The sequence below is a fragment of the Arachis hypogaea genome, chromosome 5 (assembly GCF_003086295.3).
Source record: "Arachis hypogaea cultivar Tifrunner chromosome 5, arahy.Tifrunner.gnm2.J5K5, whole genome shotgun sequence".
NCBI classification, from domain to species: domain Eukaryota; kingdom Viridiplantae; phylum Streptophyta; class Magnoliopsida; order Fabales; family Fabaceae; genus Arachis; species Arachis hypogaea.
The window spans coordinates 96,838,049-96,910,137 of NC_092040.1; the positions used below are offsets into that span (position 1 = coordinate 96,838,049).

General features: G+C 36.3%; 2 protein-coding genes across 3 annotated transcripts; one reads left to right on the forward strand and one right to left on the reverse strand.

Moving 5' to 3' along the window:
* Positions 1 to 34,903: 34,903 nt before the first annotated feature.
* LOC112802114 (polyprotein of EF-Ts, chloroplastic) lies at positions 34,904 to 42,160 on the forward strand. Of its 2 annotated transcripts, XM_025845164.3 has the most exons (7): positions 34,918 to 35,118; positions 36,133 to 37,572; positions 37,657 to 37,869; positions 38,291 to 38,494; positions 39,045 to 39,227; positions 39,732 to 40,443; positions 41,183 to 42,160. In XM_025845164.3, exons 2-7 carry the CDS (start codon positions 36,192 to 36,194, stop codon positions 41,820 to 41,822), a joined length of 3,333 nt encoding a protein of 1,110 aa, XP_025700949.1. In that variant the 5' UTR covers positions 34,918 to 35,118; positions 36,133 to 36,191; the 3' UTR covers positions 41,823 to 42,160. The 2 variants fall into 2 exon arrangements, with proteins under 2 accessions (XP_025700948.1, XP_025700949.1); XM_025845163.3 differs by having other exon boundaries at positions 34,904 to 35,118; positions 36,133 to 37,869.
* Positions 42,161 to 42,529: 369 nt separating this feature from the next.
* Positions 42,530 to 46,007, reverse strand: LOC112802115 (uncharacterized). The gene is made up of 9 exons (XM_025845166.2): positions 45,780 to 46,007; positions 45,647 to 45,703; positions 45,029 to 45,126; positions 44,583 to 44,652; positions 44,244 to 44,292; positions 43,506 to 43,594; positions 43,379 to 43,426; positions 43,112 to 43,171; positions 42,530 to 42,849 (listed from the first exon to the last, which is right to left on the reverse strand). Exons 1-9 carry the CDS (start codon positions 45,837 to 45,839, stop codon positions 42,748 to 42,750), a joined length of 633 nt encoding a protein of 210 aa, XP_025700951.1. The 5' UTR covers positions 45,840 to 46,007; the 3' UTR covers positions 42,530 to 42,747.
* Between the last annotated feature and the right edge of the window lie 26,082 nt (positions 46,008 to 72,089).

A 72,089-nucleotide genomic window follows, 5' to 3' on the forward strand; every position in this document is an offset into this window, starting at 1 on the left:
TTAGTTACCAAACATTTTCATACAACCTCAATCACAAAACTAGGATTTCTCTTCACACATTTAATGTCAATTGGCATTTGAGCTTAATAAAACCTTTATTTTTGGTAATATCTATTTTCTCTTTAGACTTCATATAAAACACTTATTTCTTTTTCATAAGGCTTGATTTATTTTTGGTAATATCTTTTTTTTTATCTTGAATTACACTTGTCCCTAAAATACTAATACAATACATATAATTTAAAATAAATTTATGGTAAAAAAGATATGAGATATAATTTTGTTTGAAGAAAAAAATAAAAATACTATTAAATTAATAAAGATATTTTCTCAGTAATATATTATTCTTTATTAATTATTCTATAATATATAACATATAATATTATGAATTATATATGTATAAAGTTAAATATATTATTTTATTATAAATTAGATATTTTAATCAATTGACTTCTAAATCTATGAACGAATAACATGAGCTATTAGTGGGGAAAGAATGTGTCGTCCATGGATCAGATTTCACTGTCATTCATCATTTCAATGGTGGTTCTCAATCAACTCTGAACTAGGAATCCGTCAATTCTAAGATTTTTTTTTTCATTTCGGTTTTGGTGATGAAGATATCATCTGCCAAACTATTGCATGTGCAAAAAAACATGGGGTTAGCCTGAATAATAATAATAATAATAATAATAATAATAATAATAATAATAATAATAATAATAATAATAATAATAATAATAATAATATATGTTGAATTTAATTTGCAGTTGCACCCATAAGGTGTATTACGAGATTCTAATAATAATGTGAAACATTTTATATTGATATAATGATATTCAATTAAACTTATTCATTAATAAATGATTACTGACTTATGAAACACGAAAAGATAACATTTAATGAGATATCTGTATAAAATTTGTATAAATTAAATTAAATAAAATTATTTATTTATTTATTGGATATAAACTTTGGATGTCTGATCTCTCAATCAATGAGGTCCCCCCCATTTCCCCTGCCATGCTCTTTAATTAAAATGCATGATTGATCCATATGTCTAATTTAAAATTTGCAGGATACCTTATAATATAACCTAGAACTCTGTATATTATTTAAGATGTTAAGAAATATTTTGATGCTCATGCAATCCATGTTTTGCTTTAATGGAAGATTTTCTTGGAATATAATATAAGCATAGGAAGTCTCTATGTACTATTATACACATTATTATACTATGATAATAATAACAATAATTAGGAGTATACGTATTGGAACAACTGGAATTGGGACCTTGGAAGCTACAAGGAAATGGTGATGACCCACATGTTGCAAAATTCAAACATTTTGTTTGCAATTTAGATATGAAAACCTTATTATAAAAATATTCGTAAGGTCCCACTGATTACTTGGAAATGTGGCACCATTAATGCAATTGGGCCTCCTTGTCTAAGAAAACCAACATCCCCCAGTGCTCTTATAATCTATCTTGGATATCATTTTCTATACACTTCATTCTTATCATATCAACCATTATTATTATTATTATTATTATTATTATTATTATTATTATTAGGTAAAAACTCAGGTGCATTTGATTCTACGTAAAGTTGATAGTTAAGAACGTTAAATAAAAATTTAATCAAATCAGTTAAATTATTTAATGACTCTTAGTTATCAACTTCACGTAAAGTCGACTGTACCTGAGTTTTCACCTTATTATTAACTTAATCTCCCATCTTTAAATTTCTTTTTTTTTGTACGCTTTAAATTTCATTTCTTATGTGCGCTGGATTGATTTGGAGAGCGCAATATCCGCTTTGCATTATATTATTCTTGTGTGGATCAATTATTATTATCTTTTCTTTAAAGAAGCTAAATTTATCATGATGTATTTGTGTTTATTTTAATTATACTATGTATATATAAAAAAATTAGTTATTAAATCAGATATATATATAAAATATATATTAAAATATAAAATATATATTAAAAATAAATTAAACAACATATAAATATATGTTTAATTTGAAATGTACCTTTGCAGTCGTACAATAATTAATGATAATATTGTTATATTGTTCTCAATTTGGATTAACATTGTTCTAACTTCTTATTGGTACTTGCTTGAAAGTTAAATCATATTTAAAAAAAAATTAATATATATTTTTTATTTAGACCTAGACTTCATTAGCATTAAGAATTTTTGTGAATGTTTTTAAAATTCTTATGAGTAAATTAAAAAATTTTAGTTTATATATCATACATTCTGAAAATATATATAGAATAATTATCAAAATACATCTAATATATTTACTTATATATTTTTCATTATTATTTTGAACGAAATTAATAATTTTACAAAATCTTATCTCGAGACTGAGGTATTATTTAATCCCTATGGAAATAAGATGTTAAAATATGAACATTTAAAAAAAATTTCTTGATAGATTTAATTAATAACCGGTATATTTTTTTCCATGTCTCGAAATGATATAAGAATATATATATATATATATATATATATATATTTCTAAGGTATTATTAATATAGAGGAATAAGCTTAAAAAATTTAAAACTAACACCGGACATGGGTGAGTTTGTTGCACCATAGAAAAATAGATTAGTCTAAATTATTACTTAAACCAAATTGACTTGAAGTCAATAGAATAAACCAATTTAAAAAAGAGTTTGTTGCACTCATTATATATTTATATTGAAAGAAATAGTGTTATCAACATAAATATATGGTGATGAATTGCTGTGTCAATGTAAGGCAGGATTATTATATTTCATCCCATAATATAAAAAAAAATGAGTTATTATATTTACATATGGCATTTTCATATAAGAGAATTATGGCATATATGGAAGAATCTTGGTCTGCTTGAACATCACTATATATATTGATTAAGTTATTATTCTCCCTTGCTAGCACTGGTAGCTATTAGGACGATGGCAATACCATCTGAATTTGCGGGTATTTATTTTGTTTTTATTTATTTGGGATAGTCTTTTATAGAGCGGATTTTTGAGAAAAACGAAACGGAATCGGGTTTAGGTAATATCCGTTTTTATGTGTTCCGTTATATATATAATATATATAATTTTAATATATAATATATATAATATATGTAAAATAATTAGTAAATAATTAATAATATTGTATCATATTTAAATTTTTACTTTAATTTATATTATATATGTAATAATGGTTATATAAATTTTAAAATTTAATTTAATTTATTGAATTTTAATAATTATAAGGACGAGTAGGGACGGGACGGGTATCTATAGGGATGGATTAGAGTTCAACGTTTTACTATTTACAAGTAAAAGATGAACAGATTTTATGCGGATTACTGTACGGTAGGATGGGGTCGGATAAAGCAAAAACCTGTCTTTACCCGCCCCGTTGCCACCCCTAGTAGCTATATAGCTTATTATAGTTAGAGCAACTCCAATGAGTAAGAAGTTGAAGCCCTATTTCTGACACAAATAGCACCGTTGGAGAGATGGGAGAATGAGTTCCTGCACAGTTTTTGAGAAGGAAAAGTCCCTCTGAATGGGGATTCATATTCACCAATAATAACTTGCTATTTGGCAAGTTATTATAAAAATAAATAATTATATAAAATCTAAAATAATTAAATAATTATATTAAATAATTAAATAATAATTAAATCAATGATAATTATAATAAATAATTATATTAATTATTTAAATAATAATTATATTAATTATTTAAATAATAATTATATTAATTATTTAAATAATAATTAAATAAATAAATAAATTATAATTAATTTATTGATAATTATAATAATTAATTTAATTAAATATTTAAATTTTTGTTTAATTAATAATTTATATTAATTATTTATTTCATAATTAATATTGAATATTATTTATATTATTATATTAAATTATAATTAATTAAATTTATCTATATTAAAAAATTAAATTTAATATATTGTGTATTATTATTATATATAACTTTTTTTAATATTAACATCTTTTAATAGTGAATTATTTTTAAATTTATAAATTTAAATAATATTATTAAAAAGATAATTACATTAATTTTAAATATTTTAATTAATTAGTTAAGTGAGATTATAATAGAGACTAAAATTAATTCTTTTTAATTGAAAAGAAATGGATGTTTTAAATTTCTATTTACTGTTTATAACACAAAAATTAATGTGAAATTATTTTTTATAACAAGTGAATTATACATAAGAACTGAAATGAGTTCCCAATAAAGATGGTCTTACGAGTCTTGTTGCACTTCTTGTTTCTTCAGAGAAAGTCGTTACATGCATTAAGATTTTGAATTTTCTCGTTCAGTATCAAGAATCTTTATCATCAACCACCACGACAAAAAAGAAAAAAGAAAAAAAAAATACCTTTGTTATCATCATTTTTTGACACCTTCTATTCTTGTTCCAATTATATATATATTACACACACACAAGCTTAACAAGTATTAATTAAATTCTTTTACCCTCTTTAGTAGTAAAAATGAAAAATAAAAAAAAGTGGGAGCCAATAAATAAAATAATTTGAAATCAAGAAATGCTATTCATCCTTTGAAAATAATTTTTAACATTTGAATCTAATAATAATTTAATTATAATAATTTTAAAATTGATTTGTTTAATGTTAGAGAGAAAAAAAACGTCAAATCAATATATATTTATTGTAATTATATATTTGAAATTATTGTAAAAATGGCTGAAAAATAGAAGAGTTTAATGAATACTTAATCGTATTGTTTTGATTAATCAGTTACGTCTAGTATTTGAATCTTGACTCACGAAGCATCCACGTCCCTTCTTTTCACGTGCGTTTAGATTTTCTTCTCATGTATGATGTATACTTCAATTTGGTCTGTTTAAAAATCATATCTACCAACAAAAAAAGAAAAGAAAAAAAAAAGAAAAGAAATCAAAGCGTCTAACTTATAAAGTTTAATTTAGTTGGATAAATTTAAATGACAAATTGGTACTTACACTTAAATTAACAAAATCTCAACCATATGGATGATGTCATTTCCTTTAACGGTGAAATTCTTAATTATTATTCAAGAGTTTTTAAAAACATGGATGCTTTATGCTTAGTTTTGATTAGTTTATTAGTTCCGGTGCCTAACAAAACCAAACCATACTTAGCTTCCTCTTAATAAAGTCTTGATTATTATTATTCCATGCATGCATGTGCTCATCATACTCTTATCTCTTTTACTATTTTGTGGCTATTTTTCAACCTACTTGTTAAATAAAGCTGGACATTGATTAATATATGTATATATTCTTTTCTTTCATTTTTATATGATCGAATAAAAATAATAATATTTAGAAGACAATGAAAAAATTAACTTAAACAATTCAAAATTATTTCATTTAGCATTTATTAATTATCGTAAGAATAATTATATAAGTTTAGATGTAGTAAATACATAATTATACATATTATGTGTATAAAATTATAGATATGTTATATAAGATAATTTTAGATATTATTTTCTTAACATTATTGAGTAAATGTGACAAATAATAGAGAACACTATAATGTTATTAATTTTGCTAGATAATTAAGTAGGGTATTAGTCAACTACAACCAATTAGTAGAAAGATTGTAAAAGAAATTTAACAAAGAGAAAAACAAACTAAATCCACACACCGCAGTCCAAAATCGCGTGGCTGCGCCACGTCGCCCACCACCTTCCCTTGCTCAAAAGTTGTCCACGCCGCCCACCACTATCTGCGGCTCGGAATTATCTGCGTTGTCCATCACTGACTGTTAAGTCCTTTTTTTAATTTTCTCTTTGAAGGGAACGCGAATTTAAATTATCATGAGAAATATTTAAAACCAAATAAAAAGAAACATCCAAAATCTAAAAATAATCAAAAGTCAAATGAAAACAAACATCCAAAGACTAAGAAAAAAAATCTCAAACTATTAAAAAAAAATTGCCCATAACCTAAAAAGAAAAAACATTTAAAACATAAGAAAACAAAATCCAAAACATATAAAAAAGACACAACCAAAACATAGGAGAAAGAAATATCCATAACTAGTAAAATGAATCATCCAAAACCTACAAGAACAAGAAAGAGGAGAAAAAGAAGAAGAACGTCGTGTGTGGCAAAACCATCACTACAAGAAAAATGCTGAATACGTCAGATTTACCGTCAGAATTACCATCGAAAATAATCGGACGGTACAAACCTCGCCAGTAAATATTTACCATCAAATTTTCTTCGTTCGGCGGAATGTAGTGAATACGAAAATGAATCATGTTAAGCGTTACTGTCGAAAATTTCTGACAGTAATATTTGGCGCCACATCATTCCTTCTCCTGTAACATTACCATCGGATTCATCCGATGGTAATGCCGGAGATATATTCTTAAAAATAATGTTACTGTCGGAATATTTTGACGGTAGATTTTTTTATTATCTTTTCCGTCAATCTATAGTGTACCATAATAATTAACAATTGAGATAATGCTTTAAACCTGATGTGAAGCACAAAAAATATAAATTACAAATACTGAATGATGGTAACTGAAATATCTGAAACAATGCTAACTATTTTAGAATCACAAAACTATGTTTACAGTCACTGAAATATTTAATACAAATACAATTAGGTTTTTAAAGAAATACATATTACAGAACAATGTTTATATTAACCCTAATCAGATTCTCATCTTCTTCCTCTGGTTCATCATCCTCCTCTTCAAATGTAGTTTCTTTATTATCATCGAACTCGTCTTGCTCTTCTTCGTCGCCATTGACCCCGTCTTCTTCTTGAAGATCTTTGTCCTGTGGTGGAAGTGCGTGGACATCTAGTCCAAGGTCAATGATGTCATCATCCATAACAGCAGAGCTAAGGGTGATGGGTTCACCAGTATTAACCACCATTTTCGTAGGAGTAGGGTCATCAATCTGGTAAGGTTGTTGACCCTATGTCCTATCCTTAGACTCGATATGGCCTCTTGGGTTAGTCTTAATCACAATTAGCCAACTAGACTTGCATGAACCTGGATAAGACAAATAGTATACCTGTCGTGCATTTTGAGGAGAATAAAAAGATCATAGTGCCTATATTTCCTGGTTATATTAACTTCAGGGATACCGTAGTCCTTGTGCTTTCGTGTCCTTGTCACGAACTGGGATCATACCATTCACATTTAAATACGCACACCTTGTATGTAGTGCGACAGAAATACTCTAACTCTATGTTGTGAAAGACACCAAACTAATCAGAGTGACCCCACCTGAATTTCTGCAAATCCAAACTCTAGTGTTAACTATTTTCTTTCCGATCGACCACTGTAAGGTATGTAACTGATATCCATTAACAGTGTACATCGGGTAGCTAGTGTCCTTATTCATTGTGTCCTAACTAAGTACAACTAGTTTCGAATCTATTGTGTCAGTTAGCTGCACCTTGACGTATTCTTTGAACCAATGTAAAAAGTTGTTTAATGAGGTATCAGGATTTGCATCTTGGAATAACCTGCATGATTCATTAGAGGATAAAGAAGTTTTAATTAGATTAAGAAGTTAGTATCTTACTGATCGCAGTATTTGCCAAGACTTAAAAAACTCACATGAGGTAGGATAAAATTTGGTCACAGTTACGCAACACATGAAGATGTGCAGCATCAATTTCCTTCTACTCTATCCAATAGTCACTACCCGTACTCGTTGCAGCTCCTTCCAGCAAAAAGATTGGGTATGTTGTTCCACTTGACGAGGAATCTTCCCTTTCATTATTTCTTGCAACCCTTGTTCTACATGACTCTACATGAGACTGAAAATAGAATGAACAAAATGTAGATATTTTCTTAGTTAGGAATGCTTCGCATATGCTGCCTCAATCCAATATTTGTACTTCACGGTGCGCTTGAAGGAACCAATCATCCTCTCAAATGGGTACATTCGCCTAAATTGGACCGACCAACATAGTATTGCCTCGTACGGTAGGTGGACTGCTAAGTGTTTCATAATGTTAAATAATCTATTTTGTGAAATAATTTACCTCTACAATGAGAGGAACTTAACTTGTCCCGACCCTTGGGGGAAGGGCCCGAGAAGGTCGAGTCCCCACTTTGCGAATGACTAAGGTGATGTTATGCTAATGAGCTCCTCTGGTGGGGCGATATGGAAGTTGGCATGTTTCTGACATGGTGAACACGTCTTAACATACTCGGTGGTTTCTTTTTGCAAAGTCGGCCAAAAGAATCCGGCTCGGAGTACTTTTTTGATAAGGGCTCGTGCTCCAAGATGGTTTTCACAGGTGCCATTGTGTATCTCTTCCAAGACCTCTTTTGTGTTAGAGGTCGGTACACATTTTAGCAGAGGTGTCGAAATTCCTCTCTTGTATAGAATGTCGTTTATGATGGTGTAATAATGTGCCTCTCGCTTTAACCTCTTTGCCTCCTTCTTATCTGTAGGGAGTATCTCTAATTTGAGGTAGTTGATTATGGGAGTCATCCATCCTTGATCCTGGCTTGATTTGGCTAGGAGTTTTTCTTCTTCTGAGATTGACGGGTTCCGCAGTACTTCCTGGATGAGGCTCCTATTATTGCCCCCGGGTTTGGTGCTGGCTAATCTTTAGAGTGCGTTAGCTCGAGCATTCTGTTCCTGAGGTATATGTTGGATCTTATATTCCTGGAATTGCCCGAGTTGTTCCCTGGTTTTGTCCAGGTATTTTTTCATAGCAGGATCTTTGGCTTCATAGGTCCCTGCTATTTATGAGGTGACAACCTATGAATCGCTAAAGATGACAAGTTTTTGGGCTCTGACTTCTTTAGCCAGCTTCAAACCAGCTAATAGCGCCTCATACGCAGCCTGGTTATTGGAAGTAGGGAACTCGAATTTTAGTGAGAGTTCGATTTGGGTTCCCTGATTACTTTCTATTATCACACCTGCTCCACTCCCGGTTTTATTTGAGGAGCCGTCCACGTAAAGATTCCAATTTGTAGGGGTTTCTGGGGTGTCAGTGTACTCTTCAATGAAGTCGGCCATATACTGTGATTTGATCGCCGTCCGAGCTTCATATTGGAGGTCGAATTCGGATAACTTGACTGCCCACTGTAGGATTCTCTCCGCTAAATCTGTTTTCTGTAGAATACCTTTTATAGGCTGGTTGGTCTGAATTTTGATGGTGTGAGCCTGGAAGTATGGGCGAAGTCGTCGAGAGGTTAATATGAGAGCGTATGTGAACTTCTCTATCTTTTGATAATTCAGTTCAGACCCTTGTAGCATTTTGCTGATGAAGTATATAGGTTGCTGTCCGCTTTCATCCTCTCTGATTCGTGCTGAAGCTACTGCCCGGCTTCCTACTGCGAGGTATAATATGAGTGTTTCTCATTCTCGAGGTCGGGTAAGAATGGATGGTTGTCCTAGGAATCTTTTGAAATCCTAGAAAGCTAGCTCGCACTTTGGTGTCCATTCAAACTTCTTTCCCTTCCTTAGCGTAGCATAGAAGGGGAGAGATCTTATGGCTGATCTGGCTAGAAATCTGGACAAGGCTTCCAGTCGCCCGTTGAGTTGTTGCACTTATTTGACACAGGTCGGGCTTTTCATGTCGAGTATGGCCTGGCACTTGTTCGGGTTTGCTTCGATTCCTCTTTGTGTGAGTATGAATCCCAAGAATTTGCCAGCTTCTACTGCGAAGGTACATTTCGCAGGGTTAAGTCGCATGCCATGCTTTCTTATGGTATTGAACACTTGGGCGAGGTCAGATAGTAATGGTTCCTCGCTTTGTGTTTTTACTAACATATCATCCACGTATACCTCCATTAGTTTTCCAATGTGATCTGCGAAGATTTTGTTCATTAACCTTTGGTAGGTAGCTCCTGCGTTTTTGAGCCCGAATGGCATGACGACGTAGCAGTAGTTTGCCTTGGGTGTTAAGAATGAGGTTTTTTCTTGATCAGGTGGGTACATCGGGATTTGATTGTATCCTAAATAAGCGTCCATAAATGAGAGATACTTGTATCCGGAGGAGGCGTCTACTAGAGTGTCGATACTTGGGAGTGGATAAGGATCTTTTGGGCAAGCTTTGTTGAGATCGGTGTAATCAGTGCATATCCGCCACTTCCCATTTGACTTTTTCACCACGACGACATTGGCTAGCCATAGTGGATACTTGACTTCTCTGATGAATCCTGCCTCTAGTAGAGCTTGTACCTGTTTTTTCACAGCTTGGGATCTTTCTGATCTGAGCTTTCTACGCCGCTGCTGTACTGACCGAGATCCTGGATATACTGCCAGCTTGTGGCACATTAGCTTGGGGTCTATGCCCGGTATGTCTGCGACCTTCCAAGCGAAGAGGTTGGCATTATCTTTTAAGAACTGTTTGAGGGAATTTTTTACTTCTCCCTTTAGGATTGCGCCAATATTGGTCGTTTTATCTGGGACATCTCCGATCTGAACTTTTTCTATCTCGCCTTTAGGTTGTGGACGGAGTTCTTCCCGACCTCGAATTCCCCCGAGTTCAATGGCGTGGATTTCTTCTCCTTTGCCCCTAAGGTTCAGACTTTCATTGTAACAACGGCGTGCTGTTTTCTGGTCTCCTTTTATCGTAGCGATCCCTTCTGTAGTTGGAAACTTCATGCATAGATGTGGAGTCGAGACTACTGCCTCGAGCTGATTTACTGTTGTCTGTCCTATTAAGGCATTGTAGGCTGAGCTCACGTCGACCATAATATAGTCTATGTTGAGTGTCCTTGATCGGTTTTCATTTCCAAAGATTGTGTGTAGTGAGATGTATCCAAGTGGTTGGATTCGAGTGTCTCATAATCCAAATAAGCTGTTCGAATATGCTCTGAGCTCTTTTTTCTTCCAGGCCGAGTTTGTCGAAGGCGGTTTTGAACAAGATGTCAGCCGAACTTCCTTGGTCCACCAGTGTACAGTGGAGGTTAGCGTTGGCCAATATGATAGTGATGACCATGGGATCGTCATATCCTGAGATGACGCCGGCTGCGTCCTCTTTAGTGAAAGTAATAGTAGGGAGGTCGGGTGCTTCTTCTCCTCCCTAGATGTGATATACTTCTTTGAGGTGTCTTTTGTGAGATGATTTGGAGATTCTTCCTCCCGCAAATCCTCCATGTATCATGTGAACATTCCTCTCCGGGGTACGAGGTGGTCGTTCTGTTCGCCCGATCTCTTCGTCTCTTCTTCTCTTTCTGGGCTCATCTGTTTTACTGGCTAGGTACCGATCTAGTCTCCCTTCTCATACTAATTTCTCTATGACATTCTTCAAGTTGAAGCACTCGTTGGTGGGATGTCCATAGATTCGATGGTATTCGCAGTATTTCGTCCGATTTCCTCCTCCTTTTTTGCTTTTAAGTGGGCGAGGTGGTGGGATCTTCTCAGTGTGGCATACTTCTCGGTATACTTTCACGAGAGACACCCGGAGAGGGGTGTAATTATGGTATTTCTTAATCTTCTCTCCATGCTGATCTTCTTTTTTTTGGACTCTTTATCCTTATCTCAAGAGGAGTAAAAGGACCCAGATTTCGTGGTCTCTCCTAGTCGAGAATTTTTCTCCATGTTGATGTACTTTTCTGCTCGTTCTTGTACTTCATTCAGATATGTGGGATGTTTTTTTAATATGGAATGACTAAAAGGTCCCTCTTGTAAGCCATTGATGAGACCCATAATGGCTGCTTCACTTGGTAGACTTTATATGTCCAGACATACTTTGTTGAATCTTTCCATGTAGTTGCAAAGACTTTCCCGATCTCCTTGCTTGATCCCTAACAAGCTTGGGGAGTGCTTGGCTTTGTCCTTCTGGATGGAGAATCTAGCAAGGAATTTCTTGGCTATGTCGTCAAAACTTGCGATGGATCTGGGCGACAAACTGTCAAACCACTTGATTGCTGTTTTTGTTAAGGTAGTTGGGAAGGCTTTGCATCGAATTGCATCTGAGGCATCGGTAAGATACTTTCTGCTTCTGAAATTACTGAGATGATGGCTTGGATCTGATGTGCCGTCGTACGGGGTCATGTCGGGAGCTTTGAAGTCCTTTGTGACTTTGGCTTTCATAATCTCTTTGGTGAATGGGTCTTGGTCTTTGCGGGAGTTATCTTCGTGGTTGGATTGAGTAGTCTTGGCTTTTAGATCTGCTTCAAGTTGTAATAGTTTTTCTTCCAACTCTTTATGTCGCCTAGTTTCCCTTCTGAGGTCCTTCTCGGCTTCTCGTTGATGCTCGGCCTCTTTTTCGAGTTGAGGCATTCTTCTTGAACCTGAAGTGCCACTAGGATTTCTGCATTTGGTGGAATCTTATCCTTGTTTGGTTAAGGAGTATCCTTTGTTATGGCGTCCGCGTTCTTGTGCGTCGTTCTGTTCTCTAGATCAGAGTCGTGGTCGTTGTCAAGATTGTCCGTCATGATGATGGGATGACTTCCAGGTCCCCGGCAACGGCGCCAATGTTCTGAGGGTTACCTGAAACTGTAGGTCGATCTCGGACGAGATCTTCTGTACTGGTCGGAGCTGTTGTGTCCGACTTGATGATGGTGGCCGGAGCTGCCGTGTTTGACTTATTGGACTTGGTGGTGATGCTGATCCTTTGTTACCGGAGGATGGTGGTACTTGCAAGGGACTTCGATGCTTAAGTTAGCAAGGGTATTAAGCAGGTTTTTAGTAGAATCAGAGTATGACTTATACCTGGGTGCTCCAGTGTATTTATAATGTTGTAGAGTGACCTTTTCTGGAGATAAGATAGTTATCTTATCTTATCTTTAAGCGGGGTTATCTTATCTTTAAGGGAACCGCCCTTATCCTTTTAGGCTTGGGCTGCCTTTGGACTTGGGTCGTATTTCTCTGTTTGGGCCCTTTTTGGGCTCTCCTAGTGATTTGACCTATCTCTTTGAGAAGAGATCGGGTAGTCTTGTCCTGAGAAGGTCGGTCAACTCAGCCCGGGTCGTACATCTCGACCCAGGGCATGAACAGTTACTACATAGACAACAAAAGAAGAAAACTTCTATTGAGCTTAGAGGCAATTGCTCCATCCTAACAAAAAAGATTACTTATAAAATTCATAAGCTGAAACTAATTCGATAATTAATTTAAAAATACATAAAACTCATTCTTCTAATTAATTAAAATCTAATTCTTAATTTAACCAAACTAATAGGAGGCATGACAAATTTAATTTTCACTTACCTAAAATTAACACAACAATTCCTAATAATATACTTCATTAAGCAAATTTAACCACTGATTTAATAGTAACTAACCATAACAAAACGTTAAACTAACAAAATAGTATAATAAACTATAATAACCATACCAACAAACCAATTTGATGATAGTGGCTGCAGTCTCTCATTGATATCGTGGTGACAGAGGCGGTGGTAATGGCAACGTGAACCTCAACTGCGATGGAAGATTAGACCGGGACAGCGGCAGTAGCAAATTCGTTGAGCATGTGCAGTGGCAGGGACAATGGGTGCTTCCTCCCCGGTGGCAATGTCGGTGGCAAGCTCTGGCGGTGGCCACGTTGATGGCTGCCTGTGGAGGTGTTGTTAGCAGATGAGAGAGAGAGAGAAAGAGAGAGAGAGAGAGAGAGAGAGAGAGAGAGAGAGAGAAGAGAGAAAGCAAATAGCTTCGTAAAGTGAGGGAGAAGGGCTTCGTGTTTTGAATTTAGCCCAAATTTACCGTTAGATTTAATCCGACGGTAATTCGCATGCCCAAAATGCAACGTTTTACTAAACAACGTTACCGTCGAATCTAGCCTCCGGTAAATCTGACGGTAGTAAGTGCACCAAAACTTATTTTCTTCTTGCCAAATATTACTGTAGATGTTACTGTTAGAACATTAATTTCAGGTGACGAATTTATTATGAAATTCGACGAAAAACTTATTACTAACGTCCGACACTAAATCTGATGGTAAATCCAACGGTACTCATCATTTTTCCTGTAGTACGTGGCAGTCAATCTCTCATGCATCGTCGACCGTGGAGGACGCGTTGCTTCTGCCAATGGATGATTGGTGCCCGACGAACGCTGATGGGCAGCATGGCACTGTCGCGCAAATTTAGTGTGGCGCAGCGGATGCGCGGGGTGGAGGAGAGACACTAAATGGCATAGTAGCGAGAGGATTTCCACACGATGGCATCACAACAGGGCAAGAGAGTTGGAGAAAGATGGGGCGGCATCATGACGAGAAGGATTGGAAGAGAGGATGCGGCGTCACAGAGAGAATATTAAGAAAGGAGAGGCTCGATGGCACAACAACAACAGAAGACAAACTAGGAGGGCACATCAGCACGGCGGCACGACTTGGAGAAGAAGGGCGCGGTGTCGTGACAACAGGAGTTAGAGGGGAAGATCCCAGCGTTACATCGCTATGGATTGGAGTAGTAGTGCGTGTGTTTTTTTGAGAGCAGACTTAGTTTTTGAAAATTAGGTTTTTTGAAAAGTCAGCTACTAAATTAACCACTTGACTACATATAGAGTTGGTTATTGTTCATACCCTGGGTCGAGCTGTCCGACCCGGGATGTTCTACAGACAAAGTGACCGACCTCTTCAGGCTAGGACAACCCGGCCTCTTCTTAAAGAGCTCGGCCAAGTCACAGGAAAGTCCAATAAAAGGACCCAAACAGAGGAACACGACCCGAATCCAAGGGCAGCCCAAGCCTATAGAGATAAAGGCGGTTCCCTTAAAGATAAGATGACCTCGCTCGAAGATAAAGATAAGATAAGATAACTAACTTATCTTATCTAAGAAGGTCACTCTACGCCATTATAAATACATTGGAGCACCCAGGTATAACTCAAACTCTGATTCTACTCAATACCTGCTTAATACCCTTGCTAACTTAAGCATCGGAGTCCCTTGCAGGTACCCCCCACTTTCCGGGGATGAAGGATCAGCATTATCACCAAGTCTCACACGTCGGACACCGCGACTCCAAACACCCCCGTAGGATCGGACTCAGCAGCTCCGATCAATATAAAAGATCTCGTCCGAGACCGACCTCTAGTTTCAGGTAACCCTCGGAACATTGGCGCCATTGCCGGGAAACCTGGAAGTCATCCCATTACCATGGCAGACGACCATGACAACGATCACACCTCAGATCTAGAAGAAAGAACGTCGCACAAAAACGTGGGCACAACACCAAAGGATGCTCCTCAAATCAATGATAAAAACTCCCCAAACGAGGGAGCCCTGGAGGCATTCCAAAGTCGGTTAAAGCAACTCGAGGAAAACGCTCTACGTCAACGAGAGGCCGAAAAGGATCTACAAAGAGAAATAAGACGACGCCGGAAATTAGAGAACAAACTCCTAAAACTTGAGGCCGATGTCAAGACTAAAGCTAGCCATCCCACCCCCGAAGATAGCATCCGCAAGGAACCAGATCCATTCACCAGGGAGATCATGAAAACAAGAATCCCAAAAGACTTCGAACTCCCAGACATGACCTTGTACGACGGCACAACGGATCCCAGCCATCATCTCAGCAACTTCGGAAGCAGAATGTACCTCACCGATGCCTTAGATGCAGTTCGTTGCAAAGCCTTTCCAACCACTTTAACAAAAACAGCAATTAGATGGTTCGACAACCTCCCTCCTAGGTCCATCTCAAGTTTTGACGACTTGGCTAAAAAAATCCCTGGACAGATTCTCCATCCAAAAGGACAAAGCAAAACACGCTCCGAGCTTACTAGGAATCAGACAAGGGGAGCGGGAAACCCTGCGAAACTACATGGAGAGATTCAACAAGACATGCATGGATATACAAAACCTCCCAACAGAAGCTGCCATCATGGGTCTCATTAATGGTCTGCAAGAAGGGCCTTTCAGTCAATCCATATCAAAGAAGTATCCCACATCTCTAGGTGCAGGAGCAAGCAGAAAAGTACATCAACATGGAGAAAAACTCCCGATTATGAGAGACTTCAAAACCAGGGTTCACCCCTTGGGATAAAGACAAAGATTCCAGAAAAAAGGAAGATCGACATGGAGAAAAAATAAAAAAGTACCACAATTACACCCCTCTTCGGGTGTCTCTTGTGGATGTCTACAGAGAAGTTTGCAACACAGAAAAAATACCACCAGCTCGACCACTCAAAGGCAAAAAAGGAGGAGGAACACGGCATGAATACTGTGAATATCATCGGATCCGCGGACACTCCACAAATGAGTGTTTTGATTTAAAAAATGTCATAGAAAAGCTCGTACGAGAAGGAAGGTTAGATCGATACCTGGCCACCCACGAAGATGAACAAAGAAAAAGAAGAAGAGCAGAAGATGTCGGACCTACTATGCGATCATCCCGGACACCAGAAAAACACATCCACATGATACACGGCGGATTCGCCGGAGGAGGAATCTCCAAGTCATCCCGAAAAAGACACCTCAAAGACATATATCACGTCGCAGAAAGGAAGGAAGCACTTGACATCCCGGCGATCACTTTTAGCAAAGAAGACGCATCCGGCATCACATCAGGAGATGACGATCCCATGGTCATCACAATCATACTGGAAAATGCAAATCTCCATCGCACACTGATAGACCAGGGGAGCTCTGCCGATATCTTATTAAAAACCGCCTTCGACAAACTCGGCTTGGAAGAAAAGGAACTCAGAGCATATTCGGACAGCCTGTTCGGGTTAGGAGATACCCCTGTCCAACCAATGGGATACATTCCTCTCCACACAAATTTTGGAAAGGGAAGTTAGTCAAGAACACTTAAAATAGACTACATCGTCGTTAACGTAAGTTCAGCCTACAATGCTCTAATAGGTCAGACAACGTTAAACCAACTCGGCGCAATAGTCTTGACTCCGCATCTATGCATGAAATTCCTAACCACAGAAGGAATAGCCACAGTAAAGGCAGACTAGAAAATGGCGCGCCGTTGTTACAATGAAAGTCTAAACCTCAGAGGCAAAGGTGAAGAATTCCACACAATCGAGCTTGGTGGAGCTCGGAGGCGGGAGGAGCTTTGCCCACAACCTGAAGGAGAAATAGAGAAAATCCAGATCGGAAACACCCCAGACCAAATAACCAACATCGGCACACTCCTAAAAGGGGACACAAGAGAATCACTCATACAGTTCCTACGCGATAATGCTGACCTCTTTGCGTGGAAGGCCGCAGACATGCCAGGTATAGATCCCAAACTAATGTGCCATAAGCTAGCAGTCTACTCAGGATCTCGGCTGGTACAACAAAGGCACAGAAAGCTAGGACCAGAATGCTCTCAAGCGGTGGAAGAACAGGTACGAGCTCTACTGGAGGCAGGTTTCATAAGAGAAGTCAAATACCTGCTATGGCTTGCTAATGTCGTTTTGGTAAAAAAGTCAAATGGGAAGTGGAGAATGTGCACCGACTATACCGATCTCAACAAGGCTTGCCCAAAAGATCCTTATCCGCTCCCAAACAAATACATCTCCTTTATGGACGCATACTCGGGATATAACCAAATCCCAATGTACCCACCCGACCAAGAAAAAACCTCTTTCTTAAGCCCAAAGGCAAATTACTCTTACATTGTTATGCCTTTCGGTCTCAAAAATGCGGGAGTCACTTACCAAAGACTAATGAACAAAATTTTTTCGAATCACATCAAAAAAATCATGGAGGTCTATGTAGACGACATGCTAGTGAAGTCACAAAATGAAGAGATGTTACTATCCGACCTGACGCAAGTAGTCGACACCATAAGACGACACGGCATGCGACTCAATCCCGCAAAATGTACCTTCGCAGTAGAAGCCCGTAAATTTTTTGGTTTTATGATCACACAGAGAGGAATCGAAGCAAACCGGGACAAGTGCAGGGCCGTACTCGACATGAAAAGTTCGACTTGTATCAAAGAGGTGCAACAACTCAACGGGCGGCTGGCAGCCTTGTCCAAATTCCTGGCGGGATCTGCAATAAGATCTCTCCCCTTCTACGCCACTCTAAGGAAGGGAAAGGAATTTGAATGGACAGTCGAATGTGAGCAAGTCTTCCAAGACTTTAAAAAGTTTCTGGGACAACCACCTATATTAAGTCGGCCTCGGAAATCAAAACCGCTCATCTTGTACCTCGCAGTGGGAAATCGGGCAATAGCTTCAGCACTGGTACGAGAGGACAACAGTGGACAGCAACCCATATACTTTGTCAGCAAAGCATTGCAGGGATCCGAGCTGAACTACCAGAAGATAGAAAAATTTGCTTACGCTCTCATAATAACATCTCGTCGACTTCGCCCATATTTCCAGTCTCACACCATTAAAGTTCGAACTAACCAGCCCATAAAAGGAATCTTACAGAAAACAGACTTGGCAGAAAGAATCTTGTAATGGGCAGTCGAGCTGTCCGAATTCGACCTTCAATACGAAGCTTGGACAACAATCAAATCTCAATACCTGGCCGACTTCATTGCGGAATTTACAGACACACTGGAAGCCCCCACAGAATGGAATTTATACGTGGACGGATCCTCAAATAAAATGGGAAGTGGTGCAGGCATAATAATCGAAAGCGACCAGGGGACCAGATCGAACTCTCCCTCAAATTTGGGTTCCCCGCCTCGAATAATCAAGCGGAATATGAAGCACTACTAGTAGGTTTGAAGATGGCTAAAGAGGTCGGAGCTCAAAAACTTATCATCTTCAGTGATTCACAGGTAGTCACTTCACAAATAATAGGCAGCTACCAAGCCAAGGATCCCACTATGAAAAAGTACCTGGATAAAACCAGGGAACAGCTCGGACAACTCGGAGAATATGAGATTCGACACATACCCCAAGAACAGAATGCCTGGGCCGATGCACTCTCAAAACTAGCCAGCACCAAACCAGGAGGTAACAATAGAAGCCTTATCCAAGAAATTCTACAGAAGCCATCAATCTCGGAAGAAGAAAATGTCCTAGCCATAACAGGTCGTGATCAGGGATGGATGACCCCCATAATTAAATACCTCACAACAGAGGCCCTCCCTACAGATGAGAAAGAGGCAAAGAAGTTAAAACGGGAAGCACAATACTATTCCATCATAAATAACACTTTATACAAAAGAGGGATTTCAACACCATTGCTAAAATGCGTGTCAACTTACAATACTAAGGACATCTTAGAAGAAGTACACAGTGGTATTTGTGGCAATCACCTCGGAGCACAAGCACATGCCAAAAAAGTACTGCGGGCCGGATTCTATTGGCTAACCCTACAAAAAGAAGCCATAGACTTCGTAAGGACATGTTCGCCATGTCAGAAGCATGCCAACTTCCACACCGCTCCGCCCGAGAAACTCATCAGCATAACCTCACCGTGGCCATTCACAAAATGGGGACTCGATCTCCTCGGACCCTTTCCCCAAGGATCCGGACAGGTCAAATTCCTCATAGTATGAATAGACTACTTCACAAAATGGATCGAGGCAGAACCCCTAGCCAATGCCACATCTCAAAGAAGTCGAAAATTCCTGTATCGAAATATCGTCACAAGGTTCGGAGTTCCATACTCCATCACTACAGACAATGGTACCCAGTTCACAGACGCAGGCTTCAGAAAACTAGCGGCCGACCTGAATATAAAACAACAATTCACCTCTGTTGAGCATCCCCAAGTCAATGGGCAAGCCGAAGCTGCCAACAAAGTTATATTAGCAGGGATAAAATGGAGATTGCAGGATGCAAAGGGAGCCTGGGCTGAGGAGCTCCCACAAGTCCTATGGGCATATCGAACGACCCCACATTCCACAACAAGGGAATCACCTTTCCGATTAGCTTACGGAATGGAGGCTATGATCCCAGTAGAGGTTGATGAAAGATCCCCTAGAGTGATCTACTATAGTGAAGAAGCCAATCCCCAACTTCAAAGGGAAGAGCTCGAATTACTCCCAGAAGTCTGAGAAAGAGCTCGGATAAGGGAAGAAGCATTGAAACGACGAATGGCTTCCAGATACAATCAAAAAGTAATACAATGGACCTTCATGAAGAATGACCTCATTCTAATCCGAAATGACATTGGAACAACTCAACTTGGAGAAGGAAAGCTGGTTGCAAATTGGAAAGGACCCTACCGAGTCATAGAAGTGCTAGGGAAGGGCTACTACAGGCTTTCCGAACTCGACGGGCAAGAGCTGCCAAGGTCATGGCACGCCTGCAACTTAAGAAGGTACTACAGTTAGGGAGGATAAGGGACCTTGGGACAAGGCACACTCTTTTTCCTGAAAAGGTTTTTTAACGAGGTGCCAGGCCCAAGACCTACAAACTAACCCCCACGTGTATATATTTGCATGTCTCTTAAATAAAATTTTTTCAGATTTTCTACAAACGTTCAAGTCGCATTATTCTAAAAACAATCATCACCCGATTATAAAGCTACAGATCGACAGAAAGTGAAAACCAAATTCACTGTACAATCACGATAAAAACGAGGGTTAAAACCCAAAATTCTACAAAATCGGCAAAGATGAAAATAGAATAATACAAGAAGCTATAGAAAGTGATCCATAGAAAGGACCTGACGAGGTCCTAATAAAATGGATTGCTATGAAATAGCTTAAAGCCTGGCCGACACCTAAAGTCGGCCAGCCCCAACAAACCAAGTTATAAGTAAAGCCCTGGAAAGAGGTCTGGCCAACCCTATAAAAGAGCATTACTATAACTTCGAAGAGCCTGACGTGACGAAGTCGGACTCCTACAGAAGGTTACAAAGATAATCCCTAAAAGAGACCTGAACAAGGTCCAAGAAAGAGGATTACCAAGTAACTCGACAGCGCCCAACATGACCAAGTCGGCCTAGAAAGATAAAGTTACAAAGATAATCCCTGAAAGAGACCTAAACAAGGTCCAAGAAAGAGGATTATCAAGTAACTCGACAGGGCCCGACATGACAAAGTCGGCCAGGATAGATTAAGGTTACAAAGATAATCCCTAAAAGAGACCTGAACAAGGTCCAAGAAAGAGGATTACCAAGTAACTCGACAGCGCCCGACATGACCAAGTCGGCCCAGAAAGATAAAGTTACAAAGATAATCCCTGAAAGAAACCTAAACAAGGTCCAAAAAAGAGGATTATCAAGTAACTCGACAGGGCCCGACATGACGAGGTCGGCCCGGATAGATTAAAGTTACAAAAGATAAATTCCTGAAAGAGACCTGAACAAAGTCCAAGAAAGAGGATTATCAAGTAACTCGACAAAGCCTGATATGACGAAGTCGGCCCAGAAAAGATAAAGTTACAAAAGAGATCTGAACAAGATCCAAGAAAAAACGATTACCTAGTGACGGAACAAGGACCGACGTGAAAAAGTCAGACTAAAGTTACAAAAAGTTATAAAAAGTAATCCCAAGGGGTTGCTAGAAATAACTCAAGAAAAGATCAACTGTGAAAATCAGCCAACAGAGAGGAGATTGCTTGACCCGATAGACCTCGACCTCGCCAAAAGTAATCAAAAGAGGATGAATAAAAAACAACTCTGAAAGATTCCAGATAAATGCTAAAGAAAGCTGCAAGCAAGTATATCGTGAAAAACAAGGCAGTTACCATAAAACAAGGACTCAAGAGGCCGCTTGAAGCCAACCCCAAGAGCAAGAGAAACTATTTTGTTTTTCAAAATAAAGTTGCTAAAAGTAGCAACTATCAATAGTCAACAAAATACCATTTACAAAAAAGAGTTCAAAACCCACAGGCCGGGCTATACACAAATCTATCAAGGATAATCAAAGAGAGTCCAAAGGCTTCCCAGTAGCAGCATCAACATCAGGTGAAGGAGGACGAGTCTGGAGAGGCACCGCATCCACTGTCCGGTCGCCTCGATTCAAGATCTGACAGTCAGGATCTGCCTCAACTACGAGGGGGCTGAAGGAACTGGCGGGGCAGAGGCTTTAACAGGAGGCGCAGGAGGAAGTTCAAAATCATCATCGGGATCATCCGGGACAATCTTGCCATCCCTTACTACGTTATCAAGACTAATGAGAGTCAAATCGGCACCAGGGGTAACAATCCGGAACTGCTCTATCAGGTTCTCATAGGCGGCAGTCACGCTACCCACAAGATGACCCTGAAGCTCGGCATAATCAACCCGAGCAGTTTTCAAGTCATCTCGGAGACGCACCAACTCCCTATAAGCCGAGACATAGCTATCCTTGTGCTTCAATGCCATGTCCTCGGCCAACTTCAAAGAAGCCGCCAAGGCGATAGAGCTAGCCTTCTCACCCTCCAGTTCCTTTTCTACCTTTGCCAACTTCACCTCCAATTCCTCCTTTAGACCCTTGATCCGATCAAACTCCGATTTAGCCTCCTCCATGAAAGATTTAGTAGCATGAATCGGGATATCCTGAACAGTCCGGAAAATGGCCGCACCCATATGTGCCATCTTCACACTATTTTTGGTAATGAAATCTAGGTGCTGAAGAAGGGACACGTCATCCATGGAAAGCCCACCATAAGGGGCAATTTGCTGGTCAACAAACTCGACAGCATCAAAATCCGGGACATCCAGGTTAAAGGGCTCAGATGTTTTCTGCTTTTTCGAGGGAGGAGCACCAGCAGGAGTTTGTGGGGGATCTGCCAGGCGAACCCGAGGAGTAGGGATCACCCTCCTCGGCCCAGAGAAACTCGGCATGGGCGGCTTCATGGTGGTTTGAGAAGACCCCTCCCAACCGCCTTGATCGAGATGTTTTGTGCAGCGGCTGCCTTCCTGGCCTTTTTAAAAGCCTTCATGGAGTCATTGTTCTTCGACATTTCTGAAAAACAGGAAAGACAGAATCAACAAACAAAGTCATGGAGCACAGGGAAAAATAACAAAAACTAAAAACACGTCAGTCAGTACCCAACACATTTCGGACTAAAGATGGGTCCCCCAGAAATTTCTTAGTATCCAGATGCGAGGGCTCCCCCCAAATATCCTCCAACACACTCACAAAGGCCTGTTCGACCTCGTCCAACATCTCCCAAATATACCAGGACACTATGACATTCCTTTGCCACTCAAGAGAAAAGCGGGTTCATCATTTTCATCAATAAAAAAGGGGCGAACACCCTCAACAGCTCGAAATTTAAAGAAATAGTTTTTGAAGTTCTTAAAAGACTCGTCATACATGGAAAAGACTTTGTGCCCCTGAGCAGATCTAAAGGAAACCCAAGAAGCTTTCTTTTTTGAAGAGGCCCCAGGCTTGACCGAAACAAACAAATAGAAGAAAAGAGTTAGAGAAGGCTTGATGCCTAACTCTTGACACAGCAGCTGAAAATTTTTTATAAAACCCCACGAATTGGGATGAAGCTGGGATGTAGCAATGTTACATGACCACAACAAGTCAGTCTCAAAGGCAGAAAAAGGAAAAATAACGTTCAACTGATTAAAGAAATACTCGTAAGCATAGAAGAAGGGACGCTCTCCCTCGAGTGAAGTGGGAAAACAAACTCTCTCGTCAGAACTAGGCGCTACAAGCTCATAATCCTTCTCCTGGGCATCACTACCACAAACCCTATGATGCTTTCGCAGCTCTATACAAAAATCTGAGTCCACCACAGAAATACACAGAAGAACCATAGAATCCAACCAATCAGCCATGCCCTCAGGGACTTGGGAAGACGTCTCAACAATATTTTTGCGAGAAGCCATGAGGCCAACTAGTCCTACAATAAGAAAAGAATATTGGATTACTAAAACACATCTCGGACAACAGCAGAATAACTCGGCTACACAATCAAGCACGGTATGAGGAACAAAAGGAGACCCAGGACCTACACGAAAGAACCAGGGGCATCCTTTGGAGGCAACCACAGAACAAAGAACACAAAGAACCTACAAGTTCACACCCCAGCAACGACCCTTCATTCTTAACCAGAAACCATCAAGAAATCATCATCTCCGTCAAAAAGAAAAACTTTCCACAAAACAAAGCCACCAAAGGAGCAACCTTTTTTCAAAAACGCAGCAACTTGCAAAACCCTAAAGGCACTAAACCACTAGAAAATCCAGCCGAAAGCATACAAAAAGACAAAAAGAAAATCAGAAACATACATCCTAGCGACAGTCAAGCATAGTGGTACGAAAAGATTCAAGCTTTCCAACAGCAACTCAGGCAAAATAAAAACTTTATTGAAGAATCACATTCCAAAGTAAAAATAGAAACGAAGAAAAGGTTCAAGCTTTCCAAACATACAAAATCAAGACGTCATCAAAAGGATCAAAAGCAAAAGTAGCAGAAATAAAAAGGTGAGGAAGAAAGCACAACCTACCTGGAAGAAGGAAGAAAACTTTGAAAAGCGAGTAAGCAGAGAATCGATCACAAAGCAGAAGCACCAAGCGAAGGCCAAAGCTTCACAGAGAGACGAGAAGTGCAGAACAGGAAATGGCGAAAGAAAAGGGAAGTTACAGGGAAAGAAAAACCGTCTCTTGGATACAAAAATTTGAAAAGAGAAAATCAAGAGAAACGGAACAAATTAATGGGGTCATTAAAAACCCTCACACATTTCCCAAGGAAAACGCTAAAAGGCAAAAGCGTGCACTTTCAGAAGAAACGGAACAGAAACGTTCCACATTCAAGAAAGAGCTCTACGGAAGATAAAGCGACAAAATGCTCGAGTTCGGCTTTACCCGAGAAGGCTCAAAGTCCTAAAACCAAGACTCGACCGCCAACTAAAAGACCAAGCTCGAGCAGGGGCACTGTTCATACCCTGGGTCGAGCTGTCCGACCCGGGATGTTCTACAGACAAAGCGACCGACCTCTTCAGGCTAGGACAACCCGGCCTCTTCTTAAAGAGCTCGGCCAAGTCACAGGAAAGCCCAATAAAAGGGCCCAAGCAGAGGAACACGACCCGAATCCAAGGGCAGCCCAAGCCTATAAAGATAAAGGCGGTTCCCTTAAAGATAAGATGACCTCGCTCGAAGATAAAGATAAGATAAGATAACTAACTTATCTTATCTAAAAAGGTCACGCCTCATCACTATAAATACACTGGAGCACTTAAGTATAACTCATACTCTGATTCTACTCAATACCTGCTTAATACCCTTGCTAACTTAAGTATCGGAGTCCCTTGCAGGTACCCCCCACCTTCCGGGGACGAAGGATCAGCATTATCACCAAATCTCACACGTCGGACATCGCGACTCCAAACACCCCCGTAAGATCGGACTCAGCAGCTCCGATCAATATAAAAGATCTCGTCCGAGATCGACCTCTAGTTTCAGGTAACCCTCGGAACAGTTATCTATACTTTCTTTAATGTTATACAGGAAGCGAGAACGATAATAATTTTTGCTAATTGAAAACAAAAGGTGGACATAAATATATGAAAATAAATTACATCACATCAATATAGTCTTTTACATATCCAGCATTGATAAACCCTAGCCCCGCCGGCCAACCTGAGAATGATGCCGGCAAACCTTAGCTTATTGTTGGACTCGGTCGGCTCGGACGATGCTAGGCTATTGGCATGTAGTAGTTTGGTGCCGGCCAACAATATCCTGATATACAGTGGACAGTGGTGGAGAATTGAGTAATATAATTATAATATAATAAATATTAAAAATATAAAATCCTAAACTTGAATCAATTCAATTTTCATTAATTTACAATTCAAACATAAAAAATAGTTTTTTAACTTAATTCAATTATCATTTTATATGATTTATTCCAAATATAATAACTGATTCACAATCCACCAATTTATTTCAATTTAAATTAATTCAAGAAGAACAAATGTTTTTATAAGAATATATATAGAGGTTTTTTTAAATGCATTGTAATGGATGAATATAAAAAATCTTGCTATCATTTCTATATCAAAAACAAAATCGTGAAATTCGAAGTGCCAAAACAGATAATAATAATCACAAAAAGGTGGATTTAGCCATTACAAATACAGAATTGATGTGTCAACAAAGATATTAAATCCCATTATGGAGTAGAATGTGAATTCTGAGATTGATTTAAAAAATAAAATAAAATATGTCTTATAAAAATATATTTTTTTTTTTGATAAATGTGTTTTGATGGATGAACTCTAAGACCTAAAATATCAAAATGAACATCATCTTTAGAATAGTTAGAACATTATATAGTAGTCAGTAGACTTACCGAATATATACATGTACTCAGCACTAAAGTTCATCAGTTTCATCATTCTTGTGACTCAAGTCATCACGTGCACCTTCCAACAACTCTGATAATCACATTTCATCCTTCAAAAGTTCTATTCAATTCTCTCAAAATCTCAACAGTAGTTATACTTAAGTAATTAAAATGGCAATAATATACAACAGTAGCAAACATTTTCTAACTACCTAATTAGAACGTACTTTCATTTTTCTTTATTCTTTTGATATACAAAAATCTAGATAAGTTGTACCTTGGTTATCCTACTAAATTGTGGTATGTTTCTATTTTTGCTATTCAAATTTAGATAAGTTGTATTATTTTATTCGTTGGTTTAAATAATGAATGTGAAAGATTTAAATTACGTTTATATATATATATATATATATATATATATATATATATATATATATATATATATATATATATATATAAGTCTTCAATAAATTAGACATTAACTTATTTGAATAGAAATATCGTAAAAAAAAAAAAAAACTCACATTATTGGAGACAACATAAATTTTAGAACGTTCCACTCCAATTTATAGCTGTTACATACCATTATTATATATTTATAACATGAAATTCCCTATCGTAGAAGTGAAGTTCGTCATCACTTTTGAACTAATCCCTTTAAAAATATAGGGTTTTAGAATGTACGTATAAGGAAAAGTATAAAAAAACAATGTATACAGTGAAATAATGTGAACAGTGATTTTAAGAAAAAAAGTAAATTTAAAATTAAAATTTAGATTTTTAATTAATTAAATAATTATTATCAAATTTAAAAATTTTAAAAAAATTAGGATTAGCACTTAAACCACTAGGTACGATTACACATTTATATACATATGGTACGTTTTGCACTCCATCAGCCCCTCAATAGCGTCGATCTCTCATGCAATTGTCACTGTTGTTGCCGCAAAGCTCTTGACACCGCCATCTCCCTCACCGTCACTCCAGGTTCTCCACCAACCCTGTTACTGACGTTGTTTTGCACCTCTCATCGCCGTCAATCTCTTCCGCAACAGTCATTGTCGTCGCCACAAAACTCTTGACGTCGTCGCCTCTCACCGCCACACCAGGTACTCTTCCAACTTTGTTAGTGGCGCCGTTTTTACAACCCCTGACCTCCTTATCCATGTCAATGTGGTTCCTGTTAATGGCGACTATTATGAACTTGTCGCACTCGCGCTCCATCCATGTCGTTACGAACGATGCCAGATTCAACCTGGGTTTCTGTCCAACGTGAGTTCATCGTTTATTATCTGGTAGGCTTTTTTTTGGGTTGTTTTAGTAAATATGCGAATGATTATTTTAATTCTTTGTCAGATAGTCATTTTAGTATGTGTGCGGATGGTTATTTTAATTCTTATGTAGATGGTTATTTGATTGGAATGGATTTAACTAGATACATTTTTTTTGTGACAGTTAGATACAATTAAAATATATTGAATGTTCAAATTTACTAGATATATAAATAATTAAATTTTTAAATTATTGAATGGATTTTTGGTTAGGTAATTTGGGAGACTTTTTTTAATTTTATTGAGTCAAATTTTCATTGTACACGTTATTCAAATTCTCAGTTGAGGATACACTAATTAAGGGTTAGAATATGGAGTCTTTTCCACCCAATTAAATATCATTTTCATGTAAGAAGCAAAATATATATATATCATGTTTTCACACTAATTAACTTTGGTTAATAAATTTTTGAAAAATTGAGATCTCCATCATATTGTAATAGAAACACAACTTTGAAGAACAGTTAAAACAAAATTAAAGTGTTTAGAACAAAACATCTAACTAGCTAGCTCATAGATAAATTTGATCATTGTAGGTAGCTCATAGTAAATATTTTTTTAGAATATGGTGTGAATTAAAATCACGTTTAAATTCAAATTGAGATATTGACAAAATAAATCCAAAAATTTAATTTTGATATGCAGGACCTAAATTTTATACAATTTTTTAATTATTTTATTGTGTTAATTTTTTATTACATAAAAATAATTTATGTATGATATGTAATGAATTACTCATTTTTAAAGGTTTTTATCACAATATATATATATATATATATATATATATATATATATATATAATATAGATTTTTTAATAATTTTATTTTTTATATGAGAATTACATAAAAAAATATAACAATATCAATAATACTCTATAAAATATAAGATATCAATATTTGTATAGTATACTTAGTTGAAAAATTATTACATATATTTTTAATTAAGATTAGTTCTTTTAAAAGTTTTAAAAATTTAAAAATAAATTATAAATTATTAATTATCTTAAAGATACTCTTATTCTTATAAATATAAAATACAACTCTTAAAATAAAATTATAGTCGAAATAAATTATCATAAAAAAGTAAGATAACAATATAAGTTTAGAAGAAATTTAGTATTTTTATTAAAAAAAAATATCTAAAGTAGATAATAAGATTATTAAAATAAAATGATGTAAGTCATTATATCTATAAAGATAAGTGTATAGAAATTACTTTAAAAAAATATAAAAACTTCAGTGTATAATAAAAAATTAATTAAGTAAAAATACCAATGAAAAAATACTTGAAATTTAAATTCATCACATTATTAAAAATAATTACATATAAATTTATTAAATATTTTGTATTTTATCAAGTACATATCTTTTATATATATATATATATTTCAAAATTTTGAACGATCAAGACCACTACTTGCCCCTTTGAATCCATTTCTAAATACTGATGTAAATTCTTTTCTTATAAATTAGGTAGATTTATATCTGAAAGAAGTTTATAATAAATTCTTTTAAAATTAATTATTTGTTATATGAATAAAACTCTACAACTAAGTAAAAAATTTAACCAAATTCAACCAAGTTGTTATTAAGAGTTTTAAATTTATGTGCACACTCTTCTTCACCTCTGTTACTTTTTCTTCTTCTTCTTCTTAATATTTTAGATTCATTCGTGCACGTTATTCTTCACCCCTTCGTTCTTCTTCTTCTTCTTCTCCACATTTTTCGTCATCTTTCTCTTTTATTATCGTTATCGCCATCACCTACCATTACCACCTCCTCTTCTTCCTCTTCTCCCTTCTTCTTTTTTCATTTGAATTTCTTCTCCTCCTCCATTATCATCATCATGATGACAATCATCGTTATCGTCATCATCGTTATCTTCTTATACATATCGTTATTATCATTATCGTTATTGTCGAATTTTTGCCATATTGATGATGTTGTTTGATCCAAATTGATTTGGATGTGTTTTTGTTCATGACTCAGTCTTGTTTGTGTGCTTTTTTTCGTACTAATTTTATGCGTCGCAATCATTAAATAATTTCGATACATTTGTGAGTTAATTGAGGTGCATTTAGTCTTATCACTTGAATTTGGTGTAATTAGGTCATCAAATATAATTATAGCGGTTCTTGTATCATTTAAGCCATATTGATGACGTTGTTTAAGCCAAAATTGATTTTGGATATGTTTTTGTTTATGATTTATTCTTATTTGTCTACTTGTTTTCAAATTAAGTTTGTGTGTCATACTCATTAAGTAATTTTGTTGCATAAGAACCAACAACATCAACCACAAAATCATATATCAAAGTAACCACACAAAATATACAACACCGAAAATAATTCTTGTATGAAAAGCAATACTCCTAAAAGAAGAAATAAGAACAAAAAAAAAAGAAGAATAAAAATAAGGAAAATAATGTAACATTAAAGAAGACATTTTTGTACTTTTGTAACAAAATTTCAGTGTTAAAACTAAAAAATTTATCTGTTATTGTTAAAATTTTTGATGTTATTTTTCTGGTAAATTCTACATAATTCAAAACTCTTTTCCCTCTTCTTCCTCATCTTCTACTACTTCTTCCTCTTCTTCTTTTTCATCTTTTTCTTTTATCTTCTCCTTATTTTATTTTCTTATAATTCTTCGTGTTTCATTCTCTTAAGAGGAACAAAATAAAATAAGACAAAAAAATCAAATAAAAAAAAATAAATAACTATAATTACACATGAGAAAGATAAGGAGGAGAAGAAGAAGAAACAAAAATTTCGATTTTATTTTTCGATAAATCTTCACACTTTAAAATTCTCCTTCTTCCTCATCCTCTTCTTCTTTATCATCATCATCTTCTCCTTCTTCTTGTTTCATATTCTCATTATTCTTGTTTTACCTTCTTAACAGGAACTTGTGTCACGGTTAAAAAATTTCGGTGTCAAAATTGAGAAACTTCTGTCTCAATGCTTAAAAAATTTTGGTGTTATTTTTTTTTGATAAATTCTACATAACTCAAAATTCATCATCATCATGATCTTCTTTTTTTTCTTATTCATCTTCTCCTTCTTGTTTTACATTTTCATAATTCTTCTTATTTTATCCTCTTAATAAGAATTAAAAAAAATTGAATAAAAAAGAAGAAGTACATAATGCTGCAAAATCACCAGGAAGAAAAGAAAAAAAAACGCAATAATAACAGTAGTAATAAGAATGACGATGAGGAGAAAACACATGAAAAAGAAGAAAAAACGCAAAGAATAAGAAGAAGCTGAAAAGTTGGAGCGTATAGACACGTTCTTTCTAATGAAATTGATTTTTATTAGATTTGGATCAACTTGGTTAAATTTAGTTGCCAAAAAGACTTGGATGTGTAGTATGATATATCTCGAAAAAGATCTTTTTTAATTGATGTTTTTTTAGAAGATCTTTTACAAAAGTAAAAGTGATTTTATGTTTGGATATCTTATGTAAAAAGTTCTTTTTATCTATCAATTATGTTTGGATAAAATAAGATAAAATACTTTTTTTTGTTCATTTATTATGTGAAAAATATTTTTTTTTTAAGAAAAAAATCTTTTAAAAAAAATATAAATTATAAATTCTCAAAAAAGATATTTTTTTATTTTTATAGTGTTTTTATTTTTACTATTAAAAATTTACCAAATACACTAAAAAATAAAAAAGCATTATATATACCTAATGATTTTATGTTTGGATATCTCATGTAAAACGATTTTTTTATTTATCAATTATGTTTGAATAAAATAAGATAAAAATATTTTTTATTTATTTATTATGTGAAAAATATTTTTTTTGAATTCTTTTAAAAAAAGATATAAATTGTAACTTTTTAAAAAAATATATTTTTTAATTTTTTTAATGCTTATATTTTTATTTTTTTGTTTTTTTTACTAATTTTTTTTATCGATTTAATGACATGAAACAAACACTATTATATATATCTCACAATATGAAACTGTCGGTGTATTCGTGTTTATTTTATTATCCAAACTAAGCTATTCAGTTTTAGCAAAAATATTTTTTTATTTTCAAAACTTGAAAACAGAATCTTTTAGTTAAGAAATGAAGACACTTAACCATATCAATTTTATAGTATATATGCCTATCAAAATCTAGCTAGACCATTAATTTTTTGATAAATGTTCTCACCCTACTTCAAAAGAGCCTTTATTAAATTTTAGATAATACTAATACTAAAATCATTTCACTATGTAGCCGAAGCAATTAGTTAACTAAAGTTTGATATAGTGCTTCTATCATTCTATGACATGATGTATCATACGCTCTCACGTTTTTAATATGTGCATTGATCATAGACATATACAGATTGGGAAAATTCTTCGTTCTGAAATCTAAAACCTAGTTGAATAATCCTAACTATACAAATTCAATAACTTGATGTTGGAGCTATTCTTCTATGAGATCAATTTTATATAATATCATGTTCGATAAGTTTAAGCGATGTCCAAATCATGAGATATTATACATGTGATAACATGACAAAACATCAATAATAATAATAATAATAATAATAATAATAATAATAATAATAATAATAATAAATCCTTTAATATAACTCTAAAACGTCATCAATAATAATAAATAAAAAATATTATATAATCAACAAAATTTATATTTTTTGTCAATACGTGGCTAATTCTAAATTGTAATATATCTAAAATATTGGCTAAATATTAATTTAAAAATATTGGTTCTCAACATTTTTCATAATAAATTGTAGCTAGCTATTAGGTTCAAGTCATGATTTAATTAATTAATGTATACATCCATAAAATGTAGGTATTATTTCAACATCTTAACTAACTCGCTTGCGGATGGCACATTGAATAATGAATATCGTATATATCCGTGTTTGGTAGATTATTATATGCATTATTTTGTGCACATGTTGATAACTTCGACTATTTTATATATGAATAATGCTAAGTGTTCACTAAAATTAGTCATTCGTATAAAATATATATTAAAATATAAATATATATTAAAAATAAATTAAACCACACATATATTTATACACAAATATATTAGTGATTGATTTTAGTATAGAAATAATATTTTTATTTATATATTTGCTATATCACTATATACTCCACGGAAAACAATTGATTGACCAGAAAATTCTAGTGTCATGGCAACGCAAATGATGGGATTATGAAACTGCCGTTTTTGTTCAAACTGAAACCTTTGCAATCGTTTTTCATTAGCAGCAACTCCAAACCTAAAAATCGTAGCATTTTATAGTTTATATCATGAAAATTATGGCGTTTCGTAATCCGTGCAATTGTTGATATATTAATAGATGAGAAAACGCATTTGTGTATATATTAAAACTAAGCTAATATATATATTGAAAAATTTTTAAAAAGTGAAAAAAATATTTGTTGCGCACAATAATTAAGTTTTTTTTCCTAAAAATAGAGAGACTCGAATTCACAACCTCTTAAGTGAGTATGAAAAGATTATGTTATTTGAATTATAACTTGTTCATACAATAATTAAGTTACTACAATAATTCTTGGTTATCGTTATCATATTTAAAATAAAGAAAATTGATATTTGACATAAAATTAAAAAAATAAATTTAGCACGTAAAACATGAAATGATAACAATATATAAATCATAAAATTGTTTTACCTAATATAAATTTTAAAATTAATTACCAACTTGGTGAGATAATGTGTTAATGACCAGTTTGACTAAACTTTTTAAATAATTTTTTTTGAAAAAGGAGTTTAAAATATAAGAACTTTTATTAATAATAACTTTTAAATAAATTATTTTGTGTTTGAAAAATTATTATAGAAGTTCTTATTTTAAAGTTGTACATTAAATAGAAGTGAAAAATAACTTTTGAAAACAGAAGAAATCACATTTTTTAACTTTTTTTAAAGTTTTTAAATAATTTTTTAAAAAATTAAAAATTTATTTAAAAAATTATACTAAACACTATTAATATAACTTTTTATAAATCAAAAACTGAAAAAAATAAATTTTTTATGTTTTTCAAAGGAATCCTTAGTCTTTTAAGCAGGTTCAAATTTTGGATTGTGCACGGAGCAGCAAATTTGGAAGGGTTGCCCCTTATATTATACACACGGCCTCTACGGTAACCAAATCTGGATTAGTCAGTCCAAAAGCATGGATAAATAACGGATGAAAAACCAAAAAAATTTCAGAATCTATTAATGTATTCATATAGTAATATAGAAAAATTTTGAGATTAAATAAAAATTTTAATAACATTATTGTTTATATTACTCATTGCTAAGGTTTGAAGCCTCCATTGTTTGACGCAGGGGCAATTTAATATTGTCAATAAAATTGTGTTTATTTATAGGCACAAAAAATATAAATAAAGAGACACAAAATTGACATAAATATAAATATTGTGTTTAAATATATAAAATTAGTATATTTTGTGTTCTTAACTTATTTTTTTATTTTTTCTTTCATTATTTCTATTAATGTTTCATAGTTATATTTTTTATCAATATATTTCTTCTTAAATTTTTGTAAAAAAAAGGTAAATTGAATCTTTATAATTTTTTCTTTTTTTATTTAATTTATAACTAAATAAAATACAAAATTATTAATTTTTATGTTTTTATATTTTATTTTTATATTCTATTTTATTCTATTTTCAGAACTAATTGCAGCTTAATAGATTCACATTATGACCGTTAAAAACTGCTATTCTCCATCAAAACCAAATCCGGCAGCATATTATGGAAGTTCCTAACCACCGTTATCAGCTTACAGTTGAGTCCCACCTTAACAACCATTATTGGATGGAATTCCAAACCATTATTTTTTCATCCAACAAAAATAATCATAACATACCGTTCTTCCATAGACATAATAGGGTTTAGTCTTAAATTCTTAATAAGACTAAACAAATGAATGCAATTTGTTGAAAATTCTAACAAATTGGTGTATAATAAATGCCCTTTTATTAATTTGATGTCAATATAAAAATTTTACATGGTCCTTAAATCATATGCATGAGTTTAGATAATTTTTTAAATAATAAATTTAAAAATTAATTATTTTTATTAATATGATAATATACAATTGATATAATGCAAAAAATAATTTTTTATTAATCAATCTAATTTTTTGAAAAAAAAATCCCTAAAACTTAAGTATGGGAAAGGAAGAATCAGATGCTCAATTTTTTGGTTTGTAGCTAGCTTATTTGTATATACAGAGTGGGATTTAAACGTCCGATATTTGTTTAACCGGACGAGCGAATTGACTAGTCCATCGACTTAAAGTTGATTTTTTTTTTTGTCGGGTAACCCAAGTTGGTTGATGCCCAATTTTATTTGCTGTTTAACTTTGTGCTACGATATTAACAAAAAAAAAATTGTACTACGATAAAGGCCCAAAATACCAACTCAATGGGCCATATATACATGGGCCTGTCTCTAAGCTGAAGAAGCCCATTGATCAGAACAAAAGGAAGAAGAAGACAAAACAGAGGAAGAAGAACATCGTTTCAGCACGAAGATAAGGATTTAAAGCCTCGCCATTCATTTCCCTCCTTCCACTTCCCCACTTTATCGTCAACACCCATTCCCAGTTGCACCATAAAGACTCCGTTTTTGCAATTTCTTGTGTTTCTGAACTTCAGGGACCCAACTTTCTGTGAAAATTTTTATTGGCCCTTTGAAGCTTCTTAGGTACTGTTTCTGCTTCACACACTGATGCTTGTTAATATTTCCGTTTGGCCTGTGAAGTTTCTTATCACTGTGGTGTTTTTGGTGATGTGTTTTCATTGCTTAATTGAACTTCGGTTACTGTTGCAAGCTCTATCTATAGCAAATTGGAAAAAAGGATGGTGCTTTTTCTAGCTTAATTCACTATTCTAGCTTCTAATTTTGCTGAAGCACTCTGAGGTTTCATGGTCTCATCAATTATCTGCATGATTTGCTGCTCTATGAAATTGATAAAAGAAAATAATAAATAAAGCTTTGTTTATTGATTTATTTGGTTTAGTTGTAAGCATTATTTGCAGTCTACACTTTCCTATCTTTCTTTTTCTTTTTCATAAAATTTAAAAGAATATAATTTGTGAGGTGGAAATTCAGATTGTACTTAACTCATGGTAATTTTGATATGTGGTGTCATTTAGCATCATGTTGTTGTGCTACATTGTGACTTGTGATGGAATTTCAAATACCCAGGTTGATAATTGTGCTTTTCTTATTTCGAAAATGACTTTGATGGAGAAAATAATTGGACTTGGAGTTTGAACATTTCTAAGCATCATGCTTGAATGAAGTGATAAGATGTATATAAATCATGTGTAAGCTTAATATAAAATATTGTAAAGAAAATTATATCACCATTAACCACATTCATCGGGTTAGCGTAGACGAAATTGAAGTCTTTGTATGTAGAATTTGTCTTGTAGGTTGAAGAGTTAATTGACCATCTTTCTAATATCAACTCTTACGCTGCAATGTTAAGTTTTCCATGGGGTTATGCCAACTTTGATGTAGCCAGTGTTAGTATCTACTCATGATTGTTATGTCCTGTGGATTATGCATTTGTAAGATTTTGGTTGCTGAACCAATTAAATGATTTCTATCCGAAAGCGTCATTATTTTATTTTCATATATAGTGGATACTTGTTATATAGCTTCTGATGTAAGGCATACTGACAATTCACATCTTTAATATGTTTTCTGAAGGTAACACAATATGAACAGATTTTGATATATATATACTAAGTTCTACAATTTAAGCCAACATGAATTCTGTAATCCCATGCTCTGTCGGCAATGTTTCGCTAGTTCCTGGAATTGCCTTTTCGACAAGGAAGAGTAATTCTTCAACCAGGCTCAGTTTGCCGAGGAGTTCCGTAAAACAAGGATCATCAACTTGGAGATATCGCTTACCCTCATTTGTTGCCAGTGGAGTATTTTCACATAACACAAGGAGATGCAGTTTTCATAAAAAATCAAGAACTTCCATATCAGCCACGGAAACAGATGTAGTAGTAGAGGAACCAGGTTCAACTGTGACGGATGAAGTTTCTGATGGAACTCCTCCTGATGAAGTTGGAACAACTGAAGATTCATCTTCTAAGACTGATGCCAATCCTGCTTCAGCTAAATCCAGACGTTCAAGACCCCCAAGGAAAAGTGAGATGCCTCCGGTAAAGAATGAGGATTTAATTCCCGGGGCAACTTTTACCGGGAAAGTAAAATCTATCCAGCCATTTGGTGCCTTTGTTGATTTTGGGGCTTTCACAGATGGGCTTGTTCATGTTTCTATGTTAAGTGATAGCTTCGTTAAGGATGTTAATAGTGTTGTTTCTTTAGGACAAGAAGTGAAGGTGAAGCTTGTTGAAGTGAACTCCGAAACTCAGCGTATTTCTCTCTCTATGCGTGAAAATGCTGCCCCTAGTAAGCAACGTAAAGATACACCAACTAATACTACCAATAAACCTGAACCTGGGAAGAGGAGCACTCCAAAACCAAGTCAGAAGAGAGATGCTGCGAGGAAAAGCACAAAATTCGTCAAAGGGCAGGATTTGCAAGGTACAGTGAAGAATTTGACAAGGAGTGGTGCTTTTATATCTCTTCCTGAAGGGGAGGAAGGATTTCTACCCATATCGGAGGAATTGGATGAAATTGGGAGTGCTATGGGAACCACATCACTGGAGGTTGGTCAAGAAGTCGACGTACGTGTTTTGCGTACAAATAGAGGACAAGTAACATTGACTATGAAGAAAGAGGAAGATGTTATAGAGTCAGACTCACTTATTGGCCAAGGGGTTACACACACTGCAACAAATCCTTTTGCTTTGGCCTTTCGTAAGAATAAGGATATTGCTGCATTTTTGGATGAGAGGGACAAAAGTCAAAATGAAGTTGAGGAACCAGAAACTAAAAGCATTCCACAAGAAATCGAGGGAGCTGTCGAGCAGGGGGAAACTGTGTCAGATGTTTCTGATGTGCAGGTTGAACCAGAAAGTGCAGGTAAGTTGACAGAAGATGTTCCTGCTGCAGAAAAGCTTGCTGAAGATGATGTTTCTGAAAGTGAGAAAGACGTAGAAGCCAGTGCACAGGATGGTTCCTCAACAGCTGTTGTGGATGACGAAAGCAATGTCTCAATCCCAACTTCAGGTATAGATGTTACCACTGAGACGGAAACAGAGGTGGCTTCCGAAAGTTTGGCTACTGCTGAGAATCTATCTAACACAAATACAGTTATCGATGAAGCTATCCAGGCAGATGACACAGAAAGCAATGTAAAAGATGACTCGTCCGTTGACATTGTTAATGAGAACATTGTAGAAAGTGGAGTTGATCTTGCAGAAGAGGAAAAAGAGTCACAAAGTTCTAATGAAAAGGAAGAAGTTGCTGCTTCAGCATCAACTGTCAGTGATGTATCAAGTGCACCAGTTTTCCAAGAAAGTTCAGGTTCTGTGTATTCTGTGCACTTTCTCTGCTGAACAAATCCATGTCTAGTTCTATGCCTTACTTATATTTATATGTGGTAATACTGATTGTAAGCCCACTCACAAAATGGTAACTGAAATCAAACATATTTTGTGCTATAGCATATGCATGTACAAGAGCATTCTGTTTATTTTATTAATTATTGAATAATATTTTCATTGCATCAAAATAGATGACGATGTTGAACAAATGTTATGCATCAATTTCTTTTCTATTAAAATTGTTATATTTATCTTTATATATTACATGATATTAGACCACCACTGTTGTTTCAGTGTGAACACAATGAAATACTTTTATGTTACTGGAACAATTGATCTCATCATTATTAGCATAGTTAACAAGTGGAGGATTTTCTTTTTCCCCATTTAATTAAAAACAGATGGAACAGAAGAAAGTGATCAAATTCCTTCTCCTGAAAGTCCTGCCACTGAGGTTGTGGAAAACCTCATTGATGAACCTAAAGAAGATGTGCAAGAGCAAATCTCTGCCACAGAGAATGGAACTGTTCCCGAGAACAAAGACGTTGATACTGTTTTGATTGGACAAAATGGCGAGTTGTCTCCTGAGGACAGCTCGAATACAGGTTATGATTCAATTTCTTTTCAATTCCTGCTTGTCTAATTTGCTTTCGTCTAATGAATTAATAAAATTGGTTGTAAGTTCTCTGGAATTAGTGTTTATTTTATCTCCATACATTATATATTAACTAACCTCTTCATAGAGATTATATGATATATTGATTTTACCCGAGTCCCTGCCATTTGTAAAAGTATGCACTAATCTCCCTCGAGATTTAGACTGTTTGAGGTTTGGTTATGTGACACTTATCTCCTCTATAAACGTGATTTTGATCTTTCATGGGGAGGTAACTGTAAGCATAACAAATCAAGGAAGGGTGCTGTGTACACTATCGCATAATGTCAAGGGAGGTCAACGTAATTTATGCTCTCTATTAATCACAGTACATGTGATTCATTCTTTTCATTTTGAATGTGATCCCAATGAGTTATTTTGATCTAACTGAAGCTATTTTATATTGGCATATTTATCAAGCAGAATTTCCCCCCTATCTGTATCTTTGTTAAAGACAATAAAAGGGAGTGTGTCTTGAAATGTTAATCCTCTTTCAACAGATGGAACTGAAGAAAAAGATCAAGTTCCCTCTCCTGAAAGTCCTGTCACTGAAGTTGTGAAGGCTTCCATCGATGCACAAGTTGAAGATAAAGAAGTTGCAATCCCATCTGAGCAAAGCAGCACCTTTTCTAATTCTAATGGACAAGATGGCGCTAATGCTTCAGATCAAGCCTCAACTAAAGGTTAAAACTTCATCTTATTCGCATCCTGTTGCATTCGACATGTTTTTGTGTGTCAAATTGGCATAAACATCACAAAAATATTTGAGCTTGTACATGCATTTAGCTTTTACTGTCAAAATTTCAAATTTGAAATTCTAAAGCATTTCGGATATAGTAAAGTATATAATAGGTGAAGAGTTGCATGGTTGCTATAAATTTGACATATCATGGCTGTGCGTTACATGTATACTTAGACTTCTCATTTTTCCATCTTTTACATTGTTTCACTATTTGTGATTGGATATAATGTAACATGGTCCTATTGTAGTTTAGGTCAATCAATGCACATGCTTCGCAATTCAATGTTGATCAATGGGCTAACTTTGATATATTAAATAGATCAGAAATTTGACCAACAATCCTACACTGATATTTCATGGTTTTCCAGCCTTTGTATGTTCTGCTTCGCATTCTCACATAGGATGTCTAATAGCAAAATTCCTGTCCCTTTCTTATGGAGTGCAGCAACTATATCTCCGGCACTTGTAAAGCAACTTCGAGAAGAAACAGGAGCTGGAATGATGGACTGCAAAAAGGCTCTTTCCGAGACTGGAGGGGACATTATTAAAGCACAAGAGTATCTTCGAAAGAAGGGGTTATCAAGCGCAGAAAAGAAAGCAAGCAGAGTAACCGCCGAAGGAAGAATAGGCTCTTACATTCATGACAGCCGAATTGGTATCTTGGTAGAGGTAAACTGTGAGACCGATTTTGTCTCCCGAGGCGAAATTTTCAAAGAGCTGGTTGATGACATAGCCATGCAAGTAGCCGCGTGTCCTCAAGTTGAGTATCTTGTCACCGAAGATGTTCCTGAGGAAATTGTGAACAAAGAAAAAGAGATAGAAATGCAGAAAGATGATCTCTTGTCAAGACCAGAGCAGATAAGATCGAAGATTGTTGAAGGGCGTATAAGAAAAAGACTTGAGGAGCTGTCATTGCTTGAGCAGCCCTACATTAAAAATGATAAACTTGTAGTAAAGGACTGGATCAAGCAGACTATTGCAACTATTGGAGAAAACATCAAAGTTAAGAGGTTTGTGAGGTTCAACCTCGGAGAGGGTTTGGAGAAGAAAAGCCAGGATTTTGCTGCCGAAGTAGCTGCACAAACTGCGGCAAAAGAAGCTCCTACACCAGCCAAAGAGCAACCAGCTGCCGTGGAAGCCAAGGAGACTGAACAAAAGTAAGCAGTTTATTACTTTTCACAAATTAAATTCAGGAAAGAATCTACTTGAGTTGAACTTAATGGTGCTAAAAATTGCATAATTATGTTAATGGCTTCTCATTTTGCTACAAATCTTTGAAGTACTAAAATGTAGGTTTACATTAGAAAAAGATCCTCTAAAGTGAGAAGTAGTAAAGTGATAAAGTGATTCGCACTATCTTAATTAAGAGTGATTAAATACTTACTTTCTCACTTTACTAACCTCCTCACTTTAGAGGAACTTGATCCAGCTCAATAATAACGGGGTGGAAGCAACAGTATAACACACTTGTTTTTCTTCGCTTCTGTAGTCACATATGATATAAGTTACTCTCTTTATGAAAACTAGTGTATTAATGTGCACTAGTGTCCCTCTTAATGCACCTTTTTATAAATTAAATGTGTAACAAGTGTAAAATTAGTTAAGAAGTAAATGTTTTATACTCTAAGAGGTCTTCGATTCAAGTTTTAGAATTAGCCAAAAAAAATGTGTATTATGGATTATATGTATTGAAGGTTATTTTGTTTAATATTAGGTTTTTCAAGAATGTATTTTTCTCCCTACATTTTAATGTTATCTTTGATTAAACGAAGATGGTATATGTGCATGTCTGTTTAATGTTTATACATATTTACTCTAGAGTTTACATGGCCAAATCCCAAGTAAGAAGAAAACTGATGCCTTACAAGTCCTAAATTGTTTGACATTCTGCTGCAGGCAATCAACAGTTGCAGTCTCTGCTGCATTGGTCAAGCAACTAAGGGAGGAAACTGGAGCAGGAATGATGGACTGCAAGAAAGCTCTTGCCGAAACCGGAGGGGACCTTGAAAAGGCCCAAGAATACCTCAGGAAGAAGGGTCTCTCAACAGCCGACAAGAAATCCAGCAGGCTAGCAGCCGAAGGCAGAATCAGTTCATACATTCACGACTCGCGCATTGGGGTACTAGTTGAAGTGAACTGTGAAACTGACTTTGTTGGTAGAAGTGAGAAATTCAAGGAGTTGGTTGATGATCTTGTGATGCAAATCGTGGCCTGCCCACAGGTGCAGTATGTATCCATTGAAGATATTCCGGAGGAAATTGTGAAAAAGGAAAAGGAGATTGAGATGCAGAGAGAGGACCTAGCTTCAAAACCAGAGAACATCAGAGAGAAAATCGTCGAGGGAAGGGTTACGAAGAGGCTTGGGGAGCTCGCGCTTCTGGAGCAGCCTTTTATTAAGGATGACAGTGTCTTGGTGAAGGACTTGGTGAAGCAAAGTGTAGCTTCCATTGGAGAGAACATTAAAGTAAGACGTTTTGTTAAGTTCACTCTTGGGGAGAGTGCTGAAAATGAAACAAAACCAGAACCAGAGGCATAGAATGAAGAGAAGTGCCATAAAGCAATGTAGCAATTTACAATAGCATGTGAAGCTTGGTTTGCATCAGGGTGAAACAAATTTTGAAGAGAGCAAATTTGTTTATTCATAATAACCAAATGTGCAATCGGCATGGACACAATTTTCTTTTTACTGATCTGTATCTACATTGAGATACACGAGGACCATATATTTTGTTAATTATGAGTTTGTAAGCTGAAAATATGAACTAGTTGATGCATTTCTCAATTTTGAATCATCAGTTTCAATACTGTCTGATATTCAATAGTTCATAATCCATACTTGTAATGTTAATGACCATTTTATCAAGGTTTTGAAAATTGAATGGGTAGAACTATAGGTTCAATGGATATAATAAAATAATCTATATATATGAAATATATACAATTATTTTATAAAATAATTTCGTGTTTTATTATTTCAGTCTGACTCAGTTAACCCAATCAAATCAGCTAGTTCGGTCTGGTTTTCAACCATGCATTTTGTCAAAAACTTTGAAAAGGATAGCTACCTTGTTTTCTAAAATGAGGTATGTAAGGCCAAGAGTGAAATTAATCACATTTGGATTATTTACTGGAATCTACACAATGAAAGTAAAACAAGTTCAACCAGAGTTACTTTTCTTGTCATGGATAACATAGCACTGATAATTAAGCACACAAAATTAGAATATTGCCCTGATTCAAGTATTTTCAATAAGAAATCCCCACACTTTATAGATTCATAAAGTCATTTGATTTCATGACAAGAGGATCCTTCCTCAACTATTGAATTCACATATACGCACAAGTATAAAGGAATCATTACTTAATGTGCAAGAGCATTTTAAACTGAGAAAATAAAATAAAAAAACAACAACAACAACAAAGTTTCTCCTTTAATCATACTTGTCTGTGCCAAATGCCTTTTAGCTTTGATGCTTTCCTGGTACAAAACGCCAGAGGTCAACGGCAATGTCTACCTCTTTCTTCTTATGAAATTTGTATAGCTTCGGCAGATCATATCGAAGCTGTCAAAGCAAAGGGGGGAAAATCAGTTACAGCTTACAAGATGCAGGTCCATAATTATGGCTACTCCATGAATCACTGGAACAAGAAAATATATGAAAGAATCAGGTTGTTTAGGTGACCTAAGTCTTGATATTGGTCCCCATATTTTTTAAGAGACAACAATTTACACAAACAATTTCGATAAAAAACAAGGTCAATTTGGAGAGAAAAAATCAAATATTATTATGACTTAAACATCTAATACACAGTAACCTCCCTCACCTCACATAGAACTTCGGCATTGCTAGCGTTGAAATCTCTTAAAGCTGTTCGTTTCACATGCTGCGGTTAGATAAAAATTGAACCCATGGTATCAATAGAAGGTCGGAAAAAGGATAAAATGTGTTAATGCAAAGGATCAGGAAAAAAAATGCTAATGACATCTTTTTGGAATGGGAAGATCAGAGACTTCTTCAATATCGATCTGACAAGGCTCGCAGAACTCAATTACTAATAACAAGACTAGTATTTAAGATTCAGAAAACATACCTCTCTTGTGGAACGCTTATGCAATGAATAAACAGCTTGAGAAGCAACCTGACAAAGTAGTAATATTTGCAACATGGTAAATTAAAATACCCATCAATTATATATTTATGTTTATAGAGTAAAATACCTTCAAAGCAACATTGAGAAAGTCCAAATCTGCGCCCTTTTTCCGAGTTCCAAAAGGAGGATTCATGATAACTGTATCAACAATTTGGCCTAGAGTATGGACCAAGAAAATCGTATAAACCTGTTAGTTACACTAAATGAAATACTTCAAATAGCATATAATGCCTACAAGTTATACCATGAATACCCTTAAAAACTTTTATGTTACCATATAAATAAGAAGCTAAGAACTAATTCAGCAATGTTGTTTGAACTATTACACTCTCAACTGGAAATCATGGAGACATAACAAGAATCAATTTTCCATATCCATCTAAGAACAAAAATCCAGAAAAGAAAGGAGAGAAGTGCAGCAAATTGCACCAGGCAACAAGGCTTCGATTCAGACTGTTGTTGCTCCAAAATGCCAATGAAGTGTCAAGATTGACGATGAAAATCATTTTTAGTCCACATAATTAAAAGTGATAAGGCAGTACTGCAAAACCACAAGAGTTCAAACATAGACTAATTTCCCTACAAAGAAAACAACTTGGCCCCAAATATCGCCATTCAACAAATGCAAGATTCCATATTTTACTTCTAAACTTGTGCTTCCTGAAATCAACTGGTGGCTTATGACATAGAACTCAATCTTATAAATCCATTAAGATACGAATCCAATTTTTAAACATTTTCTATAACAAAGGTTATTGTTCAATACATGAACTCATAAAATGGGATGGAATGAACGGAAAGTTACCTCTCCACCTCAAGTCCATGACATTAGACTGAATAAAATCCATATCCACCTGAAGTTTTAATTAAATAAAAAAGAATGGTGTATGAATTATTAATAACCAACCTTTAAATAATTATTGAAAAATTCCATTTATTGCATCTACAGCATATAATTGACCAACTTTTATTTCATCTTTTTCTATTATAACAGTATCCCAAGCTTTATTCATTCAAGACACTTTGCTTTGATGTACAATATTCAAAATACACCAAATCTTATTGTTTAATTCAAACAAGAGACTCGGATAATGTGCAACCTTTGTAATCATTTAGAATAATATTCGACAGAGATATAAAATACCTCAAGTTCCTCAGCATTAAGAGATGCTATTTCAAGAGATTTTGGATCAATGTCAATGCTGAGAACATGTCTGATCAATGCTAACACAAATCAAGAGAATATTAGATATGTAATACAGGATTGATGTTAGAAAACGAAAATACGTATTTTGTAAGCCATTGTCATTTGTCAAACATGATTTTGAATTTCAGAATTTATTATTTGATTACCTACAAACAACTGCTATGTGACCATGTGCATGAAACACTGAACAGTTCCAGACTTGGAAACCATAGATTCGTTCTATACAATACTAGTAGTACACAAGTTTAGAGTTAACTATAACAAATTTGTTTCTAATGTCACTCAAGTTTAGACAGCATAATACCATGAAGTGAATGACAAACTAAAATAAGACAATCCGGTAAACGATCCTGCAAAAGTAACGGAGAAAGGATTCAACTCACTCTGCACTCAAAAGAGCAGCTGCAACACCTAACGTACCGCAACCACATCCGAAGTCAGCCACTACTTTGTTACTTATGTCCTCAAAAGAATTTTCTGCCTGATTCACATGGATTATAAAGCAAACAAGATTTCAGCCACGGAAAAAAACAGAATATTTTACTAATTTACATTTAGAAACCTTATTCAAGTTCACAAACTACACGTCTACACTCACACACCATTACACTGATTAATTTACTCCAATACCCTCCCTATCAATCCCTACTGCCAGTAATAGAACTTATCCGAGGAGCATCAATAATGCACAAAGAAAATCACTCAAATAATTCAAGATGCTACTACAAACCTTAACCATATATTAATAACCACATCAAATGTAATTCAAGTATTTGAAATGTAGCATAAAAATGGGGTGTGGTCAACTTCCACCACAAACAAGCAAATTACATATATAAAAGACATCTTTAATGAGTAAAGTACGAACCTTTAACGTACACAAACAGATAAGGGAGAAGGAAGAACCAAAGTTCAGTACCAAACATGGCAGAAGAAAATGAATAAATAATATTACTAATAGTTAAAAAAAAAAGACAACGAGATTGGAAGGAGGGGAATACCGTGAAGAGCATTCGAGAAGCTATATGGGGTCCCGTTGGGTACTGTTCAAGCTCCACCTTTCATCACACAAACACAGAAAAGTGTGATTCAGAAAAAGAAGTTAGTTACTACGAAAGTGAGAAAGAGAGAAACCTTGGGGTTTGGGAACTGGTCAAGACCACCGAGGAGGCCTTCCAACTGCTTCAGCTTCATAATTTCCGACGAATTTTGCCGGCGACGGCGATGAAAGGCAAGGAGTTTTTTTTTTTTTTTGTACAGGGAAAGGCGAGGAGTTAGATTTTTCTTTTTGTTGCAGCTCGCTGATGGTCGCAAACTTTGTTTCCTTTTTTATTTTGGTTAATTGTTTCCTCTCTTTACAACAAAGGGTTTTTGTGACCCAATAGAGCCCATTTAATTGGCCCAAATATCCGGGCTGATAAGAGTTGCACCCGAAAAATCTTGATATTTTTGGTATTCATGACCTAAAGAAAATAATATTTTTTGTCTCCACAATATCTTCCAACTCATAAAATTATTATTTATAAACTAAAATTAGTCACTGATGTATTTGTATATAAATACGTGTGATTTAATTTATTTTCAATGTATATTTATATTTTAACATATATTTTATACTGATAATTGATTTTGATATACACATAGCAAAATCGTAAACTAACTAATGAACTAACCGTAGACCAATCCAAATTTGTTAAAAAAATTGGTTTTGACAAGAGAGAAGATACATATAACTAAAATAAAGGAGTGAGAATTTTGTACTATATAGAGGATGAAAGAATCTCTCTTCCTTGACTGACTATGAAATATGGATACACATTTTAGAATAAGATACGGATAAGAATATAAGATAATGCTAGCCTATATTAGTGATGATGAATCGAATAAAGGAAATAAAGAATGAGAAATGAGATAGAGGAGGAATTAGATGCCAGCAAAATGATATTGCGTTAGAATACCGCTATTTGCTTCCCTGTAAGTTCTAAACCCAATATATGCAACCTATTTAATTTGCATTGCACCTGTAATTGAATTTGGCATGCAATGAAAGCAAAGCGTGCATATAGGTCATTAGAAGAAAAATGAGTTAGTTATTAATTATGGGTAACAGTCCTATCAGCAGTCTCCGTCCCAACAACTACAATGGAAATGAACCTTACAGTGTGGTACTAGCAGACTCCGCTACCATTCAGTTCGCAGGAAAAAAGACGCCATGGAATATGTCATATAAGGGACAAAAAACAACCTGTTACTTTACTCTAGAGGAGGTCATAAAAAGGACAAATAGTAATAGTAATGATTCTGTAAATTTCGATGATTTGCGTATCTCAACCGACGATTTTCCTTTCTCTGATGACCAAAATCTGTCAGACTTGCATTTCAATATTACTGTGAAATTGAATAGAGACGATGAAGGTCTTCTTAGGGTATCATACGAAATTTGTCGTAGGCCGCTGCCACGCGGGCTCAGTTTCCTTGATTACCACGAGTATGAGATCTGGAATGTTGTAAATAATGCATGGGGTGGAGATACGACGACATACATTTTTTTACATTCTCTTGGGAGAATGAGATTTATGCTTGTTACGGAGGGGAGGAGAAGGAGCAAGGGTGAAAAGACTAAGCCTTACATGTTTAGTGTGACACATTATTATGCTAATTTGGAGAATGGAAAAGACGTAGGACTCTCTATGCAAGTCAAAAGGATCAAAGCCAAATCGTGTGACGATGGTGATGGGCCTCACCTGCACCCTGCTCATGCATTGTTTTATATGTATGATGAAATCGTTAGAACAAGGAATCCTACTTGTTGCCCTCATTGTGCTAATAATATCCTTCAGACTCTTCGAATGTCATGTCCATCTGAAAGTGAAGATAGCGACATTGACACTTTTGTTACTCCTTTTCGCCAGTATTCTTGAAAATGCTGGAAGAGTTAGAGGCAATTATAATGGTAGTCTCAATATTAGAAATTTTATTCTTAGATCAAAATAATAGTGGCTACTTGCACAAAGAAATCTTCATGTCATCTGCTGGGTAGTTCAATTAAATATATATATTTAGTCAAATATATTTTAATATTATCTTTGTAAATAAAAATAATAGATTGAGAGAAAATGACGATTTTTTTTCTTTTTACTTATAAGATGTATATTTTAGGGTGAAGACTCATATCCATATATAATTGTCTGAATCTTAATTTGAGCAAAGAATTAGAGAACTAGAAAGAGAAAATTTGAGAAGAGAATTTGAGATTATAAAATTGTATATGTGAATTAAAGATAGGCTGAGTCTTATATAGCCTTAAAAATAAGAGAATAAAGGACTCATCATTCACAAGAACCCAGGCGAACATATGTCAATTAACAATAACAAATTTTAACAAACTTTTCTTCCACTAAATTGAACCACTTGTTGAGCCAACCGTGGAGAGCTCTCGACCACCAAAGAGATTTCGGGGAGGAATCAAGCGAGATAACATAAGATGAGAGAAGACACCACATCCAACTCAAAACCTTAAGGTGTCAAGTAAATGGGTCTCTCATCTTATAAACTCCTCACTCTTCCATGCTTTCTTTGATATGGGACTAACTTCAACACTCCTCACACTTGCAACATTAACAATCTCCCCCTCAAGTGTGAGCCTTCACATCAAGCATCAACTCTCCCTTTTTCTAGCTCCTCCACCACAGGTATTCGTCCATCACACCGCCGCAAAACACCGCGGGACACGCCATCCGGACCATGATAAACTCCAATTTTGTGGTTTATCTTATGCTTATTTTGGGGAATTTTATCACCTTTTCTCACATTTATTCAATGAAATAGCATGATTTTGCAATTCTCCCTTGATTTGTGCTTAAATTGAAAACATGCTTTTTAAGCCCTAAAATTGGTGATTTTAATTCACTTTAATCCCATTCGATGCCTTGATATGTTTGTTGAGTAATTTCAAGTTCATAAGGCAAGTATTGGATGGAAGAAGTGAGGAGAAAAGCATACAAAGTGGGAGAACTCATGAAGAAATGAAGGAACCGTAAAGCTGTCAAGCCTGACCTCTTAGCACTCAAACGACCATAACTTGAGCTACATAGGTCCAAATGAGATGGTTCCAGTTCCGTTGGAAAGCTAACATCCGGGGCTTCAAAATGATATAAAATTTACAATAGTTGCCTGACGTCTAGAGATGCGCATGCTCACTATACGTGTGCACACCGATGGAGCATCGTGATTCACTAAAGTGAAATCGTGGCTAGCGATTTGTAGCTCATTTTGGGCCCAATTGATGTGGTATTTTACAACCCACACTATTAACCGGCAAGTGCACCGGGTCATACCAAGTAATACCTTAGTGAGTAAGGGTCGATCCCACGAGAATTGATGGATCAAGCAACAATAGCGTTTGATAGGATTAGTTAGGCAAGCAGAAAAGAGTGTTTTGGTATTCAAAGAGCATTAAACACAGACAAATAAATAAGTTGGGAATAATATAATGAGAAGATAGTTAAGGTTTCAGAGTTATCTATTTCTTCGGATTAACTTTTGTTACTAATTAATTTAATCATGCAAGATTTAATTTCATGGCAAACTCTATGTGACTAGGCCCTAAATCCTTAGACCTTCCTAGTCTCCTCTAAAATTCATTAACTGCCAATTCCTTGGTCAATTAATTCCAATTAGAGGGTGATGATCAATTTCTAGTTTATATGCCAAAAGAATCCTAATTATCCACAAATAAAGGGATTATATGTCACATATCCCGTTAAATACAAACAATTAAAAATTCAGTATAATATGTTTTCAAGCTATTGTTCAAGTAAAGAGCTTTTTCAAGTTTTACAAGAACTCAATTAGAACATGGGTCATACTTCCGTTCCACCCATATTCATAAAATAAAGAACGAAAACAATTATAGAAATATAAATCAAGACATGAATTAAATTAAAACGATCAAACGAATCAATCCATGAAAATAGATAGAGCTCTTAACCTTAACAATGGAGGATTAGTTGCTCATGGAATGTGAGATGTAAATTTGTATAGAATTCCCTAATAGAATCCCCTAATGGACTGTACCTAATAGAAGAGAAGTCTCCCCTTTTTATAACTAATCCTAATTAATTTAAAATCTAATATCTAAAAATAATATCTTTTCCTAAAAATAAGATTTAAAATCAAATTTGAATTTAAATCAGAATTAACTAACTACTCCGCGTCTTGTAACGTGGGGACCACTTGGCTTCACTGGATCCACGCCTAACTTGGGTGCTAAAATGGGACCCAGAAATCACCCCTCAGCGTTTTCTGTGTTTCTGCATGTGGCGCATGTGACGCGTCCGTGTCGTCCACGCATTCGCGTCATTTGTGCATATTCCAGTCCACGCGTTCGCGTCAGGCATGCGATCGCGTCATTGCGATTTCTCCATTCCGCGCGGTCGCGTGAGTCATGCGTCCGCGTCGATCCTCGCTGGTTATCTCTTTGGTTTCTTCTCTTTCTCTGCAGAAACTTCATCAAATCCATCGAATGCTACCTAAAATAATAAAATTGCACAAAACTCAAAATAGCATCCATAGTGGCTAAAATATAATTAATTCTTAATTAAACTCAACAAATTATATGCAAATTCACTAGAAAAAGATAGACAAGATGCTCACGCATCACAACACCAAACTTAAACTGTTGCTTGTCCTCAAGCAACCAAAACTAATGTAAGCTTAGGATGTGAATTTGCATGAGAATGAGAGTTCGATTAAGCTCATGTCTCTTTTTATAGTGGGATTTATAACTATAATCCTGAATAGGTTTGGCATCTCACTCTCCTTTGAATCAAGAATGTTATTGTCATTCGAAATTAGAATCCGGATAATATTATGAATTTTCTGATCTTTACATTTCAGTTTAATCCTTGAACACAGCAACATTTACTTTAATTTATTTTTCTTTGATGCTTTGCACCTTGAGCCTAGCTGTGACTTTAAATGTTTTGTCTCAAGAGTTACTTGACACAGAAACACCACAAGCACTTAACTGGAGAACTCCCTTTGAGTTCTGATTTTTCTTTCAGTTACTCCCAGACAGTGGTGCTCAAAGCCTCTGGCATACTCTATTAAACGCACTTGGTCTCGACTCTAAGTGTTTTGTCTCAAGGATTACTTGACACAGTCACACCACAAGCATATGACTAGGGAAACAACTCTTTGAGCTTTTAATCATGTCTGACCTCCCTAGTCATTGATGCTCAGAGCCTTGGACCTTGCTTTTATTATTATTTATTTATTTATTATATTTTTTTTCTTTTGCTGTTTCTTTTGCTTCAAGGATTAAATTTTTGTTTATTTCAGAGAAGTCATAATAATTCTCTAAATTCATGTTCCTTATACATCAACATTCCTTGATTCAAATTCAAATATGCACTGTTTATATCATGCATTCAAAAATTACAATTAATACCACCACATTTATGTAAATCAGACTATTCTTAAAATTAACTCAATTTCTCATGCAATACATAACTTCTTTTTCTTTTCTTTTAGGATTCAAGTTTAGTGAGTGGTACATAAAACATCTTTTCAGCATATAAAAAAAAAGAAAACTAAACTAGTCCTAAAATTCTTACTAATAAAGGATCATGCAACAAACAAAGCAAAAATAGCAGAAAATCGGAACGTAACATAGAAAAAGAGGGGAGGAATAAAAATGAAAGGAACTCAACCACCTTAGTTATCCTAGCGGTCGCTTTATTCTTCAGGTTGTGCTCCTCAGTGAAGATGATTCGCCTCCCTTTTGGTGCCATAGGAATAGACAGAAAACTTCTAAGCGAAGCGTCAACACCAAACTTAAAGTTTTGCTTGTCCTCAAGCAAAGAAGAACTGAAAACAGAAAGAGATAAATTATTATGAAGAAAGAAAAAGAAGAGGTTAAAAGAATAAGAGAGAATAAGGGTTGAGAGAGAGAGAAAAATAAAACTGGGCAGCGCAAGCGACGCGTTCGCGTACGGCACGCGATCGCGTACGTCGCGCATTCTTCATAATGACGCGTTAGCGTCAGGCACGCGTCCGCGTGCCCTGGATATTGTGCGACTCGCGCGAAGCCAGCCGCGCGCCCACGCGACTTTCTGTTCGCATGGCTTGGGAACCAATTTTTCATACGACGCATTCGCGTCATACACGTGCTCGCGTGGATGGCCATATGTGCGACTGACGCGAACGCGTCAGTCACGCGTCCGCGTGACTAAATTTATGCTTTTAGCACACTTCTTGCCCCAAGCCAGCACAACTCTCTGCCCAAACACTCTTTTACGTTGAATTGGCAGGTCACGCGTTCGCGTCGGTGATGCGCCCGCGTGAATGGCGAAAATCACAAATGACGCGATCGCGTGGGGCACGCAAACGCGTAGGATCATTTGTGCGAAAGGCTTTATTCTGGCGCCACTCCTGCGCAACTCTCTGTTAATTTTCATTTTGTACACACACATGATTGACGCGTTCGCGTCAATGACGCTTGCGCGTCTTGTGCCTCCTCTTTTTTTTTTTTTGAATTAGAACCTGAGGTGTTCGGTTCCTGGAATAGCATAGCTGCAAGATCATAAAATTAGTAAGAACTCAATAGAATCAAATAACTAGGAAAACTACTACTACTACGAAAATAACTAAGAATGAAAAGAAACGATCATACCACGGTGGGTTGTCTCCCACCAAGCACTTTTAGTTAAAGTCCTTAAGTTGGACATGTGGTGAGCTCCTTGTCATGGTGGCTTATGCTTGTATTGATCCAGGAATCTCCACCAATGTTTGTAATTCCAATGGCTACCGGGATCCCAAACTAGGCGCATAACGCCTTTGAGAAAGTTGAAGCAAGTGACAAGGCCCAAAGGGTGTTGATTGTAGGAATGAATTCCAGGGTCCCAAACCTTGCTTTTACACCCGTCTTCTTGTGTATCGCCATTGTTCCCACCGGGTGGCAAGCAATCTGAATTCTCACAGAGACATCCAAACAACCTTCTAGACCCTTTCAAGTGAGCTCTACACCAAACCTTGCACTTCAATTTGGAGCATGCAACCGTATTGAACCTTGCTTGACATCCCTTGCCACTAACCATCTTCCTCTTACTCTTAATGCCACAAAGAGCTCTAAGTTGACCACCGTCTCTAGTAGCCCATATTCAAGTGGGAAAGTAAGGATTAAGGATAGAAATTTTACCCACTTGAATGTTGTATTGGATAGTGATGGCTTTGGGAGAGGTCATACAAGCTCCATTCCCATGTGCTCTTCTTTGAATTCTTCCACCTCTTTGCAAGCTTCCTCAATTTCAGCCTCTTCCTCTTGGTGGCTTTCTTTTTTAACTAACTCTTCATTGACCTTGGTCTCAGAGCCAGCTACTTTACCACTGCTCAACTGAATAACCGTGTAGTCTTCTCTTGGGTTCACCACTATATCACTTGAAAATGTACTTGCAGACCTCTCAAGTAATTGCTTACTCATTTGGCCCATTTGCACTTCCAAGTTTCTAAAGGAGGTTTTGGTTTCCTGCATAAAACTCATCATCATCTCTCAATTAGGATCTTCTTGGGATTTAGAGTTTGCCTCTTGAAAAAGATTTTAAGTGTTGATAGCTGGGACTTGCATGCCACCCATCTGTTGAGTAAGTAGATTTACTTGCTGATTCATAAGCTTGTTCTGGACAAGAATAGCATTAAGAATTTCTACTTCCATAACACCCTCCTTCTGAGAAGCCTCAATATCTGATGGTGCCTCTTGATATGGGTAGAAAGATGATGGTTCTTGGTAGTTGGAACATGGGGCATTGAAGTTTCTTTGGTTTTGACTTTGCCAACCAAAATTCTGATAGTTCCTCCATCCACAATAATATGAATCACTACTTGGGTGTGCGTAGTAATCCACGTGATCTCTCTCCATTATTTTTCCTCAGCACAAAACACCAAACAGGATTAAACGCACCATGTGGTTGACAAGCAAGCAAAGAAGAAAGAGCATAAAGAAGATTTAAACTCAATAGCCAAGGGGACACCAAACTTAATTTCAGCAATTAAAAAATATTGGTGCTATTTATTTATTTAATTAATTTTTTTTCAAAAATTTAAAATTTAATTAAAAAAATCAAAACGAAACAGGGAAGGGGGGAGTTCACGTAAAATAAGAGAATATATATATATATATTGAAAATTTTAATAAAATAAAAAAATAAAACGCCTAATTTAAGCAATCAAACAACTAATAGTTGTTAATCACAATCAATCCCCGGCAACGGCGTCAAAAACTTGATGTGGTATTTTACAACCCACACTACTAACCGGCAAGTGCACCGGGTCGTACCAAGTAATACCTTACGTGAGTAAGGGTCGATCCCACGAGGATTGATGGATCAAGCAACAATAGCGTTTGATAGGATTAGTTAGGCAAGCAGAAAAGAGTATTTTGGTATTCAAAGAGCATTAAACACAGACAAATAAATAAGTTGGGAATAATATAATGAGAAGATAGTTAAGGTTTTAGAGTTATCTATTTTTCGGGATTAACTTTTATTACTAATTAATTTAATCATGCAAGATTTAATTTCATGGCAAACTCTATGTGACTAGGCCCTAATTCCTTAGACCTTCCTAGTCTCCTCTAAAATTCATTAACTGCCAATTCATTGGTCAATTAATTCCAATTAGAGGGTGATGATCAATTTCTAGTTTATATGCCAAAAGAATCCTAATTATCCACAAATAAAGGGATTATATGTCACATATCCCATTAAATACAAACAATTAAAAATTCAGTATAATATGTTTTCAAACTATTGTTCAAGTAAAGAGCTTTTCCAAGTTTTACAAGAACTCAATTAGAACATGGGTCATACTTCCGTTCTACCCATATTCATAAAATAAAGAACGAAAACAATTATTGAAATATAAATCAAGACATGAATTAAATTAAAAAGATCAAACGAATCAATCTATGAAAATAGACAGAGCTCCTAACCTTAACAATGGAGGATTAGTTGCTCATGGAATGTGAGATGTAAATTTGTATAGAATTCCCTTATGGAATCCCCCTAATGGACTGTACCTAATAGAAGAGAAGTCTCCCCTTTTTATAACTAATCCTAATTAATTTAAAATCTAATATCTAAAAATAATATCTTTTCCTAAAAATAAGATTTAAAATCAAATTTGAATTTAAATCAGAATTAACTAACTACTTCGCGTCTTGTAACGTGGGGACCACTTGGCTTCACTGGATCCATGATGAGCGGATATTTTATACGCTTTTTGGGGGTAATTTCATGTAGATTTTAGCATGTTTCAGTTAATTTTCAGTAGAATATTATTAGTTTTTAGGCAAAAATCATATTTCTGGACTTTACTATGAGTTTGTGTGTTTTTCTGTGATTTCAGGTATTTTCTGGCTGAAATTGAGGGAGCTGAGCAAAAATCTGACTTAGGCTGAAAAAGGACTGCTGATGCTGTTGGATCCTGACCTCCCTGCACTCGAAATGGATTTTTTGGAGCTACAGGAGTCCAATTGGCGCGCTCTTAACGGCGTTAGAAAGTAGACATCCAGGGCTTTCCAGCAATATATAATAGTCCATACTTTGCGCGAGGATAGACGACGTAACTTGGCGTTAAACGCCAAGTTCATGCTGCTGTCTGGAGTTAAACGCCAGAAAAACGTCATTATCCGGAGTTGAACGCCCAAAACACGTCATAACCTGAAGTTTGACGCCAAGAAGGGCCTCCACACGTGGAAAGCTTTAGTCTCAGCCCCAGCACACACCAAGTGGGCCCCAGAAGTGGATTTCTGCACCAATTATCTTTGTTTATTCATTTTCTGTAAACCTAGGGTACTAGTTTACTATTTAAACAACTTTTACAGACATTTCTTGTACCTCATGACATTTTCAGATCTGAATTACATACTTTGTGACGGCATGAGTCTCTAAACTCCATTGTTGGGGGTGAGGAGCTCTGCAGCGTCTCGATGATTTAATACAATTCCTTTGTTTTCCATTCAAACACGCTTGTTCTTATCTAAGATGTTTATTCGCACTTAACTGTGGAGAAGGTGATGATCCGTGACACTCATCACCTTCCTCAACCCATGAACGTGTGCCTGACAACCACCTCCGTTCTACATCAGATTGAATGAATATCTCTTAGATTCCCCAACAGAATCTTCGTGGTATAAGCCGGATTGATGGCAGCATTCATGAGAATCCGGAAAGTCTAAACCTTGTCTGTGGTATTCCGAGTAGGATTCCGGGATTGAATGACTGTGACGTGCTTCAAACTTTAACCTGCTGGGCGTTAGTGACAGACGCAAAAGAGTGATTCTATTCCAGTAGGAGCGGGAACCAACCGGTGATTAGCCGTACTGTGACAGAGTGCGTGAGCATAGTTTTCACTGCGAGGATGGGAAGTAGCCACTGACAACGGTGACACCCTACATAGAGCTTGCCATGGAAGGAACCTGCGTGTGAGAAGAGGATCTCAAGGAAGAGTTGAAGTCAGAGGACAAAGCATCTCCAAAACTCCAACATATTCCCCAGTACTGCAAATCAAAGTAACATTGTTCCCTCTTTTATCAAATCCAGTAATTTCACTTTTAATCCAAATAACCTTGTTAACATCCTAACTGAGATTAATAAAATAAATATTGATTGCTTCAAACCAATAATCTCTGTGGATTCGACCCTTACTCACGTAAGGTATTACTTGGACGACCCAGTACACTTGCTGGTTAGTTGTGCGAAACTGTTAAATAGTCCATTAATATTGGCCACACAATTTCGTGCACCAAGTTTTTGGCGCCGTTGCCGGGGATTATTGCGTTTGGACAATTGAAGGTTTATTTTATTTCTTAGATTAGGAATAATTTATTTTTATTTTTATTGTTATAGAGTCATTAAATTTTGATAGGATAGTTTCTTTTCAAGAACATCTGCATCAAGTGTCATATCTATTCCCAATTGGCTAAAGCATTGGCATATATTCTTGATAAGGAAGCACCAGTACTTTTGACAATCTTTTTCAAAAATAATTTTTCTTTATTTAATCTTGTGCCAAACTCTAAGTTTGGTGTTTTCTTGTTAATCTTTCTTTAATTTTCGAAAACTTGTCTTGATTTTCTAAAAATTTTAAGTTTGGTGTTCTTTCTTATGTTCTTGGTGTTCTTGTGAATCTTCAAGGTGTTCTTGAGTTTTCTTGTGTTTTGATCTTAAAATTTTTAAGTTTGGTGTTCCTTGGTGTTTTCCCTCCAAAATTTTCGAAAATAAGGAACATTAAATCTAAAAAATTTTAAGTCTTGTGTCTTTTGTGTGTTTTTTTCTCTTTCCTTATAAAATTCAAAATTCAAAAAAATTTTTTTTTTTGTTTTCTAACCAATTTTAAAAAACTACTTTTTCGAAATTTTTAATATAAAATCAAAATTTCAATTTCAAATTTTTCGAAAATTTTCACAAAGTACTTTCAAAATATTTTTACAAATTCCATTTTTATTTATTCCATTATTATAAAACAAATAACAGCAACATACATATCATCTCTTTTATTCCATTATGGAATTAAATGGGAGTGATCAGTCCAAGAGGACTCTGGGGTCATATGCTAACCCCACTACTGCTTCATATGGGAGTAGTATTTGTATACCCTCCATTGGAGTTAGTAGCTTTGAGCTGAATCCTCAGCTCATTATCATGGTGCAGCAAAACTGTCAGTATTCTGGTCTTCCACATGAAGAACCTACAGAGTTTCTGGCACAATTTCTGCAAATTGCTGATACAGTACATGATAAGGAAGTGGATCAGGATGTCTACAGATTACTACTGTTTCCATTTGCTGTAAAAGATCAAGCTAAGAGGTGGTTAAACAACCAGCCTAAGAACAGCATAAAAACATGGAAACAGCTGTCAGAAAAATTCCTGAATCACTATTTCCCTCCCAAACGGATGACACAGCTAAGGCTAAGCATCCAAGGCTTCAAACAAGGAGATAATGAATCCCTTTATGATGCATGGGAGAGATACAGAGAGATGCTAAGAAAATACCCCTCTGAAATGTTTTCAGAATGGGTGCAATTAGACATCTTTTACTATGGGCTTACAGAAAAAGCTCAGATTTCTCTAGACCACTCAGCTGGTGGATCTATACATATGAGAAAAACAATTGAAGAAGCTCAAGAGCTTATTGATACAGTTGCCAGAAATCAGCATCTGTATTTGAACAGTGAATCTTCCATGAAAGAAGAAGCTAAAACAGTAACTGCAGAACTCAGTCCGGTGGATCAGGCTAATGAATTTAATCAGCAATTAGACTTTCTAACTCAGCAGCTAGCCGAATTCAAGGAAATGTTACAGGAAACAAGAATGGCTAACAGGAACATGGAAGTGCAATTAAAACAGACAGAAAAGCAACTGTCAAAACAAATAGCAGATGAATGCCAAGCAGTTCAATTAAGAAGTGGGAAAACATTAAATACCTCACTTCAAAGCAGCAAGAAGACAGGAAATGAACGAATGGCTACTCAAAATCCCTCTGAGGACAAGCAGAGCCCAGAAAGGGATAAAACTGGCGCTGAACGCCCAAACCATGTTCATTCCTGGCGTTCAACGCCAGAAACAAGCATGGATCTGGCGCTGAACGCCCAAAAGGAGCATGGTTCTGGCGTTCAAACGCCAGAAACAAGCAGAGAGGTGGCGTTTAACGCCACCCCAGCTTCCACCCCTGGTATTCAAACGTCAGTGGGTGATCAGTCACATACAAGTGCTGATAACAATCCTTCTAAAAAGGCTTCCCAATCCACTTCTGTAGGTAATAAACCTGCAGCAACTAAGGTTGAGGAATACAAAGCCAAAATGCCTTATCCTCAAAAACTCCGCCAGGCGGAACAGGATAAGCAATTTGCCCGCTTTGCAGACTATCTCAGGACTCTTGAAATAAAGATTCCGTTTGCAGAAGCACTTGAGCAAATACCTTCTTATGCTAAGTTCATGAAAGAGATCTTAAGTCATAAGAAGGATTGGAGGGAAACTGAAAAAGTCTACCTCACTGAAGAATGCAGTGCAGTCATTCTGAAAAGCTTACCTGAGAAGCTTAAAGATCCTGGGAGCTTTATGATACCATGCACATTAGAAGGTGTTTGTACCAAGCAAGCTTTATGCGATCTTGGGGCAAGTATCAACCTAATACCTGCATCTACTATCAAAAAGCTTGGTTTGACTGAAGAAATCAAACCAACCAGGATATGTCTTCAACTTGCTGATGGCTCCATTAAATACCCATCAGGCGTGATTGAAGACATGATTGTTAAGGTTGGGCCATTTGCCTTTCCTACTGACTTTGTGGTGCTGGAAATGGAGGAGCACAAGAGTGCAACTCTCATTCTAGGAAGACCTTTCCTAGCAACTGGCCGAACCCTCATTGATGTCCAAAAAGGGGAAGTGACCTTAAGAGTCAATGAGGAGGAGTTCAAGTTGAATGTTGTTAAAGCCATGCAACATCCAGACACCCCAAATGACTGCATGAGTGTTGATCTTATTGATTCTCTGGTAAGAGAGGTCAATATGGCTGAGAGTCTCGAATCAGAACTGGAGGATATCTTTAAAGATGTTCAGCCTGATTTGGAGGAATCAGAGAAGATAATAGAACCTCTGAAAATCCCTCAAGAAGAGGAGAAACCTCCAAAACCCGAGCTCAAACCATTACCACCATCCCTGAAATATGCATTTCTGGGAGAAGGTGAAACCTTTCCTGTAATTATAAGCTCTACCTTAGAGCCACAAGAAGAGGAAGCACTAATTCAAGTGCTAAGGACGCACAAGACAGCTCTTGGGTGGTCCATTAGTGATCTTAAGGGCATTAGCCCAGCCAGATGCATGCACAAAATCTTGTTGGAGGATGACGCCAAGCCAGTGGTTCAACCACAAAGGCGGCTGAACCCAGCTATGAAAGAAGTGGTGCAAAAAGAGGTCACTAAATTACTAGAGGCTGGGATTATTTATCCTATATCAGACAGCCCCTGGGTGAGCCCTGTTCAAGTTGTCCCTAAGAAGGGTGGCATGACAGTGGTTCATAATGAAAAAAATGAACTGGTTCCTACAAGGACAGTTACAGGGTGGCGTATGTGCATTGATTACAGAAGACTCAATACAGCCACCAGAAAGGATCATTTTCCTTTACCATTCATAGACCAGATGCTAGAAAGACTAGCAGGTCATGAATACTACTGCTTCCTGGATGGATATTCAGGTTATAATCAAATTGCAGTAGATCCCCAGGATCAGGAGAAAACGGCCTTCACATGTCCATCTGGAGTATTTGCATACAGAAAGATGCCATTTGGCCTGTGCAATGCACCTGCAACTTTTCAAAGGTGCATGCTCTCTATTTTCTCTGATATGGTGGAAAAATTTCTGGAAGTCTTCATGGATGACTTTTCAGTATTTGGAGACTCATTCAGCTCCTGCCTTAACCATTTAGCACTTGTTCTGAAAAGATGCCAAGAGACTAACCTGGTTTTAAACTGGGAAAAATGTCACTTTATGGTGACTGAAGGAATTGTCCTTGGGCACAAAATTTCGAACAAGGGGATAGAGGTGGACCAAGCTAAGGTGGAAGTAATTGAAAAATTACCACCACCTGCTAATGTTAAGGCAATCAGAAGCTTTCTGGGACATGCAGGGTTCTATAGGAGGTTCATAAAGGATTTTTCAAAAATCGCCAAACCTCTGAGCAACCTGCTAGCTGCAGACACACCCTTCATCTTTAATGAAGAGTGTCTGCAGGCATTTGAAACTCTGAAAGCTAAATTGGTTACAGCACCAATCATCTCTGCACCAGACTGGACATTACCATTTGAACTAATGTGTGATGCCAGTGATCATGCCATTGGTGCAGTGTTGGGACAAAGGCATGACAAGCTTCTGCATGTCATTTACTATGCCAGCCGTGTGCTAAATGATGCACAGAAGAATTACACAACCACAGAAAAAGAGCTACTTGCAGTGGTTTACGCTATTGACAAATTTAGATCCTACTTAGTAGGATCAAAAGTGATTGTGTACACTGATCATGCTGCTCTTAAATATCTACTCACAAAGCAGGATTCAAAACCCAGACTCATCAGATGGGTGCTGCTTCTGCAAGAGTTTGATATAGAAATAAGAGACAGAAAAGGGACAGAAAATCAAGTAGCAGATCACCTGTCCCGAATAGAGCCAGTGGAAGGGGCGTCCCTCCCTCTCACTGAAATTTCTGAAACCTTTCCGGATGAGCAATTACTAGCCGTCCAGGAAGTGTCATGGTTTGCAGACATTGCGAACTACAAGGCAGTGAGATTCATACCCAAAGAGTACAGTAAGGTGCAATCAAAGAAATTAATCACAGATGCAAAATACTACCTCTGGGATGAACCATATCTCTTTAAGAGATGTGCAGACGGAGTAATCCGTAGATGTGTGCCTAAAGAAGAAGCACAGAAGATCCTTTGGCATTGCCATGGATCACAGTATGGAGGACATTTTGGAAGTGAACGAACAGCCACAAGAGTCCTCCAGAGTGGCTTCTACTGGCCTACTCTCTATAAAGATTCCCGAGCATTTGTGCTTAACTGTGATAGCTGCCAGAGATCAGGCAACCTGCCTCACAGTTATGCTATGCCTCAACAAGGAATCTTGGAAATTGAGTTGTTTGATGTATGGGGCATTGACTTCATGGGACCTTTCCCACCATCATACTCAAACACCTATATTCTGGTGGCAGTGGATTATGTATCCAAATGGGTGGAGGCTATTGCAACACCCACTAATGACACTAAAACAGTGTTAAAATTCCTCCAGAAACATATCTTCAGCAGATTTGGTATCCCTAGAGTGTTAATCAGTGATGGGGGTACTCATTTCTGTAATAAACAGCTCTACTCTGCTCTAGTACGTTATGGAGTCAACCACAGGGTGGCTACTCCATATCACCCACAAACTAATGGGCAGGCTGAAGTCTCAAATAGAGAACTTAAAAGAATCCTGGAACGGACTGTAATTAACCGTAGAAAGGATTGGGCAAGAAGCTTGGATGATGCTCTGTGGGCATACAGAACAGCATTTAAGACCCCTATAGGGACCTCTCCATACCAGCTTGTGTATGGAAAGGCATGTCACTTGCCAGTGGAACTAGAACACAAGGCCTACTGGGCAACCAGATTCCTGAATCTTGATGCCAAATTAGCTGGAGAAAAACGATTGCTCCAGTTAAATGAGCTAGAGGAGTTTAGACTCAATGCTTTTGAAAATGCGAAAATCTACAAGGAAAAAGCAAAAAGATGGCATGATAAGAAATTGTCATCCAGAGTCTTTAAACCAGGACAAAAAGTTCTGCTATTCAACTCTAGGCTCAGATTATTCCCTGGGAAGTTAAAATCCCGGTGGAGAGGTCCATATGTGATCACAAGTGTATCACCATATGGATACATAGAACTTCAGGATAGTGACTCTAACAAAAAGTTCATTGTCAATGGACAAAGAGTTAAACACTATCTTGAAGATAATTTCGAGCAAGAATGCTCAAGACTGAGATTACATTGAATATCAGTGTCAGTCCAGCTAATGACATTAAAGAAGCGCTTGCTGGGAGGCAACCCAGCCATTTACAAAGTTTATTTACTGATTAAATAAATTTTCTTTTCTTTACAGGGTTGAGTCCAAGTATCTTCAAAGGTGAATTAGTAATTGATTGAAGTCCCAAGAGTTACAGAGAAATTTGGAAGCTCACTGGCATGAAAAAGCCAGTAAGAAATACTTTGGCGTTAAACGCCCAAAAGAAGCACCCACTGGGCGTTCAACGCCAGTAAGGGTAGCCTTCTGGGCGTTAAACGCCAAGAAGAAGCATCTTCTGGGCGTTAAACGCCAGAAAGATGCACCTTCTGAGCGTTTAACGCCAATCTGCTAGCATTCTGGGCGTTTAGAAAAACGCCCAGTAAAGAAGGACCTCCTGGCGTTCAACGCCAGGAAGAAGCATCACATGGGCGTTGAACGCCCAGGAGAAGCAACATGTGGGCGTTAAACGCCCAAACCATGCACCATGTGGGCGTTTAACGCCAGGATGGTGGGGAGGGGGTAAAATTCGTCTCTCTTTACAAATTTTCTAATTTTTTATGTTTCAATTCATGTTTTCTTGCATAAACATGTTTCAAATTATCATCCCTCAAATCAAATTAGTGTTCTAAAAATCCTAATTTCTAAAATCCCTTTTTCAAAAATTATCACATGTATCTTAATCCATAAAAACAAATTAATTTTCAATCCAATCAAACTCTTTTAAGTTAGTTTTAAAAACTCAATTATCTTTTTAAAATCTTTTTCAAATCTTTTTCAACTCATCTTATCTTTATTTGACAATGCCTTTCCTTCTACTTCTCTCCTTTCCTTTCTTTTGCTTGAGGACAAGCAAACCTCTAAGTTTGGTGTGATTTGCCATGATCACTGAGCTAAAACTCATTAAGACCATGGCACCTAAGAGAACAGGAAGAGCAAGGATGTGAACTTAAGGGAGCTGAAGCGTCAGAAATTAATTCTTGAAGGCACCCCACAGACTAGAGGAACATCCACTTCCCAAAATACAGGTTGTTAAGTTCTAATTCCAGCTTTAACTCTGTGATAGTATTATTTTAGAAATTGACCTTAGAAGATATTTAGTAGTAATTAGGATGTCTATTTTGATTTTATTTCCAATTAAGCTATAATTTATTTTTCTCATCATCATTAGGCATGAATAAAGTAGTAGATTTTCTTTTAGAATAAAGAAGTAATTTATATTTTTCGAGTTCTTAATAATAAAATTTATAATATGTGGTGGCAATACTTTTTGTTCTCTGAATGAATGCTTGAACAGTGCATAATATGTACTTTGAATTTGATGAATATTGGCTCCTGAAAGAATGAGGAACACGAAAAATATTGTTGATGATCTGAAAAATCATGAAATTGATTCTTGAAGCAAGAAAAAGCAGTTCAAAAATAATAATAATAATAATAATAACACAATATTCACAAGCCATGGGCACTAGCCAAGAGTAAAAAAGGGATCCAAGGCTTTGAGCATCAATGGATAGGAGGGCCCAAGGAAATAAAATCCAGGCCTAAGCGGCTAAACCAAGCTGTCCCTAACCATGTGCTTGTGTCATGAAGGTCCAAGTGAAAAGCTTGAGACTGAATGGTTAAAGTCGTGATCCAAAGCAAAAGAGTGTGCTTAAGAGCTCTGGATACCACTGACTGGGGACTCTAGCAAAGCTGAGTCATAATCTGAGAAGGTTCACCTAGTTATGTGTCTATGGCATTTATGTATCCGGTGGTAATACTGGAAGACAAAGTGCTTAGGGCCACAACCAAGACTCATAAAATGACTGTGTTCAAGAATCAACATACTGCACTAGGAGAGTCAACAATACTATCTGAATTCTGAGTTCCTAAGGATGCCAATCATTCTGAAAATTTAAAGATACAGGGAGATGCCAAAACTATTCAGAGACAAAAAGCTACAAGCCCCGCTCATCTAATAAGAATCTGAGCCTCATTTAGAACTCAAGAATATTATTATTTCTTTATTTCTGTTAGAATCTATTTTATTCATCTAGTTGCTTGAGGACAAGCAACAGTTTAAGTTTGGTGTTGTGATGAGCGGATATTTTATACGCTTTTTGGGGGTAATTTCATGTAGATTTTAGCATGTTTCAGTTAATTTTCAGTAGAATATTATTAGTTTTTAGGCAAAAATCATATTTCTGGACTTTACTACGAGTTTGTGTGTTTTTCTGTGATTTCAGGTATTTTCTGGCTGAAATTGAGGGAGCTGAGCAAAAATCTGACTTAGGCTGAAAAAGGACTGCTGATGCTGTTGGATCCTGACCTCCCTGCACTCGAAATGGATTTTTTGGAGCTACAGGAGTCCAATTGGCGCGCTCTTAACGGCGTTAGAAAGTAGACATCCAGGGCTTTCCAGCAATATATAATAGTCCATACTTTGCGCGAGGATAGACGACGTAACTTGGCGTTAAACGCCAAGTTCATGCTGCTGTCTGGAGTTAAACGCCAGAAAAACGTCATTATCCGGAGTTGAACGCCCAAAACACGTCATAACCTGAAGTTTGACGCCAAGAAGGGCCTCCACACGTGGAAAGCTTTAGTCTCAGCCCCAGCACACACCAAGTGGGCCCCAGAAGTGGATTTCTGCACCAATTATCTTTGTTTATTCATTTTCTGTAAACCTAGGGTACTAGTTTACTATTTAAACAACTTTTACAGACATTTCTTGTACCTCATGACATTTTCAGATCTGAATTACATACTTTGTGACGGCATGAGTCTCTAAACTCCATTGTTGGGGGTGAGGAGCTCTGCAGCGTCTCGATGATTTAATACAATTCCTTTGTTTTCCATTCAAACACGCTTGTTCTTATCTAAGATGTTTATTCGCACTTAACTGTGGAGAAGGTGATGATCCGTGACACTCATCACCTTCCTCAACCCATGAACGTGTGCCTGACAACCACCTCCGTTCTACATCAGATTGAATGAATATCTCTTAGATTCCCCAACAGAATCTTCGTGGTATAAGCCGGATTGATGGCAGCATTCATGAGAATCCGGAAAGTCTAAACCTTGTCTGTGGTATTCCGAGTAGGATTCCGGGATTGAATGACTGTGACGTGCTTCAAACTTTAACCTGCTGGGCGTTAGTGACAGACGCAAAAGAGTGATTCTATTCCAGTAGGAGCGGGAACCAACCGGTGATTAGCCGTACTGTGACAGAGTGCGTGAGCATAGTTTTCACTGCGAGGATGGGAAGTAGCCACTGACAACGGTGACATCCTACATAGAGCTTGCCATGGAAGGAACCTGCGTGTGAGAAGAGGATCTCAAGGAAGAGTTGAAGTCAGAGGACAAAGCATCTCCAAAACTCCAACATATTCCCCAGTACTGCAAATCAAAGTAACATTGTTCCCTCTTTTATCAAATCCAGTAATTTCACTTTTAATCCAAATAACCTTGTTAACATCCTAACTGAGATTAATAAAATAAATATTGATTGCTTCAAACCAATAATCTCTGTGGATTCGACCCTTACTCACGTAAGGTATTACTTGGACGACCCAGTACACTTGCTGGTTAGTTGTGCGAAACTGTTAAATAGTCCATTAATATTGGCCACACAATTTCGTGCACCAATCCACGCCTAACTTGGGTGCTAAAATGGGGCCCAGAAATCACCCCTCAACGTTTTCTGCGTTTCTGCATGTGGCACATGTGACGCGTCTGCGTCGTCCACGCATTCGCGTCATTTGTGCAGATTCCAGTCCACGCGTTCGCGTCAGACACGCAATCGCGTCATTGCGATTTCTCCATCCCGCGTGGTCGCGTGAGCCATGCGTTCGCGTCGGTCCTCGCTGGTTATCTCTTTGGTTTCTTTTCTTTCTCTGTAGAAACTTCATCAAATCCATCCGAATGCTACCTAAAATAATAAAATTGCACAAAACTCAAAATAGCATCCATAGTGGCTAAAATATAATTAATTCTTAATTAAACTAAACAAATTAGATGCAAATTCACTAGGAAAAGGTAGACAAGATGCTCACGTATCACCAATCCAACTCATTTCTGATGCTATTGAACCCAAGGATTGGAGGGGGAATGAACCAAGTAGTCATAGTTTAGTTTTCATCATGCTTTAGAGTAGAATTTTAGAGAGCCTCTCTCTAGATTTAGGATAGAAATTAGGGTAAAGTTAGGTTAATCATTCTCAAATTTATCTTTCAATTCTTGTTTTGATTTCAATTCTCTTTATATTTTAGTGTTCTATTGTCTTAATCATCTTAGTTTCTCTTGTTAATTTCTTGTTTTGCTCTCTTCTATGTTGATGAACCATTGTTGAATCTTAATTTTCTTTAATGCAATTTTATGTTTCTATGTCCTTTTTATGTTCATCTAAATTGCTATTGTTGATTTCTTGTTGATAATAGTTATGGATCTTGTTAACTTTTGTATTTGGTGATGTTTACTTTTCTTGTATTCTAAGTGTTTGATGAAACGTTTACACTAGTTTTTGAGTAGCTTTTTTTTATCTTGGCCTAGGCTAAGGGAATTGAGTGACTATGAGTCATTGAGTCTCAATGATTTGGTGATTTGAGAACCCTTGGTGATCAATTTGATAGCCATTGACACTAGCCTACTACTAGGTTAATTAGTAGTGAGGTTAGACTTTATGGGTTGATGTGATCAAGCCTATTTGACGTACTTCAAGCCTAGTTGTAGATATTACGTACTTAAGGCTTTTGGAAGTAGACTTAATAGGTTGGCCTCTCATAATTATCAATATATGGGTTGTAGACAAGGATGGTGATCTCAATTTCCCATGTCTTAGCCAAGAGTTCTTTTCCTTTATTTTATTAGTTCTTGTCATTTTACTTTCTTGTTATTTACTTTTCTTGTCAAAATATAAAATAAAACCCCCTTGCATTTTCATAGCCAATAATTGAGCACTTCATTGCAATTCCTTGTGAAACGACCCGGAGTTTAAATACTTCGGTTAATTTTTATTGGGGTTTGTACTAGTGACAAAACCAAATTTAATTTGATGTGAGAGTTGTTTGTTGGTTTGGAGCTATGCTTACAACCTTGAATACCCCTTAAAACCACCAGACCGATTAACCATCGGCTCTAATACCACTTGTTAGGCCAACCGTGGAGAGCTCTCGACCACCGGCGGGAGACTTCGGGGAGGAATCAAGCGAGAGAACCTAAGATGAGAAGACACCATATCCAACTCAAAACCTTAAGGTGTCAAGTAAATGGGTCTCTCATCTTATAAACTCCTCACTCTTCCATGCTTTCTTTGATGTGGGACTAGCTTCAACACTCCTCACACTTGCAACATTAACACCACTCTGAGTTTGCTCTTCAACCGCTTGAAGGTGACAGCAGTGAGGGAGCTCACTTCTCGGAATGTGGATCACATATAATAACTTTTTGGTAAGCTTATACCGAATTACTTGAATATCTAGCTGAAAATATTTTGTCTTGTCATGTAACACTGGATTATAAGCTAAAAGAAATGTGCTCATGTTATCACACAGAATTGAAGGGGGTTTGAAACTTTATTCCAAGTTCTATCAACAGATTTGTGAGCTAGCAAATGTCCCCTTTAGTGGAAGATCTAGAGATTGTGTTTCGTTTCTTGCACGACTAGGTAATTAAGTTAGTTTCCAAATATATAAAATACCCAAAAATTGATTTCCGTTCTTTGAGGTCAGCTGCCCAATCAAAATCTGAAAACCCATATAATATATAGTCACTGCATACATGAAAAATTAACCCATGAGTCTTTGTCCCTTGCAAGTAGCGTAAAATTCGTTTAACAGTCTTCCAATGAGATACCAGTGACTTGTGCATGACAGTAGTTGAAAGGAGGAGACCGTTGGAGTTGGCATGGGAGCAGCTCCTTGCATGCCAACTTTGAATAACAAATTGATAATGTATCTTGTTTGAGATAAATGTAGTTGTCCTGCTTGAGTGTAAGACTTCAATATCTAAGAAATAACTTAAATACCCAAGATCTTTAGGAGAGAAACTATTATGCAGCTTTTGTATCATGTTAGATATAGCATGAGAATCACTACCTATAAGTATAATATCATCAACATAACAAAGTAAATTCATCACATATTGTCATCATTTCTAACAAAAAGAGATTTTGTAGAGTAAAAGCTCAATTTTTGTAGAGTATGACTAAGTTTCAAAAACTACTCTCGTGTGTGCTTGTTTGAGGCCATAAAGGCTCTTATTTAGTTTACAAACAATGGCTGATGTACCTTAAACAAGCCTTAAAGTAGGGGTGTTCATGAATCGGATTCAATCCGCACATCCGCGGTATTTATCCGAATCCGATCCGAAAATTGCAGATATGGATCCGATCCGCACACTAATAGGATCGGATTGTGAATTTTGTGTAGGTATCTGCATATCCGATCTGTATATCCGCGTATCTGCAAAAATAAAGAAATAAATAAGTAAATATTCTTTTTATGTTTTATTTCAACTAATGATTATCATATATGTTGTATTATTTTAATTTATTATTTAAAAAAATATATTTAATATTATTTTAAGAGTAACATATTTAAAAGAATATAAAAAATAAATTTTGTTGATATTTTTTAATTAAAATAACCTTTTAATTCAATTTTTTGTAATATAATCTAATTTCTTTAATTTAAAAATCTAACAATATAATTTATATTATTCCATACTTTTAAAAATTGATAATTAATTGATAACAAAAAAAAATAAATTTTGATAATCTTCTAACATTATTCCTCTCTGATATTATCCAACTATTTATATAAAAATGAACTGATTTTTTTTAAAACCAATCAGTGTTTCGGTCTCATAGTATTTGTTTAACTTTGTTTTCCTTTTTGAAAAATTATATTTTCATTACACTTTAATCTACTAAGTGTTGGGCCAACCGTGGGGAGTTCTCGACCACCGGAAAGATTTCGGGTAGAAATCAAGTGAGATAACATAAGATGAGAAGACACCACATCTAACTCAAAACCTTAAGGTGTCAAGTAAATGGGTCTCTCATCTTATAAATTCCTCACTCTTTCTTGCTTTCTTTGATGTGAGACTAACTTCAACACTCCTCACACTTACAACACTAACAATCTCCCCCTCAAGTGTGAGCCTCCACATCAAGCATCAACTCCCCTAACTCCTCCTCCACATATGAGTATTCATCCATCACACCGCCGCAAAATACCGCGGGACACGCCGCCCGGACCACCTTTGCCGGGAAGACTTTCGATACTTCACCTTGAATACTCCTTAAACCAGACCGATTAAACCATCGACTCTGATACCACTTTATTGGAAAAACTCAACAAAGGTTCAAAACAAGAATCTGTCTAACAGCGGAAGCACAAAAAAAAATTTTCCCACAACCTGTGCGATTAAATGGGCAATACCAAAGATACTCCAAGCAGCAAATATAATGGCAGAAATTAAATAATCAAACACCAAAATTTTAACGTGGGAAAACCCCCAAAAGAGGGACAAAAAACTCACGGAACCTAGTCCAGAAAAAAATCTTCCACTATCAGAATAATGGGTACACAAACAGTCTTTCTAGTGACACTAGGGCATCTCAACAATCAACAAAATACATCATCAAAACTAATGGAATCAACATAAACCCTCTACTAAGTGGGTATCTCAAATCAGGCAAAAGAGAAGGCAATACAACAAGCAAGTTATATCCTAATGTTCATCTCTACACTAGAAATAACATACTAAAATTTTATAAGAAATGGAGCAAGTTTACCGATTTAATAGGATCAAAGTTGGCTTGCGCTTTTTCCCCAAATTCTTCTCCTCTTCGATGACGAATCCACTCCTCACTCTCTATTTCATTTTGCTTTGAAAATGAGGGTTTCAAAAATCTCACTCTATCTCTCCTTACCGTGGCTTATTAGCCACTCTTCTTTCTTTATTTTTTTTTTTGTTTTATAATATGTGGGCCCCACTTAGTTGGAGACCCACCAACAAATCTCCCCTCACCAACTCGAGTGGGGATAGGCTGCTCCACCAAACCCGCCTTCTCTTTGCAGGAATCAAATTTCACTGCAGGTAAACTCTTAGTCATCATATCTGAGTCATTATCATCAGCATGGATCTTCTCAAGTGCATATGACTTCAACTCAAGCGCTTGACGTATCCAATGATACCTCACCTCTATGTGCTTCGATCTGGAATGAAACGTCAGATTCTAGCTGAGATGGATAGCACTCTGACTGTCACAGAATAACACAAACTTCTCTTGATTGATGCCTAACTCTTGTAGAAATTTCTTCATCCACAAGAGTTCCTTAAAAGCTTCAACAACAACAATGTATTCTGCCTCTGTAGTAGACAAAGCAACACATTTCTGAAGTCGGGATTGCCACGACACAGCTCCCCCTGCAAAAGTCATCATATAACCAGAGGTAGACTTTCTTGAATCAAGATCCCCAGCCATATCCGCATCTGTGTAACCATCCAACACAGGTTGGCCACTTCTAAAGCATAAACAAACTCTGGAAGTACCATTAAAGTATCTGAGAATCCACTTCACTGCTTGCCAGTGTTCCTTGCCAGGATTAGAGAGAAACCGACTAACAACTCCAACGGCATGAGCAATATCCGGCCTGGTGCAAACCATAGCATACATCAAACTGCCAACTGCAGATGCATATGAAATCTTTTTCATTTCTGCTTGCTCTTTCTCACTTGTAGGACATTGCTGCAAACTCAGCTGAAATGACTAGCAAGTAGAGTACTAACAGGTTTGGAATTACTCATGCTAAACCTCTCTAAACCTTCTCAATATACTTCTACTATGACAACCACAGTTTCCCATTCTTCCTGTCACGAGTGATACTCATGCCAAGAATTTTCTTTGCAGCACCCAAATCCTTCATAGCAAAGGATTTTATTCAAGTCTTTCTTAAGACTTTCAATCTTCTTAATGTCATGACCAACAATCAACATGTCACCAACATAAAGTAAGAGAATTATAAAATCACCATCAGAGAATTTTTTAACATATACACAATGATCAGAAGAAGTCTTACTGTACCCATGACCTTCCATGAAGGAATCAAACTTCGTGTACCACTGCCTTGGCGCTTGCTTCAGCCCATATAAGCTCTTCTTCAACTTGCATACAAGGTGATCCTTTCCTTTAACCTCGAAATCCTCTGGTTGCTCCATATAGATTTCTTTATCTATGTCACTGTGAAGGAATGCAGTCTTCATATCAAGCTGCTCAACCTCTAAATTTAAGCTAGCTGCCAATCCAAGCACAACTCGAATGGAGGACATCTTCACAACTGGAGAGAAAATCTCCTCAAAATCAATACATTTCTTTTGCTCAAAACCTTTCACAACCAATCGAGCTTTGTACCTTGGCCGTGAGACATTTTCATCCGCTTTCAATTTGAACACCCATTTATTCTTGAATGCTCGCTTACCTTTCGGCAACTTCACCAATTCAAATGTATGATTCTCATGCAAGAATTTTATTTCTTCTTGCATGGCCTTCAACCAATCTTCCTTATGCTCATCAAACATAGCTTCCTGGTAGCTTTCTGGCTCCCCAGTCTCAGTGTTCATCACATACTCATGAGGAGAGTATTTCTGAGAAGGATGACGCTCTCTAGTAGATTTTCTCAATTCAGGCTCAACTGGTGGTTCAGGTGAAACTTCAACATCTGGCACCTCAGGTGGAGGTGTAGGTTGATCATGCAAATCATTACCATTATTATCAACTTGTACATCTCCCCCATCAATAGGAGGTCTAGTGGAAGGACCAGGTTCATCATCAACAAAACGTCTAACAGTTACAGTTGGCTTATTT

Bases quoted from the DNA above. Each gene is read 5' to 3' on its own strand.
- LOC112802115 (XM_025845166.2), bottom strand. From the start codon at position 45,839: ATGAAGCTGAAGCAGTTGGAAGGCCTCCTCGGTGGTCTTGACCAGTTC. The intron at 45,704-45,779 runs GTTTCTCTCTTT...GTGTGATGAAAG, and splicing joins ACCAGTTCCCAAACCCCAAG to GTGGAGCTTGAACAGTACCC. The intron at 45,127-45,646 runs GTATTCCCCTCC...CATGTGAATCAG, and splicing joins CTTCTCGAATGCTCTTCACG to GCAGAAAATTCTTTTGAGGA.
- LOC112802114 (XM_025845163.3), top strand. From the start codon at position 36,192: ATGAATTCTGTAATCCCATGCTCTGTCGGCAATGTTTCGCTAGTTCCT. The intron at 37,870-38,290 runs GTTCTGTGTATT...AATTAAAAACAG, and splicing joins AGTTTTCCAAGAAAGTTCAG to ATGGAACAGAAGAAAGTGAT. The intron at 40,444-41,182 runs GTAAGCAGTTTA...ATTCTGCTGCAG, and splicing joins GCCAAGGAGACTGAACAAAA to GCAATCAACAGTTGCAGTCT.